At 47.2% G+C, this 72,089-nt stretch overlaps 1 protein-coding gene across 1 annotated transcript; it reads left to right on the forward strand.

Annotated features, from left to right (window-relative positions):
- The first annotated feature begins 22,892 nt into the window (after window positions 1-22,892).
- On the forward strand, window positions 22,893-29,707 carry LOC142776690 (uncharacterized). Its single transcript, XM_075880808.1, has 2 exons — window positions 22,893-23,557; window positions 26,863-29,707. Exons 1-2 carry the CDS (start codon window positions 23,471-23,473, stop codon window positions 27,148-27,150), a joined length of 375 nt encoding a protein of 124 aa, XP_075736923.1. The 5' UTR covers window positions 22,893-23,470; the 3' UTR covers window positions 27,151-29,707.
- The last annotated feature ends 42,382 nt before the right edge of the window (window positions 29,708-72,089 follow it).

Below are 72,089 nucleotides of genomic sequence, written 5' to 3' on the forward strand. Positions count from 1 at the left end.
GTCCCTCAATGCGGCTAGTCTATACTTTTTACTCTGACTGTTTATTACGACTCTCTTTCAAGAGACACGTTTACTACCCTGCAAGATGATTATATTATCGTCGAAGAGTTGTGACACATTAAAGAGAGTTGCCGTGTGTCTTCATATAGCCCTAGCGACAAGTCCGGACTCACAGAAAAAAAAGTAACACGCTCATAATGTCATGTTTCTTCATATACAGTGAGCTAATGCATTAGGTACCGCCCTCTGTGTCGTCTATATCTCGCCTCTCGAAGAAAGCGAGAGCAGCCCATTGTTTCTCGTTGTTATAAATGATACTGTGGACTATATTTGTCATGCTTGTTGTGCGCGCCGTTCGAGAAGAAATGGACACAGACGACGCGGTAAAGGACACCCATGACGCTTATGACAAACACGAAAAATTAACTTACAACACATTACGAGAAAAAAGTGTTGAAACAATTGAGGAACAAAGACTGTCTAACCTAATGAGGAAAGCAACGAACGCGAGTCCAAAGCAGATAGTTCGGGGACCTCACAGTGTGCGATGGTCGGCATGACGGACGCTGCGATACTGGAGCAGGAGGCGGCGACAGGATATGTGAGCGGGGAGCATCTCGATGTGCGCAGGTTCTTGGGCGAGGCCTACCGGGGGTGGTCCTCGTGAGCCGTGGCCTGATTCGGGACCTCCGGAGTTGCGACCCTGACTGCTGGGTTGACCGCAACGTACGACTCAATGGCGCGGCACACGGTAGCGTATGTGTGTGTGGTCAGCCGTTCCAGCCGTGCCACCTTTGCCCTCGCGCACGTCGACGACCGCATCATGTCGGGACAACGGGGACCCAAACTGCGACGTTCCCATTCCTGGACCAGGAAGTGCACAAAACCGAGAAGAACAAGGTGTGCCTGTACAAGTAGGTGTTTCCGCCGCACCTGGCGCACCCGACGCTATCCTTCATCGGGCTGCTGCAGCTGTTTGGGGGCGTGTTCCCCGCGCAGGAGGCGCAGAGCCATTGGTTCACGCAGCTCATCAACAAGAAAGTGTCACTTCCTTCTCTAGTGTGCAATATAAAGCTTCTTTTGTTCGCATCAATTGTTGATGTTAATCCTTTCTCGTCCGCTATCGACAAACATAATGACGAACGTCCTTTAACCGTCACACCCTCATTCTCAAGGCCTGGGCTGTCGCAGAGGTTACCGTAGGAGTCCTGGAATAGGGACCCTCCTCGTTTTTTTGAATTTTCATAATAAAATGTTTTCATCATCATCGATGTGCGACGCTGCGGCATCGTTCACGCTTGACGGCGTGGGTGGGACTATATATATCTACGGAGCAGTCAACCCGCACTAGAGACGCAGTGCTCCATGCAGAGAATGGTTATCCTGTTCAGCGAACAGGTTGCGTCGAGACGTGATGCTCAGCGCAATCGTGACCGTTAGCCAGGCCACACTCGTTGCTGTGCCGAACAGCTGACCACGAAGACGCCTCGCCGAAATCTGTGATGGCCCCGGCAAGGAATAGAACAGCAGGCCAGACCGCTCCCAGAGATACAGTACTCGTACCGCAGACTCCGCCCCTGCTGGTGGTTGGACTGCAGCAACGTGGTCGGCCGCTGCTTCGGCTCGTCCCCGGCCACGAAGCTTCTCGCCACGTAATCGCCACACGTAGCCCAATCTTAGCGCACCACCTCTATGGGCCACCACAGGTCACCAGCTCATATGATGGCTTCACTTGCACAGCTGGTTAGAAAACTCACGCGCCCGGCACTTCACCTCCGCCGTCATTTTGTTCACTCATTTCACACGTCATTAGTGACTCGAAAGATGATTGTCACTCTCGTACTCACGTTTAGAGCAAACATAAATAATCTTGTCCACAGTTATCATCTATCGGCAATATCGGCTTTGGGGTTTCGTGTTTGGTTCATCCTCCTCCTCTTCAGCATCGTCACCATCAGCCTGACTACGTCCACCGCAAGACAAATGCCTCTCCCGTGTTCTGCCAGTCAACTTGGTCCTGTGCTTGCTGCTGCCATTTTATACCCACAAACTTCTTAATCTCATCTGCCCATCTAACTTTCTGTCTCCCCCTAATCCACTTGCCTTTTCTGGGAATCCAGTTAGTTACCCTTAATAACCAATGGTTACCCTGTCTACGCACTACATGCCCGGCCCATGTTCATTTCCTCTTCTTGATTTCAACTATTATATCTTTAACCCCAGTTTGTTCCCTGATCCACTCTGCTCTCTTCTTGTCTCTTAAGGTTACACCTACCATTTTCCTTTCCATTGCACGCTGCGGCATCCTCAATTTAAGCTGAACCCTCTTTGTAAGTCTATCAGTGTCTGCTCCGTAGCTAAGTACCGGCAAGATGCAGCTGTTATATACCCTCCTCTTGAGGGATAGTGGCAATCTACCTGTCAAGATTTGAGAGTGCTTGCAAAATGTGCTCCACCCCATTCTTATTCTTCTATATAGTTACTTCAATTTCATGGTTCGGCTCCACGGTTAGTATACCTGTCCTAAGTAGACATAGTTTTTACAACTTCTAGTGCACTACTACCTATCCCGATCTAAGCGCTGTTCTCTTCCGAGGTTCTCGTACATTACTTTCGTTTTCTGCAGATTAATTTTAAGACCTACCTTTCTGCTCTCCTTGTCTAACTCCGTAATCATGAGTTGCAATTCGTCCCTTGAGTTACTCAGCAATACAATGTCATCGGCGAAGCGCAGATTATTAAGGTACTCTCCATTAACTCTTATGCCTAACTCTTTCCATTCTAGGCCTCTGAAAACATCATGTAAGCTCGCGATAAATAGCATTGGGTAGATTGTATCACCCTGCCTTACACCTTTCTTGATTGGTATTGTGTTGCTTTCTTTTTGATGTACTATGGTAGCAGTTAATTCCCTGAAGGTTTCTTCCAGGATGATTATATATGCTTCGTCGACGCCCTGATTCCACAGTGCCTGCATGACCGCTGATATTTCTACTGAATCCAACGCCTTCTTGTAAAATCTTGAAGGCTATGTACAGTGGCTGGCTGTATTTTGAGCATTTTTCTATTACCTGATTGATAGTATGAATGTGGTCGATTGTTCAGTAGCCTGTTCAAAATCCTGCTGTTCGAAGGCCTGCTCCCACATGCATACGTGTTTGGTTGGACACTAGGGGTCAGCATGCGAAAAGTGGACACTAGGGGTCAGCATGCGAAAAAAAAAACAGGCCAGATGCTAGAACCGTCCCACCTGAACAGCAGCCCCAAACCAAAGATGTCTGCCCCCTGCAAGCGATGAAAGTTAATGATGTTGGGATTTCCCTCTCAAAACCAAGATATGATTATGAGAGACGCCGTAGTGTAGAAATCCGTAAATTTTGACCGCCTAGTGTTTTTTAACGTGTACTGACTTCGCTCAGTACACAGGCTTCCACCGATTCGCCTCAATCAAAACGCGACTACCACGGCCATGATCGAACACGGGGCCTCCTGGTCAGCAGCCGAGGAGTGGCATTCAAAACACCGGAAATCAAGAGGCCGAACTATGAGTATGCCGAAATTTAAAACACCGAAAAAAATAAACGCTGAAAATATAAAAAAGCAGGAAATTTAAAATGCTGAAAATGAAAACACTGGAGCATCAAAACGCCGGAGCATCAAAATGCCCACATCACCGAGATATAGTAGAAAGTAATGTATCGTAACAAAATAAAAGTTCCGCCGGCTTTGTACGACATGCATGCACTTTCACCCTCGTTTCCAATAGCATTCTTCCCATCGCATATGGTTCAGCCCTTTGGTCGTAGAGTCATTAAAGTAAACAAAAGATAACACATGACCATGAAGATACATGAAGATAACCTTGAATTTTGTAAAACTGTTCGAAGAGTGGCGGCACAGTCTTAAATGTTCCATCCATGAGACACGTTGGTGCGTCGTTCAGTTTCCACATGTTTTGTTCATGAAATAAATGAGGAGTTAAGTTTCATCTGCGCTGGTGCACTCCCGTCGCAGAAATTCACGGCCATCTAAGGTTGTTCGGTACTCGCCCTCGACAACAGTCGGCTCATGTGGAAAGTCCGTTTTCCTTTTCCTTCTTACAAGCTGGCGCAAGGCTTCATCACTCGAAAGGTGTTGCCTTGAAGACGTTTGTACTACATCTGCCGTAACTTGAGCTTCACGGAGGCCTTACACGAGGCCACCGCCACAGCTTTGATCCGATGTTCAGTGCGAAGAACTGTCACTCTATACACATCCGGAGCATGGCTTGCGTGGACTACTTTCTTTCGAGATGATCTCGTGAGTACGCTGTCTAGAATTGTAAGAAATCATATAGCATTGCATTCGCCTCGCCTCTCGCACCTCCAGTGGTGTCTAGAATGTACTTTTTGTCAAGCACGTACAAATAACCGTCTTTCAATTGAAGTTTTTTTTTCATTCTGGGAGCACGCCACAACAGCGTATTCTTCCATTTCAATTGAAATGACAACTCTCTTACATTGCTGCTGCTTTTGCACTCCGAACGCTGGACAGGACTGTTATTTTGTTTTTCTGCTTACCCGTAAGAGCCACCCTGTCCAACTGATATGCCTATAGCTTCACAACAGATAAACATTTTACATCTATTTATTAAGCCGATATTGGTACATTTGGAGAACAAGGTAAACAGCTAGGTCAGGGGACAGTGACACGGTCGAAAACGAACAAGTGGTTGTCACAAAGAGCGTCATTTATTTTTCACGTGGTTCAATTTGTTGCCATATGGTTTCGCCGTTGTCTCTTCGGCATTTTGGTTTTTTTTTTTGGCAATTTTCGATTTTCGCCGTTTCAATTTTTTGTCGTTCTGACGTTCGGCCTTTTCATAGTTTGGCTTTTTGATTTTCGGCGTTTTGATAGCCGAGCACCCGCAGCCGAGCACTGTAACGAGTGACCCGCCGAGGCGGGCAAGCGATGAAAGTCCGGGACTATCGATATGCCTAAACTCCAGTCCTTCGGTTCCATTGCACCGGCAAGATGGCGCTGGAGATGACTTCGTTGATCACACCAGTATTTCCAACGCCGATCATTAAGAAAGCGATGAAAATGAGACGGAATTCCCCATACTAGCAACCTGTGCCTTATTGCTGGTCTATTCGTTACGCTCCATGCTTTGCCAAGCTCCACAAGCCGTACGCCGCTCTTATTTAGATTGTAAACGCGTTCGAGTCAGGCGTATTCTGATATCTTCGCTCAGTGTAAACTGTTTTCTTGGGCTTACGTGACCTGAGGTGTCACGTTCACAAAAACAAACGCGCACACGTCCCCACACTTACAAGCAGCCCGAACGTGTATGTCTTGATTTTGAGTGAGTGGAAATGTGCATCTGTGTAGCCACAGCTTACCATGGAAGAGCTTACAATATATATATATATATATATATATATATAACGTGTACAGTTATGCGCCCCTGGCACACCCGCTTCACAATACTGTGAATATAATAGTGTTTCGAAATATCGGCTCCTTTTGTTGCCGGTGGTATAGTTCGAGACAAGAATCAAATAAATCAAAAAGAAAGCTATGACACATGGCGCACCGACACGTCGAGAGGGACGAAGCAGCGCGGGCGCGTCCGGTAGACGCAACACTTGCATGCTCGCGCTCGACAAGGTGCCCCGAGGGAGAAGGCCGTGTCACAATATCCTCCCTAGCTGCCTCGCTTGTTTGCACGCCAGCAACGGCGGCGCTACGCGAGATGAAGACGAACTTCTTCCCGCGTTACCTCTTTTTTTTTTCTCTCTCTTCAGCTTCTTCCCTTTCAAGAAAACTCCGCTTCTTTTTTCTCCAAAAGCGCAAGCGAGAGGCGCTTCGCTCGGAAGGGCCGCATTTTTCACGTCCGATAGCGTCTGCAAGGTGGCAGTGTTCGAAGGGAAGGGCGGCCATCTTGTTACCGCGCTCTACACGCTACAAGGCGGGCAGCGGATGGGAGAAGCGAGATCTTACAAACTCGGGGTGCCTCGCGTATGGGGCTGCTCGCTCGCCGACGTGAAGCGTGACGCCTCGCTCGCTTAGAAAGCACGGGGGGCCCCTTAGCCGCCGCCTTCATCGTCGACGCAAACTTGTAAATGGACCGGCGCGCCCGTAACGTGCCGATAAGGGAAGCGGCGCAGCCGCCGGCCGACGTGTATAGCGAACGACGCGGTGAGGAGCGCCGCCGCACGACGCCAGCGGGAACGACGGAGATCTTTCCCCCTTCTCGGAACGCGCGGTTAACGTCGTCGTCGCGCGTCTGAACGCACAAGAGCAGTAGCGCGCCAGAAGCTTCGGCGGCCGTGTTTGGCGTAGCGGGTGGAACTTTGGTTGGAAAGTAGATGGGGCGATGGAGGACTGCTTCTGGAGAAGCTGGCTGAGCACGAATCTGGCGCGGCTGCAGCGAGCCGGCGCTGATAAAAGAATCACGCCGCTCTCACGCTAAAAGCCTCACTCGAGCCGGCCGCCTCACGCGGCGGCAATCACTGCACGCGTTGCGCGAGGGCGTTGCGAGATGCGGCGCGTGTTGCGCGCCGAATCGGCCACAAAAGCTCGCCACTATTCGAGTCGAAACCTGTGTGTCTCTCCTCCTCTTTCCCAGCACGCAGGCGCGCTTTGTGGCTAGCCACGAAATGCCGATTCAAGCGCAACAGCTTACTTACTCGCCAACGGCACTCGTTGCTGCTTTCGCTAGTCACCTCGTCGGCTCGCTTTTAAAGTCTTGCGCTACAACACGGCGGTGAGGTCGCAGTCGTGAAACGTCCTGCGCCGTCCCGCCGGCTATGGCCGCTGATGCGCAACGAACGCAAGCTGGCGTGTGTAGTTCTCGTGTGCCGTCGTATTGCAACTCCGTTTTACTTGACCCCAGGCTCAAATTTTTTTTCTTCATGCACTTCTTTTCGTTTTTGTTTCCTCGTGCGACTTGTGGCAGACCATAGCTGCACTCAACACAGAAGCTAACACTAGTAACAGCCACTGCAAGAAAAGAAAATGCAGTTGAGAAATAGACGCGTACACTGCGTGCCGGTGATTCTGCGTTATATTGGGGGAAATAATACACGTGTACCTGAGATGGCGAAAATTCAGACAACTGTGTTAACGACGTTTTCTGAGCTAGCTATATTAATTTGATCTAATATATACAGGCCTTGCTGGTCATCTTTCTTGATTATTACGTATAAGCCGAGGTACCACACCTTTTGCGTAAACGTAAACGCAGATTATGTGCCATATTTTACCACGTAACAAGCTATTTGGAAATTCGAGATAAACTGCCACTTTTTATACTCTGCTCAAGGAGGCATATTTGGCGGGTTGATGTAGTACATTGCAGGATGATGCCTGGTTATTGCACTCTAGAAGTGCGATGCGACGAGCAATTTACCATGCCACAACAGGACCTTCTCTGAAGAGTGGAAATGCCGACGGCTTACAATGATATTCGTCATGTGCCGAGTATGCATCTCCGTTGCGACCGTATAGTTGCTGAAGGCTCCAAATCTATATGGCAAAAAAAAGCACGGATTCAGAATGACATGGGCAATGTACATTACGACTTATTTTGCACATTTAGCCGACCACCAATATGAATTGGGTGGACAGTAGTAGACTAGGATCAAATAAGATTGATCTATCTGAGACTGTGAATACGACATAACATTGCGCTTGGTTTCTTTAGTCCACATAGACGAAAGCAAAATAACTACAATCTTATCAGAATAAGTATACGGTTGCTTAAAGCGTCTCTACAAAGTGAAGGCGTGGTCCTTGGCGTCAGAGTTACCTGCTCCTATAAGCGTGCGCATAATACGTCTCACAACAATGCCTATACAGTGCGACTCACGAGAACGGTCAGACTACGTGCAAGTCATTAGACGTAGTCCTACGATGACGCCATTGTAGACACTATCGGTGTAGCCCGCAATGACCGCTAATGTAGTCCCACATTTCAGTCCTACATTGACTACACGCGCGTAGTATTACACTGCAGGATGTAGTCTAACAATGACTACTACGTTGATGTCCAGAGTGTGTCCCATGCGCACGTCCGTAATTTTGAGAGAGGCGCTTTCTGACAGGCGTTCTAATCTCTGACAAAAAACCTCGTCGAACTTGTTGCGTAAGGCTGCCCTGGAAGGTCGTAATTTAATTTACGCGATAGTATAAACGAAAGCCGTATTCAGTGTTGTGGCAGCTGGCAGCCCGCCTAACTTATCACAAAGCGAAATAGACGTTCGTGGCGTACATGGAGCTCTGGAAGGGAAGCGTTCAGCACTTCGGCAATCTTACTTTGCCGTCGCACCAGGCGCAGCATCATTTCCGACTCGGTCGTGAGGAGGTGATGCCATCCCAGCGCATCCAACAAGCCCTCCGCACCGAATTCCGCTAGCTGAGCGCTGCCTCTGCTGGTTTCCTCATTTACGCCCTCAGTTTGGCGAGTACAAAGGCGGGCGCAATGAAAACGCGCTGTGTAGTGGTGGGAGGAGTTTCGGTGGCAGCTTGCCGTTCTTCGTCGTGTGCTGATTGCGAATTCCAGTACGAGGCCGCGAATTCTGTTTTAGCGTGCTGGCATCACTCTAGAAGCCTTTGCATCATTTTGAAGTGCTCACTATACACATACAACCGCGCAGCGAGCACGTTTGCATGTGTGCGTGCGAGTTGTGCAGTCTGGGCTAGGAGACGAGGAACTTATTACGTTGCTGCTGAAGGCTGCGTGACAGGAGGGTTCAGCGGCCACGATTCTCTTGGCAGGCGAGCGAGCGTTGGTGGAACGAACCTCTCGTGCGTGTATACTCTGAAATCCTGTCACCGCTGCTCAAGTCTACGTAGATATATGAAAGAATACGTGGTTTCGCCATCTTTAAACTTTAGCTCGGAGCCTAACCTGAAGACTCCACCGTTGCACGTGGAAGGCTTGTCACCATGCTAGCACAATAAAAATAATACACGTGTGTGCTCTCCACCAGATGAAGTACAACACTAAATCACAAGAAAAATCTACGCATCTCCACGAGTGGGCGAAGCACTGGAAATCGTCCTTACCGTGAATCACCCGTGACATTGTCCACTAGCGCATGTAAATGAGTGACAACACGTGTGTACACCACGTACAGTGTGGTTTTGCCGTTGAACTGCCACTTCCCGTGCCTTGTACTACGGAGTAGCAGTTTGCTGTCGGCGTTTTCGTTGAGCCACTGCTTTCCGAGCTCTCGCCTCCTGGGTAGCTTGCTGTCTGCGTCGGCGTTGCCTTTCGCGGGTGAAAGCACATTCCCGTTCATTTTCATCCAAGTCCAAAAGAGAACGTTTGGTTGGTTGGTTGGTTGGTTCCTCAACACCTTGGCGCAACCCCCCTAGGGGGATAGGCCATGAATGGGACGGTGCCTTGCTTTTCAAATTAATTCACTTCTTGAAAGGGACGGTTGGATTAATTGGGTAATATAGGTAATAATTTAAAGGTGTTAGATTTCTAAACAAACGAAAAAACCTTAACAAGACAATGGGTGGCATGAAACACTTATTCTTCATCGTCTTCAACGTCGTCGGCATGGCGTATAGCGGATATCATGCATCGTCTTCAGCGTCACAGTCACCGTGAGCACGGACAATACACAACAACGAACAAGCCCATCGGCGTCATCGTGAGGGGCCATAGTGGGTGCCTTGCAGCGTCACTAGCGTCATCATCGTCGTCATCGGGAGTGCGGACAACGCACATCATACGAGCCTAGACTCTAAGGTGCTTCGCCTCTACAGCGCAGCTTACACTATAGTGGCGCAAGACTAACCAACATTGCAGCTAGTGTTCGACCTAGCTTTTAAATTATTATTATTATTATTATTATTATTATTATTATTATTATTATTATTATTATTATTATTATTATTATTATTATTATTATTATTATATTTATTATTACCTTTTAAAAGTTGGTGCTAGTGAAGCCATGTTCTTGCTGTGACGTTTTAGCTATTATTACTAAGTGTGGTTAGGCTTGGCTGTCCTCCGCTTCCGATCGGTTCCTCACACTACACGCGTGTCACGTGGTTTCGCTGGCAACATGTCTCGAGACTAGCTGTTACATGAGATTTTACGTTGGAATTTTAATCACGTGACAAGCTGTTACGCAGCTCTTGTCGGGAGCATGTCGCCGCGTGATCAGGTGTTAGGTGAATTCAATGCCGTGACAAGCTGTTACACGATGTTACGTGACTTTAAGTAACGCGACTAGATTTCTCGTCACGTTACGTGACTTCAGTCACATGATTAGGCGGTGCATTATTTTTGTGGGAACATGTAACGAGAGTAGTTGTCATGTGATTCATGCCAGGAAACCCCCCAACATCGACTAGCTGTTACGTGATGTTACGTAATTCTATAGTGTCACAAACGAGTGCTGGAACCACCTTGAAAAGAACGCGTCAAAAAAGACGGCGCCAGCCAGCCGATCACGCGCCGCAATTCAAGGCACGCGCAACGGTCGCTTCTCCACAGCGTGCACCCCTTCAGCTCCTCCACAAACAACGCGCGCCGTGAAAGCGAACACCGGGACACAATGAGACAAAGGCGTTGATTCAGAGAATTCGAGATTCCAACATTTCTGGCAACCGGTGCGCGTTCATCTGCACAGTAGAACATACTAGAACGAGTAGTATGCGTTTCCTTGGATTTCAAAGTGCTGCTGCGCACACGTAACCGCTGTGGAACATTCTCGAACTCGGCCGTGGCGGCGACGGAGAGTGCTGGTCGGTGGGAGCCCTCGGAATCATCCCGGCGATTGCCTTCCCAATCATGGGATTAGTGACACTTGACCTCGTGATGTTACGTACGTTATACGCGATATTTAGTCACGGGATTTGTAACGCGAAGTTGCGTGATTTTTGATACGTGACAGATGTTACAGGATTTCGGTCACGTGAGTAGTCGTTTCGCAATGCTTCGAGATTTTAGTCACGTGAGCAGCAGTTACGTGATGCCAGGCGATTTTTAATCACCTAACATACTCACGCGGAATCACAGCCATTTCGTTCAACGGCCGGACCAATCGGCGACGTGTTGTGAGAGCGAAGCAGAAGGCGAAGAAGAGGACGAAGCGAATGCGCGCCAGTTCATTTTTGTTCGCGTTACACGTCCGGCGCAACTAATGTTAGAATTTGATGCAAAGTTTTATGCACACGGAAGACACCTCCATATGTGACTCGTGCAACATTGACGGAACGGTATAGTATCTATACTGTGTTTCTGTGACCATTTAGTGAGCGAACGCAATGTTATTCGTGCCGCGATGAACCATAAGAGGCTTTGATCGAACAAACTATATAATTAACAGACCGTTCTCGGAAGAGATCTTCGGGTTGTGGCCAGACATGTGGTAGGCCAGCGAAGTGACGTGGTCATTGGTGCTTTCCTAAAATAGACGGGGGGAAGCGTGGAATTTACAAGCGAATATGTACTCTCATATTATCTTCGTCCTTCTTCTTTCTCCTAATATCTTCATCCCTTCTCGCAGTATAGCAAACAGCAGTGTTTCAGTGAGGCAGGGTAGCAAACCGAAGGCGTAGTCTGAATTATCTCCCTTCTCCTCGGTGCACATGGCGAAAAACTAACAGAAAATGCGTTATAATAAGACGGCGATAGGTGCTAGTTTGTACGTCTCCCCGCCTGTGATGCGCTGCAAGGAATTGAAGACGATAAACAACACAGGGTGCTACGCTAACAACTACTAAGGGAGGAGCGGCAACATTGCGAGTATTCACAGTGGAGGACGACATATATATAGCTGCGTTTACCAAATTTGATCTTACTGAACACCCATTAACGTTACGCAGGACGGAAACATTCTTACTGGAACTGTCGGTCAGCATACGTAGATTACATAATCACGCTTGTATTCGGATGCAGTGCACATATGATCTTCCGTGTGCATACCTTAATAAACACATCTTCTGGAAGGAAGTTATCGAGAGGACAGCGTATTCGTCTGTGTAGTTATCTTTTTTTGTTTTGATTTTTATTACCTTTTGTTACTACATTGATTTTGTTCTTCAGTAGATGTGTACATATATGTATACAGTAACCAATCTGTATCCTTTTGAACCCACTCATGTAAGAACCCGTTAAGGCTTACAGTATGAATAAATAAATAAATGAATAGATAAATAATAAATTTTAACGAGGGACATGTTCAGGACTGTCTTGAAAAATAGAAAAGAGGAATAGAAAGGGGCGAAAAAGGGGAGCGAAGAAAAAAAAAGAAAGAATCAACCCTGGTAGCTAACTGCAGTAACGCCATAACCAAATCCTAAGCTTCTGCAGGTGAATAGAGCCTCGCTTTTAGGGTTCTCGGCATATTACGTTGCAGACCGCACAATTGAGGAGTCCTTCGTGAGGTCAGAGAAAGCGAGATGACGGTCAAGGACACGACCAGTAAGTTATTTGAAGAAGCAACTGTACGGTTTACTATCTTCCCAGTATGAATAGAGTAAGGACAATCAATAGCGGTACAAAATAGAGGTAGTGAACGCAACGTTCTCGCAAAGAGATGCTCAGACCATAGGGTTTCCTAAAATTAACTAGAGGGCACTATGGCGCTGCGATCGTTCAGCGACCATGGGAATGATGGGTAGCACACACATTTGCCTAGAGTTCGTACTTGCGGGCGGCGAATCGTCCTTGCGGCTTCGTTTATTGCTGTGTTTCGGTTTTGTTTTGAAAGAAAGATTGAACCCTTTTGAACTTCGTGAGCTGATTTGGAAAGTAAGTCTAAAAAAAAATAAAATGGTGAAGCGCAACCGCTGAACATTTGCTAATATTTGCTTCGTAAGAAAACAGCTCCAAGTCACACGAACACACACGGAGCCAAAAGCAGGCCAGAAGTACGAATATTAGACAAATGTGTGTACTACCCATCATTCCCATGCTCGCTGAAGCGCCATGCGTTGCAGCTCCCTTAGACACTTGCGCCAGAGTTCCCTCTAGTGTATATTAGGAGGCTCTATGGTTTAAACTGTCACTCAAGATCATACACTTAACATTGTTGGAATGTTCAATGAACCCTTTTCATAATTCGCAAGTGTGCTTCTCGGCGCTGCATATTCACCCAAGTAATGACGCCACCTGTCGTGCTTCAAGTGGAGATGCGGTTCTAGTTAACTGTGTTGTGTCTGGTCTATTATGATTGCTTACGTAAAGAGCGCTCGCTATACATTTTCCACGTCATTGCGCAAGCAAACACCGTTTGAACAGGCTATATATTTGCAGTAAGTGACTATAGCCGCCGTTAGTAGTTTAAACTTCGTAGCAGGAAAGCTAACATTACAATTTTGAAAAAGGGTCTACTGGCTTGCTTCTGCTGTCCGCTGTGAACAGGATTGCCGAAGATGGCTATTTCGCGCCAAATTGACTACTTTACGACCTGTTCTGGAGATGAAAACTTTGGTTTGCGTCTGTGTCTCTGTCACACATGTCCCGTTTATTAGGGAGGCGATCGCCGGGCTAATTCCAAGAGCCGAAGTATCGGCCCCCCGAACCGCACCACGAAAGCGTGGACAATTTAGAAGTGGTCCTTATTGGTGCGCCAGCGGACGCCGGCTGTGACCCAAAGAACAAGACAGAGCCGAGAGTTGATAAACAAACAAATTATATTCTCAATAATGACCGATCGAAAATAATACACAAAAATGCACACTCCACACTAGTTACATACAATCTGTCACCAATCAAACCAATCAATCAACGTACTACAGAATACAATCAGCCACACTTGAAACAACGGACACGGACAACAATACGCACTACAATGCAGTCGCATGCATTGAACAACCAAGACACTTAAGGACTAAAGCGATAGAAAACCTATTCAGTCCAAAGTCCTTGGAACAAAAGTCTGAATGATACTCTTCCGAGAATCACTCACTCAAAGTCCAGCGTTGTTGTCGTTCCGTAGCTCTCGAAGTTTCTCTTCCAGGAAACCTCGCGTCCTCAAATGGCCACTCTCCAAGCTTCAAGCTTCTTCGCCGGAAATCCGTCGGCTTCACACACGCAGCTGTTGCCCGCGTCTTCGCTCGATAGCGGTAAACACACGCTCTTGCCTGTAGCTCGAGCCGTCCCTACGGACCAAAAACTTCGCCGACTACACGGCGGACTCTCTACGCACTCTGGCGCTCACTTCCGTCTCCTCCTGTTCTGTCACTACGGGCAGAACCTTCGCCGACTACACGGCGGAATTCCTACGCGCTCCGGCGCTAACTTTCCGTCTCCTCCTGATTTCTCGTCTCGGCTGCTCGGTTAAATACCTTGCGCGCGACTTTCCAGATGTTTCTCGTCATTTCGTCGGCGCGATACGCAGCGGAGGCTGGGGAGAGGCACGAGACGGTTCGACTGTCCTCTCCGGAGGATGATTCACTCGGTCTGACCCCGCCTCCTTCGTTCTAGAGAAATCGCGGTCTTGCTGGGCCGCCGATGTGGGGTGAGGAGGATCGTCTGCGAAGCCGTGCTTCTGCGGGGAGAGCGCGCGCCCGGGAGCCCTGGATGTTGGCTTTCTTTTTTTCTTCTTTTTACCTCGCGGCGTTTCTGCCGCCCGTTGTCGCAAGGATTTGGCGGCGCGCTCTTGTTTAGCGCTCGTTCTGTGACACTGCCCCCCACTTTAAGAATATTATCTCATAATATTCAAAACCACACAAACGAGCGCGAACAGTCACCACACGTTCTCACAGACTGTAACACAATCCGTCGCTCATGACACTTCACATTCACAATATATCACTCAATACAATCTTATATTGTAGTTCAATTCCACAGCACATGAAATATAACCACAGGCACATGGTTACAACACTTCATCACACATTCCAAACGATACAAACGTACAAGGTTCTGTCTATACAACAATTATACAACACTATACATCACATCATCGCACAGAACACTGACTCGCTCGACATACACTTGAGACACAGGATAACAAGAACATTAACACAACATATGTCACTCAGCCCTGCCAAACACAATCTGATTCCACCTCAGCACTTATCTTGAGTACTTCGAACAGCGCTTGCGCCCCTTTTTGCGGTGCTCGCTCGATCTCTTCTTGTGCTTCCACGTTCTTTTTCGGCGAGCCCTTTCCAACGACGATATCTGAGGCGTCGTCTCAGCCATCGTTGTCTCTTCCGACACCGTTAACGCGTCATTACATTCGACGGGTCCTGTCTGTGTATTTACCCGCTTGATCATGCCTCTACATTTTACCCGGCTGGCCAACTCCGTCTCCTTTACACTGTCGGTCGGTTGAGGTCGTGCCGACGTAAGTCCGGTTGCTCGGCCCGTGAACTTATTCGACACGATCGTCGTCTCCTTCGCTGTCTCTTGCGCCGCGGCTTCGCCTCGGGCTCTAGTGAGATCCGTCACGGGATGCTCCTCCACTGTATCTCGCGGCCGCTGTGTTGGCGAGGGCTCTAACTTCGGGTCTTCTCCCAAACATTCTGGATCACTTGGCCCTCGCGCCCCGTCGATGTTTCCGATGACAAGGTCATACAGGGGGGTCGTCATGCATAACGCAGTAACCTTCCCGCTGAAGTACGGGGTTTCAACCTCAATTTCTGCTTCGGGAAGCATCCGGACCGTACGGTCAATTAGGCAAACCGGTTTCGTTCTGCCTGTCAACTCTCTTTCCCGTACCAAATTTCTCCTCACGATAACCGTGGAGCTGCCGGTATCTAACACCGTAACTTTTTTGCCCGCAACTTTTCCAGGCCGCGCTGGCATTCCTTTCGTAACACCGGTTGGCTGTTTTGACATTACAGCACCGACAATAGGAATTTTCTCCCCATTTTTCAATTCTACGAATCCGTCGGTGACGGCATTATTATCAGATTTCGGTGCCGCTTGAACACAGGATACCTGGTGAGTTTGACTCACTCCGTTCCGACAAGCATCTGCTTTGTGTCCGGTCTGACCACACTTAAAGCATTTCACTACCGTAGGGCTCGTAAAGATCGTTCGACAGTTTTTCGCACGATGACCCACTCGGTTGCACAGAAAACATCGTGGAATGCTTTCTGGTGCACGCTTCTTTTCTTCGGGAGCCAATTTCTTCGACTCATCGGGACAATCTTTCTTGACCTTGGCCAGATTAGTGCCACCTTGCGCTTCCAAGAATTGATCAGCTAATTCAAGCATGTCTTCAAGTGACTTAGCTCTCCTCTCTTTCAAGTACAGCGACAGGCTTGGGTGGCAACTAGTAAGAAATTGTTCTCTAATTAGGAGCTCTCTAAGCTCATCATACTCCTGCGCTGTCCCTGAAAGTTCAATCCATCTGTCGAAATAATGACAAAGTCGGGCGGCATACTGTGTAGCCGTCTCACCATCAGCTGGCTTTCCTGTCCGAAATCTGTCCCGGAATCCTTCTACGGTAAATCTAAATCGCTTCAGCAAAGCAGCTTTCACCTTTGCGTAGTTGGCTGCATCGGTCGGCGTCAGCCTACCGTACACACTGAGCGCTTCACCACTCAAGCAAGTGCTCAAAGCAGTTGCCCATTGACGTTCCGGCCAATTCTGGCTCTTCGCGATCGTCTCAAATCGGTGAAGGTACGCGTCAAGGTCGTCCTTCCTTTCATCAAACGCTACGAGCAGCTTGCTTGGGTTCAAGCGGAAGCCGTGATCTTCCCGTTCGCTGCTTTCAACTCTAGCTTGGACGGGAGTTTCGCTTCGCTGTTGCAAACGGAGCCGCTCGAGTTCCATCTCGTGCTGACGCTGCCGTTCCCTTTCCTCTCTTTCTTCTTTCAGCTGTCGCTCCTTTGCCTCTCTTTCTTCTCTCGCCCTCTCAGCGGCCAGCTTTTCTCTCTCCAGCTCCAACTTCACCTGCTGTTCTCTTTCTTCTTTCAGCTGTCGCTCCCTTGCCTCTCTTTCTTCTTTCGCCCTTTCAGCTGCCAACCTCTCTCGCTCCACCGCCTCTTTCTCCTTCTGGCTTACCCACTTCCGTAGTTCGGCGCCAGAAAGACCCATCTTCTCACCAAGAGCGACTAACTTTTCGAGATCCATTGTGTCTCGCAACTCGCAAATAAAACCTTTCCGCGTGCAAAAAGTATCTGCCTAAATCAGTCTATCGGAACACTCCCCTGCACTCGTTAACGAGAACACTGAACAACACACAAAATCGTTCCGATAGCACTATCAACAACTCGAGGCTCTTTCTCACTACTTTGGACACACTGTGCACCAAAAGGTCCTGTTTCGCGGACGCCAGATTAATTGTCACACCGGTCCCGTTAATTGGGGAGGCGATCGCCGGGCTAATTCCAAGAGCCGAAGTATCGGCCCCCCGAACCGCACCACGAAAGCGTGGACAATTTAGAAGTGGTCCTTATTGGTGTGCCAGCGGACGCCGGCTGTGGCCCAAAGAACAAGACAGAGCCGAGAGTTGATAAACAAACAAATTATATTCTCAATAATGACCGATCGAAAATAATACACAAAAATGCACACTCCACACTAGTTACATACAATATGTCACCAATCAAACCAATCAATCAACGTACTACAGAATACAATCAGCCACACTTGAAACAACGGACACGGACAACAATACGCACTACAATGCAGTCGCATGCATTGAACAACCAAGACACTTAAGGACTAAAGCGATAGAAAACCTATTCAGTCGAAAGTCCTTGGAACAAAAGTCTGAATGATACTCTTCCGAGAATCACTCACTCAAAGTCCAGCGTTGTTGTCGTTCCGTAGCTCTCGAAGTTTCTCTTCCAGGAAACCTCGCGTCCTCAAATGGCCACTCTCCAAGCTTCAAGCTTCTTCGCCGGAAATCCGTCGGCTTCACACACGCAGCTGTTGCCCGCGTCTTCGCTCGATAGCGGTAAACACACGCTCTTGCCTGTAGCTCGAGCCGTCCTTACGGACCAAAAACTTCGCCGACTACACGGCGGACTCTCTACGCACTCTGGCGCTCACTTCCGTCTCCTCCTGTTCTGTCACTACGGGCAGAACCTTCGCCGACTACACGGCGGAATTCCTACGCGCTCCGGCGCTAACTTTCCGTCTCCTCCTGATTTCTCGTCTCGGCTGCTCGGTTAAATACCTTGCGCGCGACTTTCCAGATGTTTCTCGTCATTTCGTCGGCGCGATACGCAGCGGAGGCTGGGGAGAGGCACGAGACGGTTCGACTGCCCTCTCCGGAGGATGATTCACTCGGTCTGACCCCGCCTCCTTCGTTCTAGAGAAATCGCGGTCTTGCTGGGCCGCCGATGTGGGGTGAGGAGGATCGTCTGCGAAGCCGTGCTTCTGCGGGGAGAGCGCGCGCCCGGGAGCCCTGGATGTTGGCTTTCTTTTTTTCTTCTTTTTACCTCGCGGCGTTTCTGCCGCCCGTTGTCGCAAGGATTTGGCGGCGCGCTCTTGTTTAGCGCTCGTTCTGTGACAGTCTCCTCTCCGGATACTTTGATCATCCGTCACGACGCATTAACTATACCAAGTTTTCTTATTATTTGCATATAGAGCGTCAGGAGAGGATAAAGGCTGTTCGTTATTTTCAAGCTTTTTCGACTTGTGTTAGCAGACGCAGGCGTTTGTTTTCCCCATACGTGCGGGATAGTGTGCTTGGCTGTATCACAAGGCTGTTTGCGAATAATTTTTCAGTGTCCGTGTGTCATTGATGGGGAGAGAGAGCAGAACGAATGGCGTACGGATGTTTTCTTGGTTCCAGTTTACATCAAGCGCTAGCTGATTCAAGAACTCACTTTCTGGATTCGAGCTGTGCTTTACGCAGAATTTTGATGGCGGTGGGGGAAAGCGGGTGGTTATTGCCCGCATAGCTTCTTAAAATTAACAAGAGAGGACGCTTGCGCTACGAGTATTCAGCGACCATGGGAATGAAGGGTAGGTAGTATGTGAATTTGCCTATAGCCTTCGTTCTGGCGGGCCTCGGACGCACTTCCGGATTTGTTTATTGCCTGCGTTTTGGTTTTGTTTCGAATGACAGAAGGGACGCTTATGGACTTCTTGACCCGATTTCAATTGGCGAACCTAAAAGATCATGGTAATGAAGTGAAACTGCAGAACATTTGGTGATTTTTGTTTCGTGACAACGTAGCGAGCTCCAAGCCATGCAAAGTTAAATAGTGTCGAAAGTACGAAGATTAGAGAAATCCATGCTGGCTGATCATTCGCATGCTGACTGAAGCGCCATGATTTGCAGCTCCCCTAGAAACTAGCGGCAGAGTTCCCTCTGGTGTACCCGTAGGAAACTATATGATTACCTGCACGTATGTAGATGATCTGATCTGTTGCGGATTTTGTGTGTGCGTGTGTTTGTGGTTGTGCGTGCGTGCGGCAGGGGGTTCTGTGCGTAAATATTTGGCTTAGAGCTGGTCTCGCAAGAAGACAACTTCTCTATATAGACCCAAAGAGAAAATAAAATGAAAACGTGGCACGCGATTCACCAACAGGTCTCGTCAAGCTGCGCCGCGGGTGTTTCAACGCTCTGCCACGGGGCAACAGGGGGGCTTCGCACACGGGACGGTTGGCGGAGGGAGGATGTCATCCACGAGCGAAGAATGGAAGAACGAACAAAACGGGATGAAGCAAAGGGGAAATAGGGAGAGAACGCACAACGTTTATGGGGGGGGGGGCGTTAGACTGGTGCAGAGAGGAGAAACAACAAAAGAAAGAAAGTGTGCGGGAAAAGAGTAGGGGGCATCGGGGAGGTGCTGTGGAGAAGAGATTTAGCGGATCCCGGGCGTCGTACAGTGATGAAAAAAAGTGTGCGAGAAAAGGGGGTGATCCGGTCGCAGTACAAAAGTCCCGCCGCGCCACCGACGTGCGAGAGAGAGGAGGAAGCGAACGCCACGCGCGCTGGCGCGCGCGCGCTTGCGAGGGTATATGCGCAGCTGAACCCCTCTTTCTTCTCTCTCGCTCAGCCTCCTTTCTCTCGCCTCCCCTTGCCACGCGCATGCGCCGAGCGGCTCCTCAATGGAAGCCGGGATTCAGTGCGCCCCGGTCAGCGCAGCTCTGTGGATGTGGGCCGCAGCCGAAGGAGCCGAGTAGGGGCTGCAGCCGTGGAGAGCGGCGTTTTCCTCGTCACTGGGTCGTCCGACGGCCGCATCGCGTTGCGCGTGATCGGCGTTGTTCTTTCGTTTGTTCGCTTCTTGAGCGAAGGATGTTGTCGCCGTCTTGTGCTTGTCGACAGTGACCTCAGCCAGCGGTGTCCACCGTTTGGAACGCCGAGAGAAGGATTCCCCCACCGACCCATGCACTTACTCTGAGGTTGGGGCCTGTTGGCAGCGGGACGGGCCGTTGTGTTTCCGTCCGGTGTCGGAATCGCGCGTACTTGTCGACGACTCCGTGCGTCGGCCTCTTTTTCCCACGGGTTCGCCGCCTCTTCTTCCTGTCGCCGGCTCTTTCTGCAGCGGCTCCGTTCCTCGGATTATCTTTCCTGCATTTCCGGACGTACACTGCGGTGCATTCTGAAAGTGTCCCAAAGCATTGCTGGCTTCTCTCCTTCCTGTGCTCGTCTCGGCATCTTCCGGTGAGTATTCCCAATGTGTGGTACCACTGAATGCAGTAAAAGCATTGGTTGTCCCTTGTGGGTTGGCAGGGAGTTTGGCTGTCTTCGTGCGAATGGCTCATTACTCTCTGAAAAATGCTCAAAGGGCTTCCCTTGAAAATTTGCCTTATAGTGCTCATCTGCACAGCTCATTGAATAAATAAAATGTGACACCTCGTGTTTGTTGTCTCCTGATTGACAATCTTTCATTGTTATGCTGAGGCTCGCTGTTTCCCAAAGGCTGGTAGCAATTTCCCAAAAACCAAAGCCATGGCTTTGGTATTTCATGGCTTTGGCTCCGGCTACACCACAATGGTTGCCTGGGACAGCCACTGTGGAGCAATACACTGCTGGAGCCGTCTGAGCAACTGGGCCTTGTAGCATCCATCCAAAGTCACTTCACTGCGACTAGCATTCCTAGAACATTTCAGACTTCACAGCTCACGATGGTGCAACCGCTGTCGGCTCTCATGAGTATTTTTCGTATTCTTCCAGTCATTGTGGGTCAGTGATAGTGTCCCTAATGCTAACTGTGCATTAATTATTTCACTCAAGAGAAGCCATTTTGTGCAGTGGCACCAGTTTGTTTGAGCAGATCTGATTTATCTCAAATGTACACAATTGAGTGCGTTCACATTATCCAGTGTTTCAAATGTCGGCACATTCAATATTTGCAGGAGGTGATTCTGCACAAGCATGCCTTGTTGGCCGTAGCACTCCTTCAAGTTCTCTGTGGCACACTTGTGATTCTTTTCAACCCGGTGGATGCCATTCACCATTACTGCTGCCCTGCGCATCGACACTGTACTTCGGTTTAAAAGATACTCGGTGTTTGAAAGGGTGCTGCTTTCTTTAGGGTCTCTTCCCATCAGTCCCAGCTGAACTTTTGTCGTTCCAATTCTGGCAGCCTGAGGGGCCCTGCCTTACTTTAGTTAAATAAGTGGGCTTAGGTGAGCAAAGCTTGGTTTTAAGTTTTGATATGTGTCACAGAACGAGCGCTAAAAATGGGCGCGCCGCCAAATTCTTGCGATAACGCGCGAAAGAGACGCCGCGAGGTCAAAAGAAAAAAAAGAAAACAAACATCCAAGGCTCCCCGGGGCGTGCGCTCTCCTCTCGGACGCGTGGCTTCGCCGACGAACCTCCTCACCCCACAAGGGCGGCCTACCAAGCGCTGGAAAGTTCCAGAAAAAAATAGGCGTGGTCAGACCGAGTTGAGTCATCCGACGCGGAGGGCATTCGAACCGTCTCGTCTGTCCCCAGCCTTCGCTGCGTATCGCGCCGACGAAATGACGAGAACTTTCTGGAATGTCGCGCGGAAGGTATTTAACCGAGCAGCCGAGACGAGATATCAGGAGAAGACGGAAGTTAGCGCCAGAGCGCGTAGGGTATACCGCCGTGTAGTCGGCGAAGGTTTTGTCCGTAGAGACAAAGCAGGAGATGAAGAGGATTTCCACCTGAGGGGTGAAGGCTCGAGCTACAGGCAAGAGCGTGTGTCTACCGCTATTGAGCGAAGACGCGTGGCAACAGCTGCGTGTGGGAAGCCGACGTGTTTCCGGCGAAGAAGTTGAAGCTTGAAGAGTGGCCAATTGAAGGCGCGAGGTTTCCTGGAAGAGAAACTTCAGGGGGCAGCGGAACGATAACAACGCTGGACTTTGAGTGAGTGATTCTCGGAAGAGTATCATCCAGACTTTTGTTCCAAGAACTTTGGACTGGATAGGTTTTCTATCTCTTTAGTCTTTAAGTGTCTTGGTTGTTCAATGCATGCGACTGCATTGTAGTGCGTATCGTTGTCTGTGTCCGTTGTTTTGAGTGTGGCTGATTGTACTGTGTAGTACGTTGTTTGATGGGTGACGTTTTGTATGTAACTATTGTGGAGTGAGCTTATTTGTGTATTGTTTTTCTGATCTGCCATTACTGAGAATATAATTTTGTTTGTTTATCAACTCTCGGCTCTGACTTGTTCTTTGGGCCACAGCCGGCGTCTGCTGGCGCGAGAAAAAGGACCACTTCTAAATTGTCCACGCTTTCGTGGTGCGGTTCGGGGGGCCAATACTTCGGCCCTTGGAATTAGCCCGGCGATTGCCTCCCTAATAAACGGGACCTGTGTGACAATATGAATGAAACGCTTCTTGGCGAAGACAGTGGCCACCTTTTAAACTTTGTGCAGTCATCTGCTGTCATTCGCTGAAGCACCCATTCGACTGTACCTTTTATCCCACTGTCTTTACAGCATTGTAAAGCTTTTGCGCATCATTTTTTTCTAATTACTTTAGCATGTCATTAGTCCTCTTAAAGCTTATGAATATTGTGTGCAGTGACAAGTTACAATGCCATGAATTTCATGCGTACTACACCCATGATGTTTCAAACACTTTGTGCCTTTGTTGGTCACTTTTGTTATACTGATCTCGCTACTATAGTACACACAGGTGCATATTGTTATCTCCAAAACCACGGGTACTCTGGCAATCACAGGTTTTGTCTCTTTTATGCTCGTCACGAGCATAGTTTCTTGCCAGGCTTGTTTGGAGTTAAGGTAAATGAATTTGATTGACAATTTGCTATCTAGATATAGCTTCTATCGCTTACTCAAACTGATGCCGAACAATGCCAGTTGTCACCAAAAAAGGAATAGCACTTAAAGCAAGTCACAAAAATCTCTAATTCTCATTGCACTTGATGAATGAAAAACATTTTTACACCAATCAATTTTCAAGGCAAGAAATTTTGACAGTGACTTAATTTAGTCATTATTTGGAAATGTTTTACAAGGTTTCTTTAATATGATCTTTTTTTCATGCAACATATGATACTGAGGAATGCAGAGTGCATTGACATTGCCTTGTTAATCTTTTCAGGATGACACAATTTCAATCAATCACAACTTTCTTAATGCTTGCAATGTTAAGACAGTGATGATCAATCTGATGGCTGTATTAGTTGATGTTCAAGAAAAAATAGCAGCTTTTCAGGACACCGATGTATTCCAGGAGCATTGCCAGGTAAGCCATGATCTGTACAATTGAACTCTGCTGTTACGGATAGCGTGGTGATTCGAAACATTTTATTTGAATCATTTGAGCTGAAACAGAGAGAGAAGCCATTGGTAAGTTGTGTTGTCTGAAGCGCCTATCACTTTAAATATGTTATGCAAGTAGTACAAATAAGGAAAAATCCTATTTTATTATAACTTGTCTTGCTCTTATCATATGCTCTTAGATTTAGGCTGGTCCTGATTATAATCCCACCTTCCTAAATCGGGAGGGTCAGAAAATTAAAAAAGAAGGCAGCTTTTCACTAGGGGTGCCATGCCTGAAGGAAGTGCAAAGCTAAGCAGCATTCTTCGTTTCTCTTCAGTTTTCTTTTTCTTTCCTCCTCTCTTTCTCTCCTGCCCCGCCGCGGTGGTCTAGTGGCTAAGGCACCCGGCTGCTAACCCGCTTGTTGCGGCATCGAATCCCGGCTGCGGCGGCTGCATTTTCAGAGGAGGCGAAAATGCTGTAGGCCCATGTGCTCAAATATGGATGCACATTAAAGAACCGCACGTGGTCGAAATTTCTGGAGCCCTCCACTATGGCTTCTCTCATAATCATGTGGTGGTTATCAACAAGGCTAAATGTCTATGCTTGTGAAGCCAATGCTAGCCAACATTACTCAGCGCTGCTAAAGTGTGAATAGATACTATATACTTCATACAGCAGGCTGAAAAAATATTTATGCATTACAGGATATCTCGAATGTGAGTTGACCAAGGTTGTAGTAAATGACAGCAGACACAAATGTAAACGACATATTTTGCCATTGGCCTATGCCACCCATGCCCTCGCCCGAGCTTATTGTTTCGATGCTGTGTTTAGCACTGGTGTATTGATGAAGTCAAACATTAAAGAAAAACATTTAAAAAATGATGGCGATTCCTTCGCATGCATTAGGTGCGGACGAAATTGCACAACATCACAGGCAGCTGTTTGGGTGCATCAGCAGGCAGCAATAGGGGCAGTGATGTAACTTGGCCCTGCTGGAATTAAAGAAGCACTGACACGACTTTGAGGCACCCCAAAAGGAACGTTTCTTGTTTTCATGGCATGCACTATCAACGCTCTCTACACATCGGAGCAAGGCAACACGTACAAGGCTTTACTCGTCCAGCATACATCTGCAGGCGAGCTGCATCACAATTAACATTATCACAACAACTCAACACAGTTTACTCTGTGTTTGTAAAATCTGTGTCCTTCATGCAGCCCATATTGCAGAAATCGTTGTCATGGTATCTGGACGACATTACACTTGACATTGTTTACATGAATCACTCTCGTCTGACAGCAAACTGGCAGCTGCTGCTAGTATGTGGCGAGCTGCAGCTTCCCCGTGACGTCAGGATTGTGTTGACACGTCACTGCAAGGCCGTCTTCTTGATACCGAAACAGATGTTTTAAAGGGGCCCTGCAACACTTTCTGAGCACGGTCAAAAAACACTGCCGATCGGTAGCAGAGGCTCCCGACAACACGCGAGCCAAACATTATAGCGCAGCACGCGGCCTGGAATTCACAATAAATTATCAGTCAGCTAAAAATAGCTTTCTCGTCTCTCCACAAATCGCAAAAAATAAGCCCAGTAAGCCCATCTATCAGCCATTGGCTGATTTGAACATGGCGCGCTCGGTTGCTACAGAGATTGCCGCAAGAAGCCGTCACTTGTCCTCGCGTGCGCGCGGGATCGCACTGAAATAGCTGCGTATTCGAAAAAAAAATCTCAAGGTCACGAGGGATGAGGGACGTTTTTTGTTTGCCCCTGCCATCCCTCCCTGCTCAGCTTCCAGCGCTTTCGTTGGGACAAGAGAAGAGAGAATGTGATTGCAGCATGTGACAAATCCTCGTGACTCCGCTCGTACTGGATGGATTCTTAAAATTTTTGTGGCGTTCAATTTGCGTGGTAATATGCTTTTTCAGTGAATTAATTTCATGATTACTCAAAAATGTGTTTCAGGGCCCTTTTAAGGTGGTAATATTGCCACATTCCTCCTTCAAGTTTTCTTATCGCCCCGTTACACTGTACGTAATTCTCAGCGCAAACCACGCCTGCAGTGTTCGAAAAGCTTCGGAACTCTAGTAGACCATTTTGTTAAGATCACGCCAACTTTGCAGACATTACAGATTATCCTGGAACCCGCGTGGCTGCTAGCAATAAAGCTAGAATATTCAACGACTTGTGTATAAATGCCGACGCGCTTCACCACTTCAGTTGATCGACGGCCGACGCTCCATTCACCGCTATCAATGCAAGTCTGCTACTGTTATCCGACTTTCCATATAGCGGGCACAGGTTCGCCCAAATAAACAGTTTTATCTTAACATCCAGTCTCCGGCCTTCGGCCACGTCACGATTCTGTGACAATATTAAAAACATAATCAATTCATTCCCAAGCACTACGACACTCTTCTTAGGGTTCTTGACACCTGCATTGGTATTCAATTTCACTGCTTTCTAAAGTAGTGCCCAGCTATAGGTTCAAATTCAAACGACTGTGGTATGTCTATTGACTTTGATCATCTTTGTTATGCTGTGAGATAAGGTGGAACATATGGTACAGTACCAATGCCGCGGCATTATTTGCAAAGTAAACTGCTCTGGAAAAGTTGCATATGTGTCTAGCTGTTCATTGATTATACCAGGCAAACAGTGCTGTGTGTGTCAGCTCTTTGTTGGAAAGCATTGGCATTGTGCGGCCCTTGTGCTCTCAGCGAAGCATGTGCATTGCACCAACACTTCCTGAAATTTTTCGGGCATGCGTCATGGTAAACTGTACATGGTTTGAACAAAATGAACAAAATTTAACGGCACTGTGCTCGTAACTGTGCCAGATAACTTGCAGGACTTTCTACTTGCTCGGAAATAGCGGTGATCTTGAGTCCTCATGTAATCTGTGCTTTCACAGTCAACGCTTGCTTGTAGCTGCTGGTGAAACAAGGAGAAAAAAAAGATTTGAAACTCGGCGGTCAAGAAAATGGAAGGTTAAGCTTGCGCTATGACTCGTGTTGATCAGTTTCTAGTCTTACGTAGGCAGGCGCTTTTATAGATGTTTTCATAAAATAATGCTGTGACTGACTCTGAGGGGTTGCTGTGGTATGATTGTGGTACATTCTTATTGATCTTGACTTGAAACTCAGAGCTGCCCTCTTTAATAACATAGTCTACACAACGAGAGATACAAAGGGTTCTGTGGCATCTCAAAGAAACTCTAGCTTCTTGCGTTACTTTGCACTTTGTATTCACAGTGCTGCAAAGGTGTCATGTCTGTCTTTGCAGGCTATGCTTAGAGCTCACTTTGGCATGAATGTGGCAGACTTTTGTGCGATGCTCAAGGCCATCTTGAGACGAAGAATGCAAATGCTTGAAGTGCCTCCCGTGCAGAGAGAACTTGCTTACCGCACGAAGGAGGCACTTGCCACGGACATGGCAGCTGCCCTATTCTGCCACAGGGAAATATTGGAGTGGCCTGCTCCAATTTCGGAGACGGCGTGCATCAACAAAGAACTAACATGTCACCTAAAGAAGGACCTTGTAGAACTGAGTGAGCTAGATGAAAACATTTAACATTCATAGAACAGTGTGCAGCCTGCTTTTGTGATCTAGATCTAAGAAATCTTGTTGCGTTAGGCCTGATATGGCATATATCTTTGCAGTGTGAGAACTGTTTTTTTTACAAACCTGTGATATAAAAGTAGTAGTCAAATCGGAATTTATTGAACATAGGTATGTCGAGCTATTGTGCATATTTAACATTTATAAGTTGTAAAATCATCTTGGATGTGCCGTGCAAAAAGAGCACTGCGGTATATCTGTATTCAAAGTGTTTATCGCCATCCTCGATACTATCTCAAATGCTGTGTTGCACAATTCTGTGCCTCTGCTAGGGTACTACTTCCAAATGTATTTTTTCTCATAAGACAGTGTACACACATGAAAACGAAAAACTGGTGAAGCTTGCACTGAACTGCGCAAGGCTTGAAACAGCGAAATCGGATGATTCTGAAGGCTAATCTGATTGCTTGTAGGCGTTAGCTACGTGGTGCTGGTTGTGTCTGGGCCGCTTCTAGGCTTTAGCTAGGTGTTGCTAAGTTTTTTATACATTGGGTCTTGTCATGAGTAAGAGGGCACGTGCTGGGCGCTGGAATGCGGCGCACGTGCGCAAGATTCCAATGGTGGGTAGATGCACCACGTTCACGTACAAGATTGGTTGGAAAGAGGCTCATGGCATGCAACCCTAGCCGTAATGAAAAATCTCGAAGGATGAGCTGTCACTGTGCATTGGGGCTTCAAACTGCGAAGATCAGGAAGGCCAGCATCGCTACCGCGACGAAAGCAGTAGTCCCGCTTGGTTCTGAGGCTGTCAGCAAAGAGGCCTGGGAAGTGGTAGTCGATCTTGGAAGACTCAAGTGTGGCTGTCCGGACTTGCCGCAACCTGTCACAGCAGTTCCTGGGTGGATCTACAGCTCTTCCGCTTCGAGCCAGAATGTATGCGGCCCATACTACAATCGTGATGCCGTTTACAGGTTAGGCATAGCCTAACTAAGCCGGACGACGACGAAGACCGGAACCATCCCGGCAACGAGGTTGAGCGGCGAAGACCAATCGGCAGCAGTCGTAGAAGGTTGAGAAGGACGTCAAGGACAGAATCGACGAACCATTGACACGGCAAGGTCACCAAGTTGACATGGCAAATTGACGTGAACTGTAAGAACGTTTTGTAACCAAAACTCCATTTTGGCTGGAGAGAGATTAGGCTTAGGATTGAACTTGACTCGGATTGATATTAGTTCTGGTTTCCTTGTATAGCTGATTATTGTGTACATGTTTCTTTTTGGGGGGTGAACTTTGACTGCCAGATTGTTTGCCTTTTTGTGTAATACTAAAATGGTTTTGCCATGTTACCTCCGACTTGCGTCTCTCTCTCAACTCCATCCGCTGCAAGCGCTCCCTAGGTAAATTCGTAAAAGGTCTCAGGGCAGAGTGCTTCGATTTAAACCACGTACAGTCACAGACACGACCTGGTTGCTAAAACTCCAGAGATAGGAAGTCGCGCTAGAACAAATAAAGAAAGAAAAGAAAAAAAAAGAGAGGCATGGAGGTCAACCAGATGCTTGGATTCGGTGTACTACCCTGCTCTGGGGTTGAGAAATAGGGGGCAAAAGCGAAAGAGATAAAAAATAAGAACAAAACAGGCTCATAGATCTACGGGCATGTTGTGATTAGCATAGGCCTTCTATCGCTTTGAGGTCTTCTTGGAGCTGCTGTTGCCTTTGTCGTTCCCTATTAGTATTCTATTGTTGTATGTACTTGGGGTCTTTGGCTCACCGCCATCGCTTAGCAGCCATTTGTTGGGCATTTGTTAGATTGTCTTCTTCATTTTTAATAAACCAGTGGTGAGTAGCGAGGTTCACTCTGTTTTTGTGGCACACATTTTTTTTTTATGTGGATAGTTTCGTGATACGAGATACAAGGAACAATACAAAGAGTGCATTGATTTTGACCGTGTTGATTCCTTTAATGTGCAGCAAAGCTAAATTCATAGTTGTTTTGGCAATTAGCCCCCTCAGATGTGTAGCTTACATTATGGGAAAGGAACCTATGTCTCGTAGCTTAGCTGTGGTAAACAAGCCCCTAAGTAACCCTGACTTGTGTCTTCAAATTTTGCAATGGCACTTTTGCTAACCTCACTGCGAAGCAGTTGTGTGGTGCGGTGAAGCAAAAAAAAAAGTTTTATTATTGTTGTGCAGTGTCTGGGTTTCTATCATCTGTTTGATTTTCATTATGATGTTGCAGCAAGCTCACGGTAAATGAGTACTAGAGGCACAAGAAGCAGACGAGCACATCTGTGCTTGCCTGGTATGAGCGCGCTGTCATATGAAAACGAATTCCTACCAACTCTCGTCGCAATTTTTAGTACTTCGACAATTTACTTATGTCAAATTTTCCATTATGTATGTCAAACTGTTTTATGATCCTCTTCTTATTTCTTCTGCATTATGTGTAAATCGGCTCATTTCTAGTGGCCAGCCCTTGTTGTCTATCTAATGATGCATTTGAGAACATCTGTGCCTAGTTATTCGCAGTACAAATTTTATAACAATAAACTGTTATATTGCTCCAACTAGTCTGTTGAGTGAAAGACGCAGGTGATTTCTTCGTGCAGTTTTCTGTAACTCTTTCAGGTGCCACCCATGCAGAACTGTCTGTAAATGTGTCGAATTGATACATTACTTCAAGGCACTCAATATTGTAGCAAAAATAATTTCATAATAAGTTAGCTTATGTGTGTTATAGTAACTAATCATAATTGAGTTGTAAATAAGGGGAGATGCGTATTGAAAAACGTAAGTTTTTTTCTCAAATCTTTTTTTTATTTGCTTTCACAAGTTTGGTTTCTCAACTTTCACAGACACACAAAAAACTAAAGATTGTAATTAAACACGAAGTAGGTTAAAATTGCTTTTAAAGAGCACAAAGTGGCTACTCCAAACCAAAAAGCGTTCATTGTCTTGAGTCCCCAGGAATTACCACCTGGCTGCTTGCTATTGCATTTTGCATGAGGAGTTCACTGAAGCCACATGCTCAAAATAATAATAATGATCATCAAGCTCTCATGGTGGAAGAAATTATATTAAAAACTTCGCATATCCTTGCCGAAGAGATATGCTTCGACTCATACCTTTAAAATGTGTTTTTCTGAAGTTTTATTTCTGTGCAACTTCTTGATTTTATACGTGTTCTTGGTACCAGATGAGGATGAAGTTTTTCCCACATATTCCTTAATATGGGAAGGGTACAAGTATCTCCACTGAAACTTTATATTCCCTGTATAATTATTACGAACCTAAAGCGATCACTTAGTATGGGCTGATGATTCTGAGAATTCTCACATTAAAGTTTTTCTCGTCCATTAAAATATTTATGCACACCTTCTTGATAGTTATTTGGATTCTGCACTTCATGTGGAGCAGTGTGAGCCATTAATAGCTCAGAACCATAAAAGCTTAAAGGCATAAAAAGCTTGTCTAAAACAAACTGTATGTTACACATGGACATGGCACAAAACGAAAACTGTGCAACGTACTATAAAACTGTTTAGATATTTGAAATCAGCATAAAAGTCTTTATAAACAGCAAAAAATTTCATTGCCCTAGGCTACAGATAAATACAACGTTTTTTTTTTCAAATTGCATCTCTCATTAAACATCTAAATAACCTGAAGCCATTGATGCTCTCTTTTGGTATAAATGAATGCAATTGCAAGCTGGGAATATAGTGTAGATTGATTTTTGATTATGTCCATTTTCAGCAAAGAATAATTGTACTTCTCGCATGGCTCGCAGGAAGCGGCATGTTGAAGACCTGTTGAACATGGTAGTGCTTTCAGCAAAGCGATCATATGCAATAGTACACTGCGAAATGAAGGTAACTAAAGGCAAATTTTTTATGTCGGAGTTTCAGTTCATCCAAAGCTGAATATATCTTGCTCTTTCTTAGCCCCTAGATGATATGAATAGCAAAAGCTAGTGGTATACACAATTGTGTACATATTTTTTCAAAGGGACAATGTAAAGCCCTTCACTGTGTATAAAAGCCAAGTGTTCTTGTAGCACTGGTCTATGATAGAACCGTGTTGTCATGCTGAATGTCTCTTGCTTTACTGTTCCTGTCCCACTAAAAGTGTCGTAAATGCTAAAGGAAGAGAGCCACGCTCTGTCACAGGTGTCCGAGTTGTTGCATGAAAAATCGGGAACAATCAATAGTCAGGTGGTCTGAAGAGAAACACTCCTTTTATCAGCGATCTTCTAAGAACTAGGCTGCTGTGTGTAACATGGCCTGGTCAAATATCAGGTGACCCACCAATTAGCTAAGGATCATTGGAATTGCCAGGGGGTGCAAGAGGGGCACTACACAGCTTGAAGACCGTGAAAGGCTTCCTTGTCTAATGTATGTTCCACAAGATGATGTGGATGAAAGCTTATAAAAGTGAATAGGTAAACTCTGCTGACTTGAATGAGGCCTTAGAGCAACAAGTTGTCAAATTTTTGCATTCTCAAGAGACCTGGAGACATGTGGAGTTCTTACGCGAGCTTCTGTAAGACGTGTTTAATGCTTTGAACTATCTGTATATCAAAGTTTTGCAATTAGCTTTGAGATCAATACATCCTAGTCAACTGTAAGAGAATGATGAGATAATGTCGGCGGTTTTTCTCTAGTAAAGATGTGTTTCTAAAAATTGGCACACATAACTATGTACCTTGTAGGAGATGGGCAGAATTTGTCAATTTTTCTGTGGTTTATCTATGATGAGTGTTGAAGATCGACTAATCAGTGGTGGTGTGATGTTGAAGGTGTAGCCAAACGGATAAACTCACCAACGCACATAGCTACATATCTAGATTCGAGCTGTCAGTCCAGCAAACACACATTTAGAAATGTGGCATGCATAGGCATGCCCACATTTCTCCACTAGGAGGAGGTCAAGTTTCGCCTTAACTCCCCCACTTTCTCACCACATCCCTATCGGACGAGTCGAACAAAAAAAAAAACAAGCTTTGCAATGGATGCAAGAATGAAAATGAAGCAGTGATGTGCTGTTCACAACGGCCTGACTTTGGTGCCTGGCTTTTATGCGACAAAAGTGAGAAGTAGGTAAACAGTTATGGCAATGCAGCATCAGGCCGACGTCGGCCAGCGCCATTATTCCCAAAAACCTGCGTGGCCATGCACAGCACACTAAACACTTGACTGAACATGTTTGACTGAGTAAAGGTGTGCCGGGTCTGTCCCCCCCCCCCCCTCCAGCTCATGTTCACGCCAATGGCAGCGCGGCGGCTTTTCCACAAACATGCACCTGTCATATCTGGTTATTCTTCCACAGCATGCCTCGTTGTTGTGGTGGTTTCAAGTTTCTTCGGCGCGAACCGGTAGGTAAACACACCGCCAGGGAGGGACAAGAAAATCTAGCAAAAAGGAAGACCCGAAAGAAAGGAAGCGTTCGTCCCTTTCTTTTTTTTTTCTTCTTCTTTTTCCCCCATTGTGTGAAGGCTCAAAGTAGAGGCGAGGTGGTGCCCCGCGGGCTTTGACAGCCGGGGCCGCACCTCGGTGTGAGCGACGGCGCAGCCCGAAGGCAGCTACATCGCGTCTTCCGCTCACGTCCACCTCGGCGACCTGGGCGCGCTCTCTGCAGTTTCTGGCAGGTTGCCGTCGTTTGTCGCTGCGCCGTTTACTTTGGCACCGCAATGGGATTAAGGGCACAGGAGGCATTGCTAGCTGGAAAGTTCTTGTGGCAAAGGAGGGGAGGGCCGAACAACTGTCCCCATCGACGTCGCCTCCTGGATGGTGGCCTGCGGGTCCCGGATTACGTTTATTGTTGTCCTTTTTTTGTTTCATATTCTTCTCGCTGCTAGCCAATATTTTGCCGTCGAGTAGATTTTCTTTGTTTGGAGTTTCTAGATCGATCATTGGTCGCCAAAAATTGTCCCCGGCCAAAATTTCGAAATCGGTGCCGGCCACCATTGTTTAGTTTAACTTTCTTGTTTCCTGTACATTCTTTCGTTGCTGAACGTTGGCGAAAGGAAAGCAGATACGCGATGTTTGTGTAAGGCATTACTTGTTCGGACGGATAAATATAGTTTAGACAAGGCTGCGCGAGGTTAACCAGAGGGCGCCAGTTGCCGTGCTTTAAACGCGTGCCGTGCTGTAATCCTAATGGAATCGAGAAATATGCAAAGTCTTGTGCGAGGTTGTGCATGACTGTGATGTTATAAACTTTTCTCCCCTACAGAAACTCCTCCCGGCCTATTTACAACATATTGGGCGCGTTTCACCAGATCTTATGAGGCTGACTGCCTCAGACCTTTTGCCCTCTCAAACGAAAAACTCTACTGACCTACTCGGACATATTTAATTTTGATTGTAGGCTCTTAGGTCAGACCTCGGAAATCGAGCACCGCATAGATTCTGGTGATGCGGCTCCGATCCACAGGCGTCCTTACCGAGTGGCCCCATCAGAGCGCCAAGCTATTCAGGTTGACAAAATGCTCACAAAGGACATTATTAAGCCTTCTTTGTGTCGCTGGTTGTCCCCTGTGGTCCTAGTTAAAAATAAAGACAATAAAAAAGATAGATAAATACCTGGCGTTTCTGTGTGGACTATCGGCACTTAAACAAAATCAACAAAAAGGATGTATATCCGCTGCCTCGCATTGATGATGCTCTAGACTGTCTTCACGGTGCAACCTATTTTTTTTTAAACCTGCGCTCCGGTTACTGGCAAATCGCAGTAGACAACCTCGACCGTGAGAAGACCACCTCTGTAACGCCTGACAGTCTCTGTCAGTTCAGAGTTATGACGTTCGGCTTGTATAGTGCACCGGCCACGTTCGAGTGGATGATGGACACACTTTCGCGCAGCTCTAAATGGTCCATCTGCCTTTGTTACCTAGACGACGTCATTGTGTTTGCGCCAACCTTTGCGACTCATCTCGACTGACTTGCGTCCAGTAGGGCTGAGAGCTGGGCTAGTTGGTGAGATATAATTCTAACACATGGTGTAGTAGGGTAAATTCGACGGGACACAAGGACAAGAAGAAACACGACACTCGCAACTAATTTTATTTCAGAAGCAGCACTTCATGCATATAACCCAAACACTAACGGCACAGAAAAGAACTACGGACATTGAATCATTGCCAAAAAAACCATTTGCGCACACTCAAGTGATGGTGCACGACAGATAAGCTTAGACACCTTTAGATGGTATAACAAATGATAGCGCTGGGTATCATTAAGAGCATTGGCGGGAATTTACACGTGCCTGAAACAGAATTAAAATTCAATTCTGTTACACGTACTATCGGCATCAAACGAAACGCGAACAGTGGAGCGCTTGACACAAGCCTTATCAATGGCATAGTGCACGCCGCCCACAAGTAATCGATGTAGACAGGCCCGCAAATCCGGTGTGGCAGCACTGCGCGATCCCCCTATAGCACAATATCTCTGCTTGTGTTCCAGTTGTGCTACTTGAAAGGAAGAAAACAAAAAAAAAAATCAGAAGGTAAACTACAGCAGCCGAAGGCGAGTATTGTAGCACGGTTCGTCAAAGACAACATTGCTATCAAGGCCAAACGAATCACAAGTAGTGTCACGCGTAGAGCAGCTGGTAACCAAACGATTCGAGATAGATGCACTTCGGCAGTTTCACGCTCTGGCGCCGCAATCATGCGTTCGATCGACAAACCTATATCGGGGACAGTCGCGATGGTCTTTGCGGCGCTTGGTCTTGACGGCACCATTGCAGAGCTTTCGCCGACTGGACATGATACAAGAAAGGATGAATGTCATTAACCATTATCATGACCATTAAAATTAACTGATGCCTCAAATCGCGATAGCAAAGCCATCTAGTTATAATTACATTCGGAAACGAAGGTACAAGGTGCACCTAAGCCAAAACGTATATCACAATAAAGAAACGAACAAAAAAAGAACTGGTCGACTTGCGAAATTCATTTATTGCAGATGATAGCCGAAATGTGCAGAGAATAAGCATCATGTTCATTAATGCTCGAGACGTCGCCGAGGAGAAAGCGCGAACGTTTCCGCGATAAAAATTATTTGCCCCTTAAGTTTAATACTATGTCTACTTAGAACAGGTAATAACCGCGGAGCCGAACCACGAGATTGAAGTAACTAGAAGAATAATAATGGGGTGGAGCACATTTGGCAAGCACTCTCAAATTTTGACAGGTAGATTGCCACTATCCCTCAAGAGGAAGGTATATAACAGCTGTATCTTGCCTGTACTTAGCTACGGAGCAGAAACCTGGAGACTTACAAAGAGGGTTCAGCTTAAATTGAGGACGGCGCAGCGAGCAGTGGAAAGAAAAATGGTAGGTGTAACCATAAGAGACAAGAAGAGAGCAGAGTGCATTAGGGAACAAACGGGGGTTAAGGATATCATAGCTGAAATCAAGAAGAAATGGACATGGGCCGGGCATGTAGCGCGTAGACAGGATAACCGCTGGTCGTTAAGGGTAACTAACTGGATTCCAAGAGAAGGCAAGCGGGTTAGAGGTAGACAGAAGGTTAGGTGGGCAGATGAGATTAAGAAGCTTGCGGGTATAAATTGGCAGCAGCAAGCACAGGACCGGGTTAACCGGCGGAACATGGGAGAGGCCTTTGTCCTGCAGTGGACGTAGTCAAGCTGATGATGATGATGAAGTTTAATACATAGTGAATTCACCTCCAGCTGCCACAACGGTGCCCATTCTCCGGGAAAGACTGCCAAAGAGCCGTGTCACAAGATCCTTTGCGCATAGGCGCTCCCATTCCTCTTTTCTGCGCTCTCTATTCCAAAGAAACGCTCGGCATTTTTAGTTGAAGTAGAGCCTTTCCGGGTGCATCTCTTAAAGAAGGGTGCAGGTAAAGCAGCGCTGGCGAACGAGATACGACGATTGTTTGAAAATTGACCGCAAACCAATTAGATTTATCTTTTTTTTATCGTGCCTATAGACACCGATTGCATTGCGACGCTGAAGTAAAAGCAAGACAATGCGAGTGATACGAACAAAAGCGCTTGGCACGCCCATGATGGCCACGATTATCACCATACGAAAACTAGAGCAGAAATGAGGATAACGCACTATAGGGAGATCGCGCTATTCTGCTAAAACGGATGTGCACGCCTGTCAATGGTGATGACTGGACGGCGAATACTAATACTTGAAACACGCGCTCCGCTGTTCGCGTTTCATTTGATGCCGATAGTATACCTTAATTCTTCAAAATGCCACTTCGGCCACCGATCCTGGGGCATATCGTCGACATGAGTGGTATCCACCTCGATCCCAACAAAGTTCGTGCTGTTCTTGATTTCCCTGTACCAACTTGCGCCAACTTGTGTGCTCATATTTCGGGCGATTTGCCTAGAACTTCGCGGACATTGCACATTAACTGATCTCCTTGACGAAGATGTGCCAGTTATGTGGGGATCAAGCCACTCCTTTTTCACGCCCCATTACCGTGCTCACCACACCGCCGATTCTCGCCCACTTCGACGCGTTCGCACCAATCGAGGTCCGCACTGACGCTAGCGGCTACGGGATTGGCGCTGCGATAGCTCAACGACAATCCGGTCATGATAGAGTCCTTGCATATGCCAGCCGGCTTCTCTCCCCTGCGGAATGCAATTATTCCATTACTGAGCGTGAATGCCTGGCGCTTGTATAGCAGTTGGTAAATTCCGCCACTATTTATAAGGCCGACATTTCACCGAGACCACAGATCACTAAGCCCTATGCTAGCTTTCAACACTAAAGGATCCAACAGGGTGCCTGGCCAATGCCACCTAGATAATTTCAGGCCTGCTCACTGCGTCATGCTGCGAGCTCTGACGTCACTCCATTAGCCCGTGTGTTTCGCTGCACAGACGTGCCTACGCTTGCTCTCGTCGCTCGACAGACGTGGATAGCCGACGAACGCTTTCGTGGCCTGCTGGTGTGCTTGTCGGCGACTCGAGAAGACAGTCTTTTTCTTGGTCCGTGAACTGGAGCGTGGGTGTGTGATGCGATTTGTGCACTGGATATTCGCAACCTGTACACAAATCCGAACGGCTGGGCGATGCTGCGTGGTGAATTGTCGTGGTAAAGGGACCAAAGTTGCGGGTGTTCTCAGTTTCCGAAGGACAACCGAAGGAGAAAAAATGGGAGCGTGCCGTTCGTCAAGCTGACGTCGACATCCGTTTTCTTTGTGACCCGAACGTACGTGCGTTCGTACTACATATGTCTAAGCCTTTTCAATGGCCTCATGTCTACCGTGTTCCGTGTGTGCTGTAAAATAAAGGTGTCATTTGTGCTTTTGGCTCGTTAGCGTAAGCCCTGGCATAAATAAGAAATGAGCGTGGCAGTATATACGTTTTCAGCACAGGTGTTTTTACTTCAGGGTCCGTAAACATTTTGCTATTAGGGAGTTTTAGAATAGCGCACCGCGAGCCCTCGCGGTGCGGTCGCTGCCACTGCGCATGCGTTGTAATGCGAGTCGGCGTTCGCGTTCGTGGACCGCACGCAGAAAATCCGAAACTGCGTTCGGTGATGGCAGCCCGCATGTGGCCCTCAAGCGCTGGTTTCGAGGCTATGGTGTCGCTGCGATCGTGCGTTGCGTAAGGTCCCTAGATGAAACAAGGTAGCATCACTCATTGTTCTCGAGCCGTCCTCCTCACTCTCTTGATTACTCCTTTTTTTCTCTGCCATCCGCGTCTGTAATTGGTGCATTACTTGCACGTGATCTTGCAAATGGCTGGTGGTGTTATTTATTATTATGCAAAAGGTTCAAAACGAGTACGCATGCGCATATGGCTCCAGCCGGATTCTCGCCGTGACCAAAGACAAAATCGTAGCCAGAACATAAACTGAAGAGGAGGAGCGTTTCGGTGTGTGCTAAGTCCACCAAGATTGTTTCGCCATGCTCGTTCAATGCAACATCTGCGTTTTTCAGCAATGTTGCGTTGCCGTAAACAACAGAAAATGGTTTCGCTCTCTTCAACTTACCTCGTGCTTTCCGAGATGAAGCGCACCATGAAGTGCAACTATGAACCATTTCACGCGAATGCTTTCGTGCAACTCCGTCAACGTATGTCGACGCGGATCTGCGAAGCGAGTTCACTTGTCGGTTTTTATTGAAACGCCAGGCGCGCGTCTAATGCGTGTCTAGTGCTTGCCAGTTGGTACAAATACATGTGGGTATGCACGTATACAGAACAGCTGTAGGTTGTAATCAACGCAACTTCAGAAACATTTCTTTCTTGACCAGTTCCCGCTTGAGCCGAAACGCGCTGCTTTGAGACACCTCACCAGTAGAACTCTCACTTTTCAGGAAGTTCCCAGCACCGCATCAGAATCACTTGGCATCACGATTGTCCAAATGGGCACATTTAAAAAAAAAAACGTCATCGCAGTGCTGCTGGACGAGTGTTCGTACCAGTCTGGTCGTAGTTTTTTTTCTTTCTTGCGTGTGCACAAGCCGGTTGTAATCAATCGTCACAACGTCACGCCCTGTGGCCACTTACAGGATCCAGCAAGAAGCACGTTCACTGTGTCACAGCACGAACAAAACACAATAGGAGAAGTGGACTAGTTATAACTGGACGAAATACCGCGGCCGTGGAACTAAAATGTACTACGCGAGACGCCATGGCTAGTGGTGTAAAGTATAGAACTGCACAACGTTGCCGGTTGAGTAACGCACATCCCGCTTGCTCTTGTGTTGTGCCGTTTATTTTCATAAAGGTAACTGTTTATTCTACGTCTTATTTTGTTCCATTTTGTTTCATTTACATCTATTCACCGTAGCAACGGAACCCAAACATTCGCTTTTGGATGAAAGTTTTAAACCTTCTAGGGGGCGCTTCAGGAACATAGGCGAAGAGGAAAGGGAAGGGTGTCGCTACCTTAGAAACTTGTTTCATCTAGAGACCTTAGCGTTGCGTAGGGAGCCTGCATGAACGGCCGTTTTAGGGTGGAGACATCTTAATAAGTGCCTTCAAGAAACTCAACCAAAACCAGCGGGCAACGGGGCACGCTGTTGCCAGCTTCCACCAAATTCAGCATAGTTTTCTGTGCGCCGCCATTTTGGAGCCAGCCGCCGCTCTCTCCAGCACGTCAACATCGTGTCGACCACTCATCTGGCATCTGATTGCAGATGCATTTGCGACAAACAGCTAGAATTTAATTCAGCTGGACTATTCAGCATTATTGTAGGGAGGCGACCGAGCATGTATGCCTACGTACGGCGTCGGTGCCCAGCCCTTGTAACAACACACAACACCTGGGCTTTTGACAGCGGCGGTTCTCAGGGTCGTGTAAGCGACCCAGTTCTCAATGTGAGCGCACGAAGAAATTGACCATTTGCGGAAAAGTGAGCACCCCCTGTCGTGTAAACAGGAAAGCTTCGCTTTTGGTTGGAAAACAAAACGCTTGTTTTGTTGCTTTAGGACCAAAAACGCATGCCCGTTACCGAAACAAGAAGGTAAAGGAGAAAAACATTCTGTTGACGTTTGTATACACGGTGTAAAACAAGAATTTCTCGCGTTTCAGCCTGAGAAATAACCAAGTGAGGTGATACCTGCACTCCGCTACCTCGACGGTTCGCCAGGCTCATTACGCCTGCTCTTTTAAGAAGAACATTATGTTATACACTTGAAGTTGAACCTTGAAATGTCTGTCGATTAACTATAGGTTCAGTGAGGACGGCTTGTGCACCGTCTGTGAGGTACGGTGTTTGCGTGAAAACGGCAGTGTTCGCCGTTACTACGGGTCATATTGATGGAACGCCAGGCTGATGTTTTCCAACCAAAACGCCTGTACAGGAACGCTACCTGTGCGGTTACTGCTCATGCGCAGTGGTTTTCCCGCAAATGGTCAATTCGCAGCCCACACACAAACACTTGCGACATAATACTGAGGTTACGCTGACACGAACGCAAGCGTTGCAACAGCTCAGACTAGCGAGCGCGTCTCCGTACGAACGCGCGGACGCGTCCCGTTTGTGGGCTTCCTACTCGCAATGCGTGGACTGGATTGGATTGGATAAACTTTTATTTGGTCCTCCAAAACACAGATCACTGTGTTGCGGGCAGCTCCCACGTGGGGACTGAGATGCCAAGCTCCTCAGCCGCCTCGCGGGCTTGGTGGACAGCCCAGAGCTGATCTGCCAAGGACGAGCTGCGGATTGCCGCCTCCCATCTGGCAGAGGTGATGTGCGATAAATGAGCGAATTTGGTGCACTGCCAGAGCATGTGTTCTAATGAAGCTATTTCCCCACAATGTGGACAAAGATTACTTGGGTATAGGTCAGGGTACATGATGTGTAACATTTTCAAAGTAGGGTACATCCGCGTTTGCAAAAGCCTTAATGTAAGTGCTTGGGGCCGGGTTAGATTTTTGTGAGGTGGAGGGAAAATCCTTCTAGACAGGTAGAAATGTTTAGTGAGCTCGTTATATGTTGTAAGAATTTCCCGGTTATCCCCTTCACCGGTAGAACGCATCCCCGGGGAGGCGCGGTTGGAGAGTTCTCGCGCCGCCTCGTGTGCTGCTTCGTTGAGATTGGGAGGGGAATCGTTAATGCGTGGACGCAGCAACGACTACTTCGGTTATCTACTCATTCGCGAACACCGCGAAACACATATACGTGTGCCGCAGGAAAAAACAGTGAACGAAATACGCAGTACTCACAGAGCAAATACGAGACGCACTGGTGGGCTCCCAGCCGTCTCGCTTCACTTGAGCCAGCCATAGTTGTCGTCGGCCTGGGCTCGCTGGGAAGCGGAACATTCGCACCCCCTTTCTGTTGTGGTTAGTGCAGAGCGGTACGCAGCATCCAGGCATTCTAAGGCTTCACCGGCAGCGTTTAACACGCTACCGCAACGTTCGACGCCGTATTATTGAGAACTAAACGCAACCGGGCGTAGACGCAGTGCGGGCACCAAGATGGGGCGACAGCGCGGCGTTGCTGTCTGGCAACATTGTGTTTTGGCGGGCGGCGGTGCGTTGGCGGCATGTAGTGGGTCAAAGGCTGACATCACCCTAAAAACGGCCGTTCATGTAGGCTTCCTAGCGTTGCGGTTCGCAGCAGGGCAAACGCTATTCTAAAACTCTTATGGCGCCCGCTTCGCCCGCAGCGCTTGCAAACGGTATTCTAAAACTCCCTATTGGCGATTACCGCCGCGGACTTGTATTACCTCTGTTTACTTTGTTGAGAAAAATCGAAGAAATGCTGTTGCATTACTTAGTGCATCGGTTTTGTGCATAGTGTTTTCTTGCCGGTGTTTCACCACTTTATTGCGGTATTACAAAACGGTAGCCTAATATTTTTCCTTGAAATTTAGATGCGTGTAGACACCTACAGTAAAGCGCTTTCTTAATTGATTTCAAAGTGTGTGATTTCTACTTCTATCTAAAATATTTAAGAACCACTACCAAAAATATGCCGATACAAGAACTGGCACTACAGTAGAAGCACCCACGGGGACTGCACGATTTAATTTAGACCCAGTATTAAAATTTCTCTGTCACTAATGGCCGACTACGCACCACTGCGAGATGGTTCAGAGCAAAAGATGAAACGCCGCTTCTTGTGTCGCGGTCACAAGAGATTTTCGTGAAACGAAAGGTTTTTTTTCTGTTGCGATGATCATCACTGTGATATTTTGCTGAATATCATACTTGTGGCATCGGCACACAATCTCCTAAATAGAGCTACGGGTCTATGAAGACAGATTTTCGAAAGAGTGCAAGTAAAACTGCAGGAACTTTGTAAATGAGCAGCAACAGTTTCTCTGCATGCTCTGAATAGTGTGTGTCTGCGTTCGTGTGTGTGTAAGTGAAGAATGTATAAAATTTACCTTATTCATTTCGTCACTTTGTTGGTCCGTCAAATTTGGCACTTGTAGATAGACCACACGTTCGATTGCTTACAATCTTTGACCTTTTCGTGCAAAAAATACTTCACAGGTGAATCTCCGAAAGCTTCCTAGCGCAATAAAATTCTTAAACCGGCACCCTGTTTTACCCCAAATTCAGAGTAATGTTGTTGAGCATGTAAAAATGGCCGGGAACGCCTTATCTTTTAACGGGAGCCGATGGTGGCATGAATCAACAGACTCCCGTGCGCGTGCTCAATCGGGCAAAACTAGTGACGTCACGGCGGGAGTGAGCAGGCCTGATAATATTTTTCGAGGTGGCATTGGCCTGGCTCGCAGTTGTCTACAAGTTCTGACGTTTACACCAAGACGCCGATTGCCTATCTCCGTACCCCGTCGACGCTCCACATCTCGCAACGGACGACACATCTGTGTGCATTTCTGCATCCGTGTAACGCGTTCCTACGCACTGCTTCAATACCACCGTGCGTTCGTCTATACCAATAACTGACACGTGCTTTAAAATTTATCATGCTTTATCTGGCTTACGTGCATTGGCGCAGGTTTACCGTTTTCTTTCTTTTTCCCCCTCTAACAACATAATGCACTTTGCTGGCCTCTTGTCGTTTTCGAAACAGTTCAAGCCTTTTATTGGGCCTGGCTCTTCGTACTGCACGGTTTCTTGGCAGTGTTGTGAAGGTTGTGTGGATTGCCATGATCACAACGAGACAAGGATCATCCTAACGACGTCAACAACGCAGCGTGTACAAGCTGCCAGGTACGGTACACTTTATTGGCGCCTCAGTGGCCTTTTCTCTCCAGAAGTTTTCTGAAATGCGTCGATCAAGGTTGCCTGCAGCAATGGCAAGCACGTTCAAAGATCGGACTGGTCGCATCGTGGCCCAGCATATACGTATTCCGGCGCCCCTAACACCGACCTCGACGCCCCATACACGCTTTCCAATTTACGATTTGCACTCACGAAAATGCGACGGGGCACGGCCCCTGGACGCGACGGAATCACATTTCGCTCCTGGCAAATCTTCCCGACCAAGCACACCTCTCGCTACTCCACCTTATAAATTCGATATGGGACGGCTCTCCGCTTCCAACGGAATGGACCACATCGGTCGTGACATTCATACGCAAATCGGCAAAGTCCGTTAGTATCGAGGCACTGAGACCCATCTCACTTACGTCTTGCGCACGCAAACTCATGAAAACCATGGTTCGCGAATGCCTTTCCGCCTACTTGGAGGCCAGGAGGACATTTGCCGACACGATGTTTGGCTTTCGCCCGCATCTGTCGGCGCAGGACGTCCTGCTCCAGCTTCAACACGATATCATAAAGCCGACTACTATGCGCCATAACGATAAAGCCGTGCTCGCTCTCGATCTCCGCGGGGCGTTCGACAACGTCAAACGGAGCACTATACTCACTAACCTGTCTACCACAAACTGTGGGCAGAAGACTTTCAACTACATTCGCGCCTTTCTATCACATCGCACCGCCTTCATGCGCCTTAATTCTACCGAACACGGCCCGTACTTATTAGGTACGTGGGGTACACCTCAAGGGGCAGTCCTGTCTCCTCTGCTTTTTAACCTGGCGATGATGAACCTCCCCTTTCTTCTAAGCGAGGTCGAAGGAATACAACACGCACTATATGCGGACGGCATCACAATCTGGACCAACACTGGCTCCTTAGCGCAAATCGAAGAACGCCTGCAAAAGGCTGCCCTTCTGGTGGACACCTACGCTGGTTTATGCGGCCTGGAGTGCTCTCCAGCTAAATCGGCTCTTCTTTCAGTTTCTTCGCTACCGCCACCTCAAATTTTTCTTCCGTCCGGGCCCGTCCCGTCAGTGCAAAATATTCGGGTACTTGGCCTTCACCTCACATCGTCCTTGGATCCAAAGGGCACAATAGCAGGCCTCAGACGCACCAGCGAACAGGTGAGCCGCATGATACGGCGAGTTTCTACCAAGCGCGGCGGCCTCTGCGAGTCTCAGTCCCTCCGATTGGCTCACACGTTTGTGACCAGTCGCGTCCTCTACGCCTTGCCTTACCTTTGCCTGCGTCGTCGACACGAGCACCAGCTGGACGTCCTTCTTCGTTCAGTATACAAACGCGCTCTGGACCTACCTATCGCAACTTCCAACAGCCGATTCGCGGCTCTGGGGGTATACAACACATTTGCAGAGATGCGCGAAGCTCATCGCGTTAACCAAATCAATCGACTTTCGCAGACGCCTTCAGGGCGCCGTCTTCTACACAGACTTGGCCTTAACCCGATATCTGACCAAGAACCTCTGCAGCCGGTACCAAAGCTCTGGCGTCAAAAGCTATGGGTGGAACCTCTACCCCGTAATATGAGCCCCGACCTCCATCCTGGGCCGCGGCCCTTCATACGCGACACTCCGATCGTCCTGGTGTTTTCTACGTAGACGTCTCGGGCCCCTCCCCCTCGGGTCACTTCACGGCTGCCGTGATTACAGAGGGCAAACACGTCGATGGCCTCTCCTTTCGAGCAGACACAGTAACGCACGCTGAAGAGGTTGCCATAGCTTTGGCCGCCTCTCACCCTGCCTCACGCACCATCCTGACGGACTCGCGCTCGGCCTGATCTCAGTACCTTCAGGGTTCCATTGCCCCGCTGGTGGCCAGCCTACTACAGGCAGCCTCTTGGCGCTTTAACCCTCATCCCATTTGTATAGTCTGGACCCCAGGCCACTCGGGCCTGCCCGGCAACGAGCTGGCAAATGCCGCTGCCCGCGCTTCTCCTGTCCGGGCCGTTGCGCCTCCATGTCCCGAGACGGAATCTGGCAATACCAACCTGACGCGCTTTCGCGAAATTTTGGCTTATTACCGGGCTTCGCACCGCCTCTACCCGGATTCCGTACGCGGTTTGGAGAAAGCGGACGAACAACTGCTACGCCGCCTGCAGACGAACACCTTTATCAGTCCGGCGCTCACCAGGCACTTTTTGCCGGAAATCAATGGCACCTGCTCGACCTGTCATGTCCTCGCCGACACATATCACGTCGTAGCATCGTGCCCAGTTAATCCCGTCCCTTTCTCATCCCCTTTTCCTATCCCAACTAGAGAGGCTTGGGAGGAGCACCTGCTCGGCTGCTCTACCTTGGCAGCGCAACGCTCCTTGGTGGAGCGCGCAATGGGAGCTTCCAGCTCCACTGGCGTCCCGGAATAGGGTCTGGCCACTCTAGCACGCCGATGGGCCACGTCGGCACTCTCTAGTAGACTTTTTTCTGAAATAAATGTTTTTTACCACCACCACCACCGTCGCATCGTGCGGTTTTGTCCAAGTTGGATCGCCGGCGTGCTTCTACGCGTCCGCTTGTTTGAGAGGAACAATAAAAGATGTGTGGGGATCCCCCAGTGATTACGACAGTATATAATGCGAAACAGTGAGCACATCTTCGTGTCCACAGGGTATCGACTACGCCATACGTAGTTTTTGTGAAGCAGGACAGCGCCCATTACCCCATTATCCGTCTTTCTGCGGATAAGCGAGCTGTATAGCGTCTACAAATCTGTGACGTATTATGCGTTCTGTGTTGATACTGCGTGTGACCAACGCCTCCTAAAAAAAATTATGCCTGGAACGTGAGCCGCGAACGCGCTGCCCTACCCTCCGATTTTACCCTCCTCCTTCGGTACGAAGGCGAGCGTCTCCGACGGCCGCCCCCTGCGAACACAGCAATGCTTTCACAGTTGCCTCCGAGCAGTCGTGATGTCACGTGACAGTGTGGTACGGTTATGTCACGTGACTGAGCGGTATGGAGGTGAGCGGTCTCACGTGGCCGCCGGTCGCAACACAAGGCAAAATGCATGGCCTCCGAGATTGCGTGCTGGCAGGAGACTCCCAATTGAAAAGAGAGCAGCGTTCCAGGCATACTTTTTCTAGTAGTCGTTGGTGTGACTGATGAAGAATCATGGCTGAGCGTTTGCAGTGCGCGCGAAGCATTGAACCACACATTCGTGGCGCAATGTGTTGCGAGACGACTGCAGTTATCTTACTCTTCTGTCGCGCTATATTACATGGCTTAACGCAATTTCTTGCCCGACGCGTGTTTCGAGCACCACCGTATATCTATATGGTAGAATACTTAGCTGCCACGCCGAGGGGCTGTGTTCAAATCGAGTTGGGTGCTTGGTGTTTTTTCCTCGTTGATTTTTTATTGTCCGGCGGTTACCACGGCGACGCTGCGCAACGCAGGAAGAGGCGCGCAAGAGCTGCGCTCCAGGACTTTTCTCGTGTTCGTAAACTATTCTTTCGATATACCACAAAACACCACGCCTGCGTCGAGAATGTGCTTTGTAAGTGAGAAGACGCACCAAAGAAAAAATGTGGGCGGACAAGCCACCTCAAAGTTCCCCTGTCGTGGCGGCATATATGTTATGACGACGTCTGCTAAGTCCCACGTATAGTACCTAATTTGTAAATATGAAGTGCATTGCCTTCCGAAGGAGTCAAATTCCTTAAGGGGCCATCACATCCAATTTTCGATCATAATCTGTGCTGTGTGAATGAATTGATCGTGAACTTGTTTACAGCGTAACACAAGAAAACACCGGAGACGGAAGGAGCAAAAGAGAGACATATACATTTAATCCCGTTTTTCCAATAAACAACAGTTGTGAGTCAGCGCCGTCTTTTCTTTCATGTTTGGCTCCTTCCCTGTCTTGTGTTTTCTTGTGTTGCGCTTTAAATAAGTTCACGATGGATCCTAACCAGCGGGGCCAACTTACCCTCTTACATGCTATGTGAATTCATCCTCGAGTGTTCACAAATAAGCTGCAGACTTTGGCGCATTTGGTTGTGCACTTAATTTATTACTGAATAATTTACCAAGCGCGCGAGTCGCCTGACAGTCGGGCAACACTGGCGTGCTGTCAAGCCGTGACGTAACGAACTGGCGCGAGCGTCTGCATTCCGCCGAACGATATTGCCGAACAGACGTGGCCTGCGATTGCAAATGGCTGGCAGGCTGCGTCCTTACGACTGCTGCGGACGAGCAGCTAAATCTGTCTATTGTTTCGTCGTCAGCTGCGCATCAAATCGACACATTCGAACGTTCTTCTGCTTGGCACCGAACTTGAACGATTTGCGGGGACTGAAACTGTTGCTGAAGACAACGGCACCGTTCCTTGCTGCACGTGACGTCACAGGTGCCCCGACAAAACGGCGATAGCCGCGGTGGGCGAAATTAAACACTGTAGCTTGATTTGATTGATTGATTGATTGATTTGTGGGGTTTAACGTCCCAAAACCACCATATGATTATGAGAGACGCCGTAGTGGAGGGCTCCGGAAATTTTGACCACCTGGGGTTCTTTAACGTGCACCCAAATCTAAACACTGTAGCTATAGAGTGTATTAGTCTGTAGCGGAATTTTCAGCTGGCCACTTCTAGGGCCTGTTTTACACTTAAATATTCTTTTACGGCCCGCTTTTCATATCTGTATAGGCATAACAGACCCTCTACTTTTAGTTTTCGCCGAAAACCACAAATTGTTGGGTGACTCTTTTAGATACCAAGTTTCATGAAGTTTAGTTGAGCCAATATTGCCAAAGTACGAAAAGAACACATTGTAACCAGTGACGTCACCACGGGAAATTTCAGTTGGTAAATTGAATACGAAATTTTGACATTGACTTTCACATCTATTATTAAACCTATGGTGTTGTAATTAACGAAACTATAGAAATTTTGCAGTGTAATTTATCAGTGAAAGCTAATATTGTTTCACTGTAGTGTCCCTTTGATTTAGCGATGAGGTGCACACTGAGCGCGCCAAGGCCGGCTCGGTCGCGATTGATTTATGGGAATTTCGGGCTGCGTACTGCCGTGCATCAACACACAGTACATATAAGACGAACCATATCATCGAACGCAGACCATGAATGATGACGGAAAGAGTCGCTTTTGAGTGAAAGAGGAGGGCGAGGGGGGCGCCACATGTTGAAGGGGCGGGAGATATAGGGATGAACGAGACAGTATTCCTAGTCGTATAGGTCGGCTCTCGTTTACAAGTTATTAAAACTAACAATTAGGGGGAGGGGGGCAGGAGGTCGTATGATTTTCATTTGTTTCGGCTGAAAGCGGGCCCAATACGAGATGCTTCGGGGACTTGCAGCGTATAGACCGTATCGGTGTGCTCCCGCAACCGCCATTAGCGCAAGCATAAGTAATTGCGTAACCTTGACCCCAGTCATTAGCTGTCAGCGCTGCCAGCTTCGGGTTTGTGACGTCGCATGCTCGCAGTTTATGACGAATCAGCAGCGGCGGCAAGCATGCTCTAGAGTGTTTATTTGGATCGGTTGGTGCATGCCATACAAAGCAAGAAACAAGGCGACCAAACAGCACAGAGCTTTTTCCGTCTCACGTGGCGGTCCGTCTGTGCATGGCATGGTTGTTCCGTTCGCGCCGTTCCTTGTTTTCTGGGGGCAAGTACGGGACGTATAAAATAAAAGATGTATAAAGCTATAGAATAACAGAAAGCTGAGAATGCTAATTAGTGTTCATTCTAAAAGATAAAATGGGCAAACATGGACTCAAAAAACAAAGAAAAAAACGGTCAGGACACCGCAAACGTCTTGACTTCTTGCGTCCGTGTTTGCACGCCGTGTCTCTTAGAATAAAAAAACGGTATCAAGTTATATCGCGGTTCCACCTGACGTGCATGAGGACAACGGCCAGGGACGGCTATCCCTTACGAGCGGTGAATATTCTGGTCTATAATATACCATGATTCTTCGCGTTGCGGCGACATTTCCATACGCAGCGCGATATTACTCTTTCTGCGTTCGATGAGGACCTCGTAAGACAGCGATACGTCTTACGGTCCCGTCTCTTCGATTCGGCTGTCTGCAAAGTTCGTATTTTTCCTACGCATTCTTATCAAGAGTGTTCAGATCGAACAAACATTATGCGTGGCCCATGCGTTTCCTTAAGCACGAGATGGAATAATTATCGACAAGTGCGCAGATTTCGTGCGAATGCAACGCAGCTAAAGCATGGTTGAGTACATGTATAGCATGCACGTCATGGTAACTTTTATTCATATCTTTTTTTTTTTCGTGTAATTTCCCACAATCAGCGGACTTAGCTATGCATAAGGCGCCCTGTTTAGGACAACGTTCCATGCTTAGGGCTGACCTTTATATTCATGCCGAGTGTTTTCTCGTTGTCCCAACTTAGACGGTGCTTATCTTTGTATGCGGTGGCCCCAACACGTGTGTTTGGACCGTCGAGGCCAAATCGTGCGAATGGGTGTCCACATGCAATGTCGGCTGTTTCCAGGGCACCCTCAGACAGGGGGCGAAATGGGGGGGGGGGGGGTTTCGCTTGTTTGCGTATTTGTGAGCGATATATACCTATATACGCACACTCCTGGTCCCCCTCTAACATATACGCGAAAAAATGGATGTATATGCTAGCCGCTCATGCGGCTTAGTAAACCCACATACCCCCGCAAAAAAAAAATATTGGGGTTTAACGTCCCAAAATCATTATATGATTTCGAGACTTCATAGTGAAGGGCTCCGGAAATTTCGACCGCCTGGAGTTCTTTAACGTGCATCTAAACCCAAGTACACGGACCCCAAACATTTTCGCTTCCATAAAGAATGCAGCCGTGAGATTCGATCCCGGAACCTTCGGGTTCGCAGTCGAGCGCCATCATTCTGCTAGACCAAGTGGCGCCTCCCCCCTCCCTCACCCAAAGCGCCTTTTCTAACAGAAAGCTACATTAACTGTTTCGTACACCCATGGCATGCGGACTCACGTTTACATCAATGTGTCGGTGGCAATCTTTTCATTACATCGTTATTCCGGCTCCGAGCTAAAAACAAGACGGTTAGGAAATAATGCTTCGCACGAGGGATTTCAGGCTCTATTCCTGCAATGCAGCATCAATCACATTGAATAAACAACGAACACGTTATAAATACCTAGGAAATAACAATGAGTTAGAGAAGGAAATTAAGTTTTGTTCGTTTGACACTACCTTAATAGAAGCTATTTAGCATATAAGAATTCAGTACAGAAAAGTATAGCCTGCATAGCAAGCATTATTTCGTGTATAGTAAGAACAAACGCGCGTAAGCACCGCAGTTAACGGCGATCGTCTTCCGGGTAGCAGTTATTAGATATAGCACCAAGGCGCCGAGTACTGGAAAAGTGGCTAGATGTTCACGTGATTGCACCGTCAGAGCACACCAATCCGTGGCACAATCTCGGACGATAATGCCGACGCGATCTAGAGGGCGATGACCAGCAGGGAATCGATTTCGTTGGAACCATCGGTGCAATTACGAAGCCCAGAAGGAAGTTTCCCATTTCACGTATGCACAGGCGTTAGTCAACGGATGAATATCGCCGAATCCAACTCTGTATGTTCGTATAATGTTCCGCTTGACACAGCGTTACGTACACGGCTCTCTGACGCTATAGTGGCGGGCCGCGCTATTAGTGGAACCATTAACGCTTGCACCTGTCGCCTTGAGCGGGCCGCTAAACAGTGACAGGTTTTACAGCCAATGGTGTCGGGTTTCACGTGTTGCGAACATTAGCATCGCACGACCACCGCAACCTACAAAGGCTGGGATGACTGCGTGTGCAGAATTTGCACGTGTTGCCTCAGCCCACAAAGATTGCAATATGTACATGTATACAGGCAGCGTGGTTGTTAACCGTGCGTTTAATATCACAGAGCACGAGAGGGTTCGCTTATCCCAGTCAATCAAGCTCGTTCCACACACGTCTGACATTTTCGCGTCGAGTGGGTGTGTTAACAGGGCTGAGAATGTTGTATGTCAAAGAGCAGGTCGTTTGGTGAACACGAAAGGCGCCATCGATCGAGGAATATCGTTTGCGAGAAAAATGCAACGAGTCAAGCGCACGCCAATTAATATCTCTATTCAGTTTTAAAGCCTAAGCATTCCACGGATATTTCCTTCGGAAACCTGTGCGCCTGTCTGTCGGGCCGTGACGTAACGCGCTATGGTCAATAGGGATACACGATGATGATATGCGGAGTTTAACGTCCCAAAACCACCATATATAGTTATCAAAGACGCCGTAGTGGAGGACTCCAAAAATTTTGTACACCTGAGGCTCTTTAACGTGCATCTAAATCTAAGTACACGGGCCCCAAACATCTTTGCCTCCATCGAAAATGCAGCCGCTGCATCCGGGATTCGATCCCGCGACCTGCGGGTCAGCAGCCGAGTGCCTTAGCCACTAGACCACCGTGGCGGTTAATAAGACCTACTCGTTGCACATTTCCCTCGTATTCTTATGCTATCAAAATGCACTATTTGCACGTATCTTCAAAAAAGTGCACCTGGTAAATGTAATCTTGCAGTGCATAGATGGCTGACATAGCACGTTTGACGACTTAAGTTGGAGGTATGAAAGAGACCAGGGTCACGCTTGGGCGAGAATGATTTAGGAATATTGCTGGGTACAATCCACTCCTGGTATTTTGGTACGCTTATCTGAATAGTTTAGTTCATGCGTAGTTTGCCACTTAATAGTCACCGCAGAAGATTAAAAAAATCAATCAATCAAATATCTATTTACCACAGTTTTTTGTTTACAATTTGTCGGGGATCGTTTAGCCAAAAAGCTGTTGCCAACAGTTTTAGATTACAAAAGAACACAAATGTTACAGCCTGGATTCAATCCGCAGCTGGGATGCGATCCCGCGACCTGCGGGTAAGCAACCGAGTACCTTACCCGCTAGAATACCGTGGTGGGGCATTGTACTTATAGATTCAGTGTACTGTCTGAGAAAGCTTCGTGTTCAACTGTCTTTCATTTAGAGAGGGGATTTTTTTGTTTAACATTTAATGAGGTCACATAGGTGTTTGTAGCACACGCCGCTAACAGAGTCTGAGGAGGCACTTAAAAGATTTTAACTTAAAATACCACGCTGACCCCACTGAGCAAATTGTCCTCCTTACGCAAGTAGCGCCGCCACGGTGGTCTAGTGGATAAGGTACTCGGCTGTTGGTCCGCAGGTCGAGGGATCAAACCCCGGCTGCGGCGACTGCATTTTAGATGAAAGCAAAAATGCTGTAGGCCCGTGTGCTCAGATTTGGATACACGGTAAAGAACTCCAGTGGGTCAAAACTTCCGCAGCCCTCCGCTTCGGTGTCTTTCATAATCATATGGTGGTATTGGGACGTTAAACCTTACATATCAATCAATGGAATTCTTTCGCAAGTAAACCAATTCAAGGAAGAAGAGGAGGAAGGGAAGAAATGAAAGGCAGGGAGGTCAACCAGACGCACGATCGGTTTGCTACACTGCACTGGGGGAAGGGTTGAGGGGATTAAAGGAGAAGAGAGAGAGAAGTGAAGGGCAACGTGTGTGTAGATGTGACCTTGTCCATTGCACGCTTATAAGCGGTCGCGTAGTCCGGTCGTCTTTAGAAAACTTAGCAATGCCCACGTCGCTTTGCTGGCCAGCGACGCGTAGAGCCATGAGCCAAGTATCTTCTCTTCGGAAAAAGGTCTACTGTCTAGTGTCTCTAACTTTTCGCCTAGCAAGTTGCGTTCGTTCGCAAAACGTTCACATGAACACAGTAGATGTTCTATTGTCTCGTCAGTGTCGCACGATTCACATCGGGAGCTATCCGCCATTCCTATGCGAAAGGAGTACGCCTTTGTAAAAGCTACTCCTAACCACAGGCGGCACAGTAAAGTTGCATCCTGGCGGGAGAGGTCCGATAAAACTTGAAGCTTTCTCGATGGGTTCAATTTGGGTAGGCGGCGGTTCCTGACACTGGGGTCACTCAGCCAAGTTTCCGACATGGTATTAGCGAACGAGTGAAGGCCCCTTGCAGCGTCGGTTCTCGACAATGGAATTGGGGTTGTCTGGGCGTCCGCGTGGGTGGATCGGGCAGCATTATCAGCAAGGTCATTACCGACAATACCACAATGTCCCGGTAACCACTGGAACACCAAGTCATGTTCTTTCGATAAAACTTCGTGAGTCACTTCTCTTATTTCACTCACTAGTTGTTGATGCTCCCTCTGTCGTAAAGCTGATTGCAAGCTCTAAAGGGATGCCTTGGAGTCACAGAACACAGCCCATTTTTGAGGTTGGGCTTCCGCGATATAAAGTATAGCAGCACGTAAGGCGGCAAGCTCCGCTGCTGTGGATGTTGTCCTATGCGACAGTTTGAGCTTTATAGTGACCTGGTACGCCGGGATGACAACAGCACCTGTGAAGCTGTCAGCCGAGACCGATCCATCGGTGTAAATGTGGGTCCTCTGGCCGTATTTTTCGTTGAGTAGCGACAATGTCACCTGTCGTAGGACCACTGTTGAATGATGGCTCTTGTTCGTTATTCCCGGAATAGTGAGGCACACCTGTTGTTGTTGTAGGCACCACGGGGGTGACGCTGGTCTTGTTGCTGGAGTGAAGCCAAAAGGAAGGCATTCTCTATGGGCAGAAATAATCTTTGAAAACATCGCGTGTGGTCCTTGAAGTGGCAACACTGCAACATGGTGACCAGGAACTCGGCAGAGGTGTCTTATGTCGGCTCTCAAATTGTCAGTGGTGATGTATGTTCGAATTGGATGCTCTCTTGCGATCATAATTGCCCCGTAGGTTGAGGTGCATTGCGGTAATTCCAAGCACACGCGTAGTGCTTGTCCTTGCAGACTTTCGAGAGTGCGGATGTTCGGCTTGCACGTACTTGCCAGTAACGGCAAGCTGTAGCGCGAAAATCCCAGAAACAGTGCCCTGTATAGCTGCATCATTGACCTTATCGATGTGCCCCAAGATTTTCCGCAGAGGAACCGCATTATATGGACGATGGAAGTTAGCCTTCTCTTCAGGTAATTGCAGTGGGCACTCGACGAAAGGTCCCTGTCAATAATCACACCCAGGAAGCGATGGTTCTTCTGGTATGGAATATTTTGTCCATTGATGGTAACGGGGTATTGTGTCATGGCTCTGCGAGTAAACGCAACCAATGCACATTTCTCCGTTGAGACGGAAAGACCTTGCTTGCGGAGATATGAGCATGTCAGGGTGGCAGCCTGCTGGGCTCTTGCACATACTTGTAGACGAGTTACAGCCGAAGTCCATAGACAAATATCAAACCAATTTAAACTTCAGTATATAGGTGTAGGAATACATAGGGTGCGTGGCTTGTTTGAGTTAATGAGACAGACGTAGTAGCGGAAAGCACAACAACAACCTCGTCGGCTGTAGCTTTGAGCTGCAAACCTCACTATATGACAATGTAAGATGCTGGACAAGGGAAAGCTACAGAAACGTTTCGCAAAACATGAATACTTCAGTTTAAAAAGATGGAGGCTGCTTGTAACACAGATATTTTGATGAGATGATGATGGTGGCGGTGGTATACTAGTCGTGCGTGGTGGTGTAGTGACAGGCGGGGTTAGCCTGGCCTAAATGGCCGGCAACATTTCCGCATGAGTACACCCTGAATAATATAGGGACCCACGTGTTGCACAGTTCAGTGTCTCGCAGGAAAGCCACAAGAAACCGTTGTACGCTCCTCCTCGTTACCGTGGGCCAGTCATATGTCCCGTGCCTGTTACAGCATTTTTGCGAGCGGCGTACCATCGCTTAAGTGGCGTAGATGCCGATTTCTATTACCACTTCTAAACAAATTAAGACTCGAGCGACAACTGCACTATCACCAATACTCAACGTATGCAACAACATTTAGCATGAAAGAACAATTTCCGGATGATTCGGCTTAGGTATGAATAATGAAAAAAAAACGTTACTTTTCAAAAAGTAATCTTTATATGTTATATCCATGGAGTCTACTAACGTTTCATATGTATATTTCATTCATCTAGACAGTCCACAAACTACTGTTTGTCGGAAAAAGCGCATATATTTCACATGCTGCAAGTTATGACTAAGTAGATTCCGTGTACTTGCTCACGTAACGTTATACTGCATCTCAAGACCAGCCGATTTACGTTACGATATTCATCGAGAGAACAGCTGTTTACAGAGCGCCGCGGCAATTTTCCCCATGTCACGCTTAGCTCAGTACACACACGGGGGACGACATGAGTAAATCGCCACATGCCGGTCGTTGCACAATGCTGTATCTATTCCAGCGAACGAGGCCTTCTCGCTTCTCGGAGTGCGGTGGCGGTGCACATACAAAGAGGGACCCGCCACTTGAGAAAGGCCGGGTCAACCGCAATACCGAACCGCGCGCTTTCATCGACGGCAATCAGACGGCGAGCGCTTCGAGTCACGCCAGGTGAGATTGAATTTTGCGCAACTAAGGCATTCACACACGACTGATCACCCCTCGGTGCTTCACGGTTTACTTCGATGCGAAGCCCCGTCGAGAGTCGTAAGTTCTTACATTTTACTGATTTATTTTTTTTTTCGTGTAAGATTATTAAGCCTAGAGACACGGATCGAATTCGATGGTGAGGAGGCAATGGCTGAGTGGCTGTGCGGAGAGTGTGTGGCAGCGTGTGTGGGTGGAATTCCCGCAAGGACTCGACGAAGTGCTTTGCTGTTTGTTGCACGTGCCCCCGATGCTATAGTTACGGAGAACTGCGACCCTGGGAAACCTCGCGAGAGTTCGAGGTCGTCTATGTGCCTTGCGCAAGCGCCCCCGTCGCTCGTTACTGCCGACTGCGTTAACTTTCGTTCGAAAAAGGCAGATAGATAGATAGATAGATAGATAGATAGATAGATAGATAGATAGATAGATAGATAGATAGATAGATAGATAGATAGATAGATAGATAGATAGATAGATAAATAGATAGACGGATAGATAGATAGGTAGATAGATAGATAGATAGATAGATAGATAGATAGATAGACGGATAGATAGATAGATAGATAGATAGATAGATAGATAGATAGATAGATAGATAGATAGATAGATAGATAGATAGATAGATAGATAGATAGATAGATAGATAGATAGATAGATAGATAGATAGATAGATAGATAGATAGATAGATAGATAGATAGATAGATATATAGAACTGCCTAATGGCGTTTCATCACCAAGCGATTACGCTATGTCACCACCGTCAACCCAGAACGGGAACAAAGCTTCATGAAACAGCATTTTTCAAAAAGCACGTTCTAATGGTGCTGCTCTTTTAACATCACATGCTGAATAGCTTCGTCACATAATTTTCCTTATGCAGAACTTTTGCTGTTCGTAACTCTTCTTGACATGAAATCTCTAAAAACAAATATCCATAAATACATTCCAACACGCTTTACACCCGAAGCGTCGTGGCAAAAAGCAAACATGCTGTCCTTCCCCATTCCTTTCATCAATACCATAAATATTATTACCATTAACACCTAGCGCCAGGCTGTGGCGCAAGAACGACAGAACGCAATAAAAGTTTTAGATAGTTCCGAACATATATTTCTTTTTCAATATGAGCTGCTGAAACGTATCAAACTACTTTGACGTCGACGACACCGCCTTAACGCACTGGCGGTGCTGTTGAGGCTCCAACATACCTGAATTTATGAGTAGGTACTATAAATTTATTCGATTATGAGCAGACTCTCTTCATTAAAAGTATTGCTATTCTCCTGAAACCGTATAATGAAAAAAAACAACAATCAAAACAAAAATTTTCTGGTTGTTTGTAAAGGTTTCTCTGCCTCAAAAAGGGTATGTGTGAGGTGAAGTACACTTTACAAAAAAAGTAGCACACACACACACACACACACACACACACACACACACACACACACACACACACACACACACACACACACACACACACACACACACACACACACACACACCGATTTATTTGTTTAGGTGACAATGTATCTTTTTTATGTACTTTTTGTGAACGCTCCCCCACTGTAATGCCAATTGGTGCTGTGGATAGATAGATAAATGAATAAATAAATAAATAAATAAATAAATAAATAAATAAATAAATAAATAAATAAATAAATAAATAAATCACCGCATGGTTATGGGGCTCGACTGCTCACCCGCTGTTCGCGAGTCCCGGCCGTGGCGACCGCATTTTTGATGGAAGCGAAAATGCTTGAGGCCCGTGTATTAAGACTTAAGTGCACGTTCTTTAGAACCCCAAGTGGTCAAAATTTCTCGAGCCCTCCACCTACTACGGTGTCTCTCATAGTCATATCGTGGTTTATTATTATTATTATTATTATTATTATTATTATTATTATTATTATTATTATTATTATTATCATTATTATTATTATTATTTATTATTATTATCTAAACCATTGCAGATGTCACAAGAGTGACCTGGACTCACCTGCAAGACAAATGTTGTTTACGTTAGAATTGTTCGTAGCAGTAGATGCCAGCCGACCGCCATGTTGACCATACAATTTTACCTATAGTACAGTGATGCGCTTGGCCTTCGGCGAATGGAACTTACGGGCAAAAACTCTTGCGAATGGTGCTGACAATGACTGCCCCGCGTCTATCGGCCCCAATGTATAGGACATTACGTCAAGGTTAATTTTTCGAATGTAGAAATACTTAAGTACTGCTGGCAGGCCTATTTGCCAGGTATTATTCTTACACGCCAGGTATGCTCAAAATTACGCGCAGCACTGTGTAGCTTCTCTCGCGACGTCCTCAGGAGGCTGCTGAATCTACGAAGATTGTGTGTACCATTAGAGGAATTATGTTTTTGTCTGCTTACAGGTGTTAGTGTAAACATGTAGCGTGGATGAGTGGGCACTCAATTAGACAAGCTCATTTGATAATTCAAACATGTAAGTCACCGTTGGATGAAACTCCCTCGTCTCAGCTTTTCGTCCTTTGCGGTGATTGACGTTGTGTTTGCGTAAGCGAGGCAGTGTTTGGCGGTTTTATTTAACCTTTTATTAAGCCCGGACATTTATTTGCGAAGGAACGAGAGCTTACGAAAAACTTCAATTGATCGAAAAAGTATGCGTTCAACGACGGCCAGAAAGAAAGTAAAGAAAAAAGAAAGCGTTACTATCGTGAACGACCGTTTCGTTGAAAGAAAATTAGGCTTTGGGAATAAAAGTCGTGAAAAATGACTTCTACTCGGCTGAGCCAAGCTGATTTTCGACACCGTAACGGCAACGGCATATAGCTGCCGCGTGAGTATGTGCATATATATTTGCACAATTTATTAATGGACTGCGAGGCAAAAACCTTCCGCGCCCACTTCGTCTAGCTCATGGGGTTCTGTGGGGGGGATGGAAGAAGTGTTTGCTTTGCAGCTGAATCAAGTGCCGCTTCTGCCGGAGTCGCACTAGCGGGCACTTTGTTTAAGCGCGCCTATAGTTCCGCGCGATGCCAAGACGCTCTTCTTCTTCTTCTTAAACGGAGAAAGAAGACTCGCGCGGCGAAACGAAAATTCGGGACGTGTACCGCGCGTAGTACGCGCCGGCATCTGTCCGCTATTTATCTTGAGAGAGTACTTCGCGAGGCGATATAGCAAGCCTGCTGGCGGATATGCAGGACAGCGCTGCAGTCACTGCGCCAAGTTTGCGTAGATGAGGAAAACGGGAAGAATAATGAACCGGCAGAGGCCTTCGCACTCGTGTCTTTACATTATAGCTTTTTTTTTTCTTTTTCGTGAACAATCGGATGAAATTGATGATGTGTCGCGTCTTTCGGCGATGTATATTGGCAGTATACCCGTTAGTGTAGCGTGCTTTAATTTTCGCGTTTTGCTACGTTACGCAGTATACATTACCACCGCCCGAGATTACTCCTATAGTATTGCTGCGTAGATGCGCGTTTATGCTGTAGTTTAAACTCTCGCAGCAGTTTGTGGCCGAATGCGCAAGCTGAGACGCAACCAGGCTATTTACCCAGGCTGTTTACTTATCAAGGCTTCGCGGTCACGGTAATGATGTCATTGGACGACGATGTAGCCAATAGCGTTTAATAGAGGTTGAGTTAGCGAAACGCAGAAACGTACGAATACATGCGTTCACGCGCATAACTCCTGTTATGGTAAGGGAATTTTAGCAGCACCAAAATAATGTAGAAGGAACCGAGACGTGAAAAAGAGACAGGGAAAGGAAGGGTGTTGGATTATCAGCTAACTTCAATTCAATCACAATGCTAACAAAAAAAACTGATGTGAGCACGCACGTAAACAGTTATCACACAGAAAGGCCCCCTATCTCTACACACTAGAATCGCTGTCAAGGTACAGGAGCCCTTCGTCATTCAAAAACGCTGATGGCGATTACACACGCTTATCTGGACGAAGTTTGTAGATCTGAAACTCCACAATCAGTTCACGCTGATTCTGTGTTTCAGATCTGCAAAATTGGTCCGGGTAAGTGTGTGAGTGCGCCATCTGTTTTTTCTGAACGAAAAAGAACTCCGGTGTCTTTACAGTAATTCTGGCATGCCGTGATAAGGGGTCTTTCTGTGTTTGCTGTTCGTGAGCCCGCTCTGTAGTTTCCATGTTCGAGTTTTGGTCATGTTAAGTTAGTTTAAAGCCCAGCGTCTTCCTTGTCTCGGTTTCTTCTGCTTTCTTTTGACGCTTTCGACATTCCCTTACCAATGTTATGTACCAACTTGCCCAACAAGCCACCTTAATTAACTCCTATCAGCACGCATTAATTAAATGTAACTACTTGCAACGTTTTACGAGATCGAACCACGAGACGAGCACGAGTTCAAGTATGGACGAATTCAGTAGCTATTGGCAGCGGGTTTGGTAGCGGGTTTGGCAGCGTTGGTAATCTAGGCATGATTCAGGTTCCGAAACGTACGCCCCACATAGTTAAGAGCCATATATAGAGGTGGTTTCTGTAATGTCTATATTGTTTATTGGGTTAGTCGGCTAAGTGCATCAAAAGGTGTCGTAGCGCTAGTAGACACGGACCACGAAGGCGCAACGCGACGAGCGATACGAGGAAATGGCACGTTACGCTTCCAAGCAGTTGCGCGGAGTGGTGCTAGCTTTTTTTTTGTAGCTCGTTCTCACGTGAATCTCTGCTGATGGTGTACGCGTAGGTAACTTAGTGGGATTCCGTGGTTAGATTTTATCACTGCGGTGGCTGATTCCATCGGCCAGGGCTGCTCCGCAGGTGTACCACCGTGTTTCCGCGGCAAATAAGTTATCTTCTCCCGTGACACACTATTATTTCGTCGTCTCTTGCGACGCCGCCACCACTCGGCGACGGCAATCTGCATAAAGAGCGAGGAAACGCGTTTCTGAAAGCGGCGCGCACGCCATGCAAGCGGCGACTCGTGGGTGTCGTGCGCATTGAAATGCCCGCTTCGCAAAACAGTGTTGTCGCAGAAAGAAAAACAGAAAAGGCGTGGATAGATTGTCGCGGTGAACAGAAAAAAAGAAAGAAAGCTTTGTCCGCCTTCTTATTTTAGTCCCCTCGCGTACACGCTGATTGCCTGCCGGCAAAGCGAGGAACTCTGTTGATCCACTCGAAAATCAGTCACGGAAATTGTCTCGCGCCTGCTTCTTGCTAGTGCTCCCTCCGTTCAGCACGCTATTTTTTTCTGTCTCTCTCTTCGTTATTTTTCTTGTTTTCTCGTAAACGGGGGCCTTTTATTTTGCAATATCGGCGAGTGTGCCGCAAAACTGGGTCGCCAGTGGCTCCGGCGCTCGAGTCACTGAAGTGCCTCGCTCTGGCGTCGGTCCCTCGCTCAGACGTGATTTTGTGTTGTGCTGGCGGCGGCCTGTCTCTGCCGACTCGAAATTAAAGAAACTTCGCCCCGGGGCTTCAAAGATGCGCGGGCGGAAAAAAAAAAGAGAAGCGCCAGAGCTGACAAAGGCGCGCTGCGTCCGCCCTGGAGACGAATGTGCCAAGCGATTCGCTTGCCGTTCCAGGCATGTTTACTGCCCGCCCCACACCGCGATCTTGCTTCTGCTGGATGGCTTTTCCCGCGTCTCTGCAGTGCCACCAGAGGGCACTGTTGTGTACCGAAGAAGGAGGCAGGAGAAATCAGTGCTCCTGTGGCCTATTTTCACGGCAGTGCAATGCAGTTAGGTAAAAGTTACGCGTGGCGTCAATCGGGCCCTTGCTAAGGCGAAGGAAGTTGCGATTAGGAAACTTTGGACTGCGGTTGTCCTCACACCGGCTGTTAGCGTGATGCCGTAAGAATCGTGGTTACCACCAGGTGCATCGTGTCCGTGCTGTTTTCTTCCAGTGGAAGTCGCGAATGTACCTGTATTACCTAGAGCGAGCCTGTCCAGGCTTGCAAGAGTAGTGGTGTCGTCAATTATTTCAAGCCAACCAACGACAGTGCCACGAACCACCATGGTCTTTGCGGACACGAAAACAGAAACCACAAACCGCTCCTCGATTTTTTATCACAAAACGGACACGTATACCGTAAACCAAACATTATGCCTTTAGGAAAGTTGGGATCACATCATGCGAGAGAAGAATGGTGTTTTAACGGAACGCGAATCTTTGACTCGCACTGGCGCGTCGTATTGGTTGTATATCTTGCATAGCGTCTGTTAAGAGAGCCATTCGCTAGCTTCTTCTCGCGTGATTGGTCAACGTGGTGCTTCTGCTGTCTAAAGCACGGTTCTGGCCAACCTGCTAAGAGCGAGCGATTGTTTCATTTGTACTACTGTCACGAGGGCGCATTGTAGGAGAAGCGAATGCCCACTCTCGACTGCGACCGCCAGGCCTCATGCGCACGTGAATAGTGCTTGCGCTAGAATGGTTCGTAAGCGCAGACGGCACCCTCACATGTCAGCTGTTGTGGCGTCCTTTTACTCAACAGAGCAGAAAGAGAGAGATAGATCACTGTATTTGCACCCGTAGAGAGTACGCGTGATCAGAAGAAGCTCTCAGTCGGTAGTTGTACGGCCTCGGTAGATACACTCCCAAAGATGTCTCAAGCAAGTAGTCTTGTAGTGACACTTGGAAGCAGTGAGGGAAGCCAGGTTATTGCTGATAACTTAATAGCGAGAAGGCGCAAATTTGAAATCGAAATGGGAGTATGGTTCCGCTGGTAGTTGTCACTTGGCGTTCTTTACAGAAGCAGGGCTTGACTCGACGTACAGTAGGGGTGGTGCAGTCGGTTAGTTGCAGCTCTTCAAAGGCTACACAATGCATGTATAGAGCTGTTGTAGTCGATGACTCGCTGATTTATGTGACACGATTCTACAAGTGCTACTGCGTCACTTAGTTTTCTCAGATTGATATGTGTACTTTCAGGCCCGTTGAATTTGAGACCGCAGGTTGTACTCCCGAACTTAAGGCATTTATTTAGCGTTCGTGATTTAGGTGACATCGAACAGTGTAAAACTTGATGTACTCAGTTCTTTAAAAGGTCTTGAATTTAAATTGCAGCTGTATGTAAGTAAGAAACGCGACTAAAATATATTACCAGGCAAAAATATTGTTGCCAGACGAAAATGATCCTGACTGAAGACGCTGATTGATTGATTTGCTAGATATGTGGGATTTAACGTCCCAAAACCACCATATGATTATGACAGACGCCGTAGTGGAGGTCTCCGGAAATTTTGACCACCTGGTGTTCCAAATCTAAGCACACGGGCCTACAACATTTGACTGAAGAAGCATTAACACACAGCAAGGCATGCGCAGATGTATGGGGTCATGTCTAAGCGTTCCCAATTGTCCCACCGTGGTGGTCTAGTGACTAAGGCACTCGGCTGCTAATCCACAGGTCGTGGGATCGAATACCGGCTTCGGCGGCTGCATTTTTGATGGAGACGAAAATGCTGTGGGCCCGTGTGCTCAGATATGGGTATATGCACGTTAAAGAACACCTGGTGGTCGAAATCTCCGAAGTCATCTACTACGGCGTCTATCGTAATCAAATGGTGGTTTCGGAACGTTAAACCCGACATATTATTGTTGTTCATTGTTCCCAATTCACTTTCAGAATGCAGAGTGGCATTTATTGCCTGACAATTCCACGAATACCATGGCAACGGATACGTTTCAAAGCTGTGCTGTCCTGTTCTGTTATAACTGTCTCGCTTTGCACATGTTAAGGTTTACATTACCTCGGCTGCTTCGTTTCTGCAAGTTCTATAACGTTATGAGCACATGCCCACTACATATCTTATTCAAATACATTTGATAGTATACCGTGACCATGGTGGCCAAAGCTATGCGGATAAGCTAGCCAAGAAGGACGGCGCGATTTAAGCCTATTCAGCCTCTCTTAAGCGTCACCACCACTGCAGTGTCAAGTCAGCTAGCCAAAAAAGTCCGAGCTACACGTTTCTTTTTCCCGTGTTTGTCCTATGAACGCCGTAACACATCTAACATATTTTTGTTTGCATTGCACGCGCGGGCAGGGAAACTCGAAGTTTACACTCAGTGCTCGCTGGGCGGGCAGGGTCGAGTCTGCGAAAGGGTGGCTATGAAGGAGAGGAAGCTAGTGGCGGAAAGTGTGGTGAGGTGGAGGGGGGAGAGGGGTGGTCATTGCCTGTGTGCGCGAGTGAGAAACGCAATGTTTCGTTCTTTTCCCTCCCAATTTTCCTTCTTTCATTAGCGCCCTTCCTCGCCCAAAGACGCCCGTATACGCACGCGCCGCGAAGAAATACATTCCGCTCGCTTAACTGCGCAGTAGTCGTTATCAAATAAATAATGCCCCTCCCCATCCTCCCTGTCTCTCTCGCTTTTTGGCTGCGCGCTGGGCTCTTACGGGCAATGCTCAGCGGCCTCATCACTTCTGGCCTGTGGTCGCCGTCTTTGGGCCCGCCGCGCTTTCTTTATTCTCGGACAGCGCGGCGGTTTCTCGGCACCCGGGCCGGTATGCTTTTTTTTCCCTTTCCTTTTCTTTCCGGGACTCTCGTATCCGGCGCTGGCTCCTCCTTGGACAGCGTATACGCGAACGTTGCGCCGTGGGGAGTCGGGCGACCGCTTCGCGAAGACCGTAATGCCTTTCAGGAGAGTAATTAGGGCGAAGCTTCTTGTGGGCTAGCGCTATTACTATTACTCGAATAATGATTGTATTAATTAACGGGCTACTTTAGGGGCGCCCCCTCTCCCGAACCCGCGGAGGTGTCACTATTCCTCCCACTCCCTCCTCCTCTCCATTTTCTCCGACTGCCCAGTGCTTCTGACCGACACTGCCTGTGCCCGAACTCGTCGTTTCTCCTCCCTCCTTGCCCCCCTCCCCCACAACCCCCTTGTGCGGCTCTTCTGACCCAGAAGACGTTCGCTCCTCGAGGCCGCTGCTGCCCATTAGCCACGATCTTTTAATTTTTCTTCAGGCTCGGGCCTTTTGTGCAGAGCCATAGTTTCCCAAGAAGCGCGAGAAGAGTGTTTTCCTCTTGCTGGGTCATCGTCTGCTTTCCTTCTTTACTTTTTTTCTCTCGAGGGAATAAAAGTAGAACGAATGAACTATGTGAAGTGTGTTGTTCGGCCCTTCATCTCCCTGCTGCAGTTAACGCTCCGAATACTGCGTTCAAGGCCAGCGAAGAAGAAAGCTCGAAAAAAGCGATAATGAGAGCTTTTTTCTCCTATATCCAGCCGCTTGTTTCGGTCGCGAATGAAATGGAGCTTCGAATGACATGCTTCTCATGGCACCTTATTGTTTGCGAAGCTGCACAGGACACGCCTTGCGGTTCGTTAAGATGTCGCGTGCAGTTTGCTTTCGACAGTGCTGAAGTGCCCCTTTCGAAATAGTGGAAGAGTTTTTAAAGACGATAGTCTTTCTTGGGGACCTTCGACGCACAAATTTTGGTCTGTCTGTCTGTCTGTCTGTCTGTCTGTCTGTCTGTCTGTCTGTCTGTCTGTCTGCCTGCCTGCCTGCCTGTCTGTCTGTCTGTCTGTCTGTCTGTCTGTCTGTCTGTCTGTCTGTCTGTCTGTCTGTCTGTCTGTCTGTCTGTCTGTCTGTCTGTCTGTCTGTCTGTCTGTCTGTCTGTCCACGCTTAATGGTGCCCTAAACGGCACCAAAGTGACCAAAAGATACTCCAAATGGCTGACCCCACCCGCAGCGCCCACCAATATTGCTCAAGGTTCAGCGTTCATACTTGTGCGATTGTCAATCAAAAAGCAATCATTGCGCATATATGAAGCACTATAACAGCATGTCAGTATTATGTATGTGTATTTTTTACGAGAAAAGGCATACATAAGTAGTTTTAAGGATCGTAGCCTTTATAACGCTGCACTGGCCATGCAACGCTTGCACGAAACGGCAAGTGTTTCCAACGCTTTGCTAAGACTAGGGAGCTGTCATGTGCGCGCGTCTCCATGTGCGCGCACATGAAGGATCCATAACGTGTGACGTGACTTGATGCGCTCGTTCGCCTCCGCTGCACGCTCGAGGCAACTCTGACTCAGCGCCTCCAGAATACTATTCACCAATTTTCTTGGCCAGAACATCAGATAAACGTTTTGTTCACCCTCTCCAGACTCAAGACTATCGTCATTCGACGACATTTGCGGTGTAACTTGCAGATACGGGGCCAATTTTTTTTAGTTACTGTTTTCAGGAACGTTGAGTGGCACACGACAGCATAAATTTCGATATAAAGAGGCAGATATCGGTTGATGAAAGAACGAATACAATTAACTGACTGCAAGGAGAGTATGCTGACTGCAAGGAGAGTATACGCTGGCACAATGGACACCGCCATCCTTCGTGAAGCAAACCTGTGCTCTATTTGAAACTCCCGCCTGTTTTCTGCGCTATCAAGACAAAAGCCTTAGATGCTCCTTTAAGCGTTAAAATATGTCATTGACATGACGTCACTTTCACTTCATGCCAACTACTGCCATTATTTTGCCACTATGATGTCACATCATGACGTCATCAAGTGGAATACTTGCTTTCTCAAAGATGGGTTGATCTCGAAGGCAATGCAAAACTAGATGATGTGCAGGAAGCTTGCAATGCCTCCGATATTTGAGACAATGCAAAAGCTCGTTAGGAGCACAAAGCTTTCACAGAGGCGCAGGTAAGAATCAAAGTATGGAGGGAGAAGAAGAAAATGGCTTTTGCTTTCTAGTCGGGTGAGACGAACAAATACGTTGTTTCCTTGCAGCGGCTCCCGAAGTGCTTTAGCAGACCTTACTAATCTCAGAGCCCATGTACCTCTTGAGTATTCTGCACAAGTTAACGAAGTGCCGAAGTACACTTCTTGAATATAGTTAGTCGTGTGCAAGTAATAACCCGAGAGACTACATCGGTCCGGGCCTGTATCTAATACTTACTTCCATTTTCAGTTTGTTAGCACGGTTTCAACTTTCAATGGCGATGGTAAAGACGTACACAACCGTGAAAGGACTTTGTAGGATACAGTGTGGTGTACGAAATGGGCGTTATATAATTACATTTCAAATCAAGAAGTCTACTTTGATGCAGATAGCGTTGCTGGCTGGTATTAAAAGCCTATATGTAAAGCGCTCGTCTGCGTCCTGTCTGAGTGTGTGCAATTTTTTGCGCTTGTTTCATCATGAACCTTTACCAACGTGCCCATGTGACTGGCAGTCAGCCTATATGTATACGTCCACCACACTTAGATGGCTGTGGAAGTTCTCTTGACACTTTTGTTGTGAAAGAAAGAAAATTGGGAAAAAGACGAAAAGATGAAAATGCGACTCTGTTCATTCCGGAATGTCTGGCCCTTTAAAGTCTTTGAAGAACTTTCAAGTCCTTGCTACTTGTCATTACAGACGTCAAATCATTGTTCCATGTTTATAGTGATTGATTTATCTACTTTTGCGAACTCCAACTGTCTTTCGAATTGAAAACGTTTTCAAGTTGATGCAATATATTAGCCGGTGCTCTAGTAAGCACTATTTATTTCCAGAAAAGAGATATTTCTAAGATTGATCGTTCAAAACAACACGTTACGCGGTACGTGCAGGACAGGATATGGGAAGATTAGTTTTACTTGGATTTATTCTCGATTAATGTCTCTGCAAATGCAATAACGCAAAGTGCACACTGCAACGCTTCACTCGACTAAGAATGCCAGTCATCATCTTGGCCAACCCGAGCATTAACTGCACTTCCGTTTCCGCATAGGTGACCTCGATCTCGCGTTTTTTTTTTGTTGGCTCCGCGTTACAGGCCTATTAGGCCACGACATCAGACAACACGCTTCGCCCGAACGCTCATTAATTGTGACAGCCCTTATCTGGCGTCCACACCACACAGCCGCGCCGTTGCGGCGGCACTCCGTGTCACCGGTGTGCCTGATAGGTTATGCAAACAGCGCGGTAGCACAACCGATTCGTCTCCTGTACCATTGCGCAAGGTTGCAGCGAAACCTGGGAAGAAACACGTTCGCACCCCCTTCTTCTCTTGCGGGCACGCATGTGTACCTTTTTGATCTTGCGAAAGTCGGCAGCATCACACTCATAGTGGGCACTAGAAAAGACTACAACACAAACAGCACAGAAGAGCTATACGAGATGGCCTGCTGCTGAAGTCAAGAGGCTTGTCTGCATCCATTAGGACTGCCGGTATAAAGGAGCGGCATTGAGGGAAAAAAAAAGCCTTATGACAGACGCTCGCGTGTGTATGTTGCGGAATGCGCATCCTTCACGTTTTGCGCAAGGCATTCGAGTGAGACGCGTAGGGTTAAGGTGAAGAAGCGCGTTAAGGTGCCGGCAGACGCGCGCAAGCCATAAGCACCACGTTAGAACCACAGCGACAGGCTGTCTTTCTCTCTCCCATTTTCAGACACCGTTCCTCCTCAGCGATGTGCGTGATGGTTCACAAAAGAAAAAAAAAACAACAACAAAAGAACAAGATGGCCATCACGATCTGTCGTGAAGACCGAAAAGCAGAAGTCTTGCACACGAAGCGAACAAGGTGATAAATCACGTGGTGCCGCCGCAGGGGAATAGGACTCGACGACCCAGAAGGAAACGACTTTGGCCGAGAGATGGCGTTACTGGAAGACAGGTCTAACGCGCCAATGTATGTATAGAGTCGCGCGCGGAGTGCCCTCTATATTTCAAAGCCTTTTACGTTTGCTCCATTTTGTCCGGTATTCAGCGCCTATGTATCACGTATCGTCATCGCTGCCTGGCAGAAAGATAATACTGAGCTGTAAAGTGAAGCTTCTGATAAAGAAATGAAGTGAATGAGGACAGGCGGAAATGCACATTTCAAGTTACAAGTAACAAGAAAGAGGGGGGATGCCTCTCCCTTCTTCTGAGTGAGATTGAGCCCGGGAACACATTTTGAAGAACAGACTCACCGAGGCATAGAAAAGGAAGGAGACCCATTCGCGCCTAAGCACGTCGTTAAGTCGCGGGAACGAAACAAAAATAACACAAACCAGCCCCGGAATGTCTCGGTGCGAACTGAGTCTCAGCACGAGATCAGCGGGGCTCCCGAACTTCACTCCGCTGTTGAACAGACGACGCACGACTTTCTGTGTCCCCGATGGAAAGATTCTTAACGTGCACTCGTCGCCGTCTCGGCTTCATTGCCTGTTTCTTTTTTTTTTCTTACGCGGGATTTTATTACGCCTTTGCCACTCGTATACGGTCCTAAAAATGTTCTCTGAAACGGAAGAGACAGGATCAAGCCCAAGATAGCTTCGTGGGACCAGAGGAGAAATTGTAGCGATAAGGAATGCCATCATTGCAACGAAGTAGACACCGGCGTATCTATTCCGATCGTTTTTAATTGTGTTATCGATTGTATGTGCATGACGCGTTAGTTATTTATTTAGGACTCTGTGCCTGTGAATAATCAAATCAACTTTGTTCATGTCAAGTTTGACAGGGACAATCTCGAAGAATGGTGAAGTAAAAGGCGATTGTTCTCGAATGCTGTTGTCGTAAAGTTTCACACACGCACCTTCATAGCGATGTTGAAAAAAAAAACGTTTTGTTGTGTACTAACTTATCAAAAAGTACTCGCTGACATTACTAGTTCGTGGATGTGGAGTCCGCTAAGTAATTAAGGAATCAATTATTACTGCTTTTTTTCAGATAGTACACAAGTAAAAAAAAGAAGCAGCAGTGTGTGCGAGTTTACTTTCCGCAGTTGATTCTAATTAATATTGATTCATGATGTTTAATGTCCCAAAACCAAGATATTGCGAGAAATGTTTTTATTTATATTTGGAAAAATATGGGAAGGTAGGCTACTTTAGAGCTAGCTGTCCCAACATCATGACAGTAACATACAAGATAAACACAAAAATACGAAACATTAAGAATAATAAGAAGTAAAGAAACTCTTCAGAGGCACTATTGACATATATACACTGCATGGCTTACAACGCATGAATGAGCACAGTATGTATGGTCATAGTCCAGTTAATATATCGGGATCACATTGCGGATAGAGTCCGTACAAATAGTGGCAAGAATAACATTAACTAAAGACAGTTAATTAAGTTTGTGTCCATTGAAAACCACGGAGGGTGCTGATCGCGCACCTTTGATTATCGAAATGTGGCCATGGTAATGGTACAAGTACTTTTCCAGTCGTGAATGGTCGTCTATAGAGTCGGTTCAAGCGATCACTCAGTTCGGCACATTGTTCATCATAGTTCGGACATTCAATAAGGGTATGCTCCTCTGAGGCATCGACATAATCACCACAGTGGTTGCAGTGCGAGGACGTTCTTTTTTTTTTATGTGGCATAAGAAGTGAAGTGTGTATGCAACACCTAATCGTAGACGGTGCAGTAGTGTGTCAAATGGTCTATCGGTCTCTTGATTAGGTGAAAATTGAAGAGACGGATCTATTTGATATAAGAATGAAGACTTTGTATTTTTGTCAAACCAAGCGTCCTTGCACTATTTGTGGCGCAGTTCGGAAAAAAAAACTTTTTGTTTTTTTGTGAAATAAACTGGCACTGGGGTCAAGTGAACGTTTTGGTGTGCTGCAATGAATAATTTGTCAGCAATTTTGTTTCCGATCACTTCTACATGACTTGGTAGCCACTGAAAACATATCTCGCGGCCGTCCAGATAACCAATGGTAATTGTTTTTAAGATTTCATATATAATTCTATCACCCATATGAAAATAAAAATCCTTAATCTTTTGTAGGGCTCCTTTGGAGTCAGAATATATTATCCAGTTTTGCCTCTGCTGACTTTCAACAATGAACTTTGAAACTTGTAATATTGCAACAAGCTCCGTTGCTGCAGACGATGTCTTTCGAGAATGTCCGAAATATCTTTCATCTTTATATGAGGGTATATAAAAAGCCTTAGTTGAGCTTTCATTCATTGTAACTGGATCCGTGAAAACTCACGTGAAGGAGTCTCGATAATTGTACATTTGTTGAAGCGTTAAAACTTTGGCGTCAAGGTAGTGTCATGCCGTAGTGGAGGGCTCTGAAAACATTGGCCACCTGGCGTTCTTTAACGTGCGCCACCATATAAGTGTACACTGCCCTCAAACATTTTGTCTCAATTGAAACGTAGCAATCACAACCAAGATTCAATTCCGCAACCTTCCGGTCAGCAAGCGAGCACCTTAACCACTGCGCCGCCGTGGCGTTTCTCCTAAGGTATACCAGCGAAAGACGTTATGCCATCAGAACAAGGGTCACGTGCGCCGTCTGTCTGCCGTCGCCGCCACCCGTAATCACTATCGCGCGAAATAAGAGCAAAGTAAATAAAAAAAAACACACAAAGGACACGGTGGAATACGAACACGGGTCCCCGGCATGCCAGCCCAGTCTTCGACCACAGAGCAACGCCCGTGCATCGAACTCCGCTGCAAACTGGCCTTAGACAGGGTCGGACATGTAAAGGGTTGCAGCCAGAACGCTCCCGTCACCTCGCTCGAGCCGGCCTTCGCTACAGCGACACAGCCAGTTACTACCGCTGGATACATGAAAACAGATTCTACAAGACACTACTTCATTTCATACACAACACCGGCCTAGCAGCACACATTTAACAAAAATATTATGCCTTAAAGGCAAGACTTTGCCGCAATAAAGAAAAGGAAAGGAATCGCGTTAATTTGAGTATAACAAAGCGTTTCAGAACAGCAAAGGAACAACCAGGCGTTACACAACGTGAATCGGGTTACGAGTGGGTCGTCGAAGGCTCCCCAACCCATTTTATAAAAAATTCAGACATAATTCGTCATTGTCATCAGCCACAGCTTAAAAAAATGCACAAAATGAAATGAAAAAGTGTAGTGGATACCACGCTTCTATACGAAGAATGACGAAGGATGGCATTGCGAATGCTTCCTATGCTGCACACAAATCATGCTTATTTTGACGTAGTGGGCACTCTGAAAATGTGCTTGTAGCAGCTACCCAAAGAGTGTTTAAAAAAAGGTTCTGAAAGGCTGCTTTTCCACCTTTCGTTGTGACTGTTCTGCGCGTCCCGCGCAGGCCTGGACGATTTTTTCAAAGGAAAAAAGTTTACTGTTATAAGATCCTTAAGGCCACCTTAAGACTCTTGTGGCTCGGTGCCCCGTAGCTAGCGTTGGTTTACTTCCCACATGAACGAAATATTTATTTATCTATTTATTTATTTACTTATTTATTTATGTAAATAACTAATTCGCATCTGTCGATTTTTCGCCCATGGACAACTCCAGTTTCTCGCTCTCGACCAATGACGTCCACACTGGAATTTCTTCGACACGCGCTCTTTAACGCTATCGTGTTAAAAAAAACATGACAGTGAAACACTGGCGGCAGTGTCACCATGTTTCATCATCTTAAAACACGTTGTTTGATTCTTTGATGGTCGATATGGAGTTAGTTGCTGTTTAATATGATGTAGTTGCCTTCGAGATTAAAAGAGAAGTTAATAGGTTAACCGTGACAAACGTTCACTTTAAAGAACTCAAGTTGATGAAACCATCTCAATATGCATGACTTTCGCTCAATACTCGACTTAATGGGGCACGCAATAAAATGACAAAGCCAAGCCGCAGCAAAACGATTTTTTTTCCATTGGGTGACTAGCCATATTTCGCGCGTTAAGTAAGCGTTATCGAGTGTTTAACTATACGAAACCGACTTGGCAGAAGTAAGGAAAAAATATAGTATTTATCGAAGTAGCGAGAAAACTACCAGAGAGAGCACATCTAGTTTCACGTGACAAGAAAAAAAAAAGGAATTGTGATTACGTCTCAGTGCGCA

Source organism: Rhipicephalus microplus, chromosome 2, assembly GCF_043290135.1.
Source record: "Rhipicephalus microplus isolate Deutch F79 chromosome 2, USDA_Rmic, whole genome shotgun sequence".
Classification (NCBI taxonomy): Eukaryota; Metazoa; Arthropoda; class Arachnida; order Ixodida; family Ixodidae; genus Rhipicephalus; species Rhipicephalus microplus.

Bases quoted from the DNA above. Each gene is read 5' to 3' on its own strand.
- LOC142776690 (XM_075880808.1), top strand. From the start codon at position 23,471: ATGATCAATCTGATGGCTGTATTAGTTGATGTTCAAGAAAAAATAGCA. The intron at 23,558-26,862 runs GTAAGCCATGAT...CTGTCTTTGCAG, and splicing joins TATTCCAGGAGCATTGCCAG to GCTATGCTTAGAGCTCACTT.